This window comes from Eleutherodactylus coqui, chromosome 1 (assembly GCF_035609145.1).
Source record: "Eleutherodactylus coqui strain aEleCoq1 chromosome 1, aEleCoq1.hap1, whole genome shotgun sequence".
Taxonomy (NCBI): Eukaryota; Metazoa; Chordata; class Amphibia; order Anura; family Eleutherodactylidae; genus Eleutherodactylus; species Eleutherodactylus coqui.
The window spans coordinates 258263487-258335575 of NC_089837.1; the positions used below are offsets into that span (position 1 = coordinate 258263487).

The 72089-nt window shown below is 43.8% G+C and overlaps 1 protein-coding gene across 1 annotated transcript; it reads left to right on the plus strand.

The window, feature by feature from the left end:
• Positions 1 to 38547: 38547 nt before the first annotated feature.
• Positions 38548 to 51907, plus strand: NDUFAF4 (NADH:ubiquinone oxidoreductase complex assembly factor 4). Its single transcript, XM_066608211.1, has 3 exons — positions 38548 to 38758; positions 41593 to 41690; positions 49659 to 51907. The coding sequence occupies exons 1-3, from the start codon at positions 38623 to 38625 to the stop codon at positions 49953 to 49955; spliced, it is 531 nt and encodes a 176-aa protein (XP_066464308.1). The 5' UTR covers positions 38548 to 38622; the 3' UTR covers positions 49956 to 51907.
• The last annotated feature ends 20182 nt before the right edge of the window (positions 51908 to 72089 follow it).

The following is a 72089-nucleotide window of genomic DNA, read 5'->3' on the forward strand; positions in this document are numbered from 1 at the left end:
TGCCGAGCTGCAGAGCCGCCACCAGGTTATGGCCGTTGTCACACACGACCATGCCCGGTTGGAGGCTCAGCGGCGCAAGCCAGCGGTCGGTCTGCTCTGTCAGACCCTGCAGCAGTTCGTGGGCCGTATGCCTCTTATCTCCTAAGCTGAGTAGTTTCAGCACAGCATGGAGGAGGAGGAGGAGGAGGAGGGTGGTTTAGTGGAGGAAGCATACACCGCCGCAGATACCACCACCGAGCTGGGGCCCGCAATTCTGAGGGTGGGTAGGACGTGAGCGGTCCCAGGCTCTGACTCTGTCCCAGCCTCCACTAAATTCACCCAATGTGCCGTCAGGGAGATATAGTGGCCCTGCCCGCCTGTGCTTGTCCACGTGTCCGTTGTTAAGTGGACCTTGGCAGTAACCGCGTTGGTGAGGGCGCGTACAATGTTGCGGGAAACGTGGTCGTGCAGGGCTGGGACAGCACATCGGGAAAAGTAGTGGCGACTGGGAACTGAGTAGCGCGGGGCCGCCGCCGCCATCATACTTTTGAAAGACTCCGTTTCCACAACCCTATACGGCAGCATCTCCAGGCTGATAAATTTGGCTACGTGCACGTTTAACGCTTGAGCGTGCGGGTGCGTGGCGGCGTACTTGCGCTTGCGCTCAAACACTTGCACTACCGACGGCTGGACGGTGCGTTGAGAGACATTGGTGGATGGATGAGGACAGCGGAGGTGAGGGTGTGGGTTCAGGCCAGGAGACGGTAGTGCCTGTGTCCTCAGAGCGGGGTTGGATCTCAGTGGCAGGTTGGGGCACAGGGGGAGAGGCAGCGGTGCAAACCGGAGGTGGTGAACGGCCTTCGTCCCACCTTGTGGGGTGCTTGGCCATCATATGTCTGCGCATGCTGGTGGTGGTGAGGCTGGTGGTGGTGGCTCCCCGGCTGATCTTGGCGCGACAAAGGTTGCACACCACTGTTCGTCGGTCGTCTGCACTCTCAGTGAAAAACTGCCAGACCTTTGAGCACCTCGGCCTCTGCAGGGTGGCATGGCGCGAGGGGGCGCTTTGGGAAACAGTTGGTGGATTATTTGGTCTGGCCCTGCCTCTACCCCTGGACACCGCACTGCCTCTTGCAACCTGCCCTGCTGCTGCCCTTGCCTCCCCCTCTGAAGACCTGTCCTCAGTAGGCATAGCAAACCAGGTGGGGTCAGTCACCTCATTGTCCTGCTGCTCTTCCTCAGAATCCTCGGTCCGCTCCTCCCTCGGACTTAATGCCCTTACTACTACCTCACTGATAGACAACTGTGTCTCATCGTCATCGGCCTCCTCACCCACTGAAAGGTCTTGAGACAGTTGCCGGAAGTCCCCAGCCTCATCCCCCGGACCCCGGGAACTTTGCAATGGTTGGGCATCAGTCACGATAAACTCCTCTGGTGGGAGAGGAACCACTGCTGCCCAATCTGAGCAGGGGCCCGAGAACAGTTCCTGGGAGTCTGCCCGCTCCTCAGAATGTCTCATTTTCATGGAGTGAGGAGGCTGGGAGGAAGGAGGAGCAGCAGCCAGAGGATTCTGAGTTGCAGCAGTGGACGGCGCAGAACTGTGGGTGGACGATAGGTTGCTGGAAGCACTCTCTGCCATCCACGACAGGACCTGCTCACACTGCTCATTTTCTAATAAAGGTCTACCGCGTGGACCCATTAAATGTGCTATGAATCTGGGGACGCCAGAAACGTGCCTCTCTCCTAATCCCGCAGCAGTCGGCTGCGATACACCTGGATCAGGAGCTCGGCCTGTGCCCACACCCGGACTAGGGCCTCCGCGTCCTCGGCCGCGCCCAAGTCCTCTAGGCCTACCCCTACCCCTCAGCATGTTGTATTACCAGTAATGCAGAAACACAACGCTGTAATTAAATGTGCCGCTTATTGGCCTGTGGTTGGAGGCTGAGTTCGCTTACGGAACGCCAGGAAATAATTTGGCGCAAGCCTGCTGTAACACTTAGCTGGCTGCGTATGATTTTGTAGAACTACTACACCCAGCACACACAGACCCAGAACACTGAGCACAGTGACAGGCAGGCCAAATAAATTTTTTTCCAATATTTTTTAGAAAAGGCCCACTGCCACTGCCTATATTCAAGCAATAATATATGTCTTCTGTCCCTGGAGTGTGTCACAGAACTGCAGAGTGTTGCACTGTTATTAACTGCAACAGAGCGGTGACTTCAGAGCCAGGAAATAATTTGGTGCAAGCCTGCTGTAACACTTAGCTGGCTGCGTATGATTTTGTAGAACTACTACACCCAGCACACACAGACCCAGAACACTGAGCACAATGACAGGCAGGCCAAATAAATTTTTTTCCAATATTTTTTAGAAAAGGCCCACTGCCACTGCCTATATTCAATCAATAATATATGTCTTCTGTCCCTGGAGTGTGTCACAGAACTGCAGAGTGTTGCACTGTTATTAACTGCAACAGAGCGGTGATTTCAGAGCCAGGAAATAATTTGGCGCAAGCCTGCTGTAACACTTAGCTGGCTGCGTAAGATTTTGTAGAACTACTACACCCAGCACACACGGACCCAGAACACTGAGCACAGTGACAGGCAGGCCAAATAGATTTTTTGCCCAACATTTTTTAGAAAAGGCACACTGCGTATATTCAATCAATAATATATGTCTTCTGTCCCTGCCTACACACTTCTGTCCCTGGAGTATTACTGCAGGGCGCAATGCTCTGCACGGCCGATATACCAAAAAAAAAAAATGTGCAACACTGCAAAAAGCAGCCTCCACACTACTGCACACGGTTAGATGTGGCCCTAAGAAGGACCGTTGGGGTTCTTGAAGCCTACACTAACTCCTAACACTCTCCCTACAGCAGCTCCAACACGATAGCACTGTCCCTCAGCTATGTCACAACACATCTGAGGCGAGCCGCGGGAGGGGCCGGTTTTTATACTCGGGTGACACCTGATCTCGCCAGCCACTCACTGCAGGGGGGTGGTATAGGGCTTGAACGTCGCAGGGGGAAGTTGTAATGCCTTCCCTGTCTTTCAATTGGCCAGAAAAGCGTGCTAACGTCTCAGAGATGAAAGTGAAAGTAACCCGAACATCGCGTGGTGCTCGTTACGAGTAACGAGCATCTCGAACACGCTAATACTCGAACGAGTATCAAGCTCGGACGAGTACGTTCGCTCATCTCTAGTAGTTACCCATTTTACAAGGCGTAAACGTGCTTTGTTTCGGGTCTACTTTTTCGTCAAACAGGGAATGGACCAGTCAGTTCCCCAAATTAGGACATCGTCTATACGACATGAGTGGCAGGTTGGTGAACTCATCAGTTTGTTTGTTCGTCAAGCTGAGTAAAGCCCAATGTTTTTTCAAAATCCCTGATACACATTTTCTCATTGGATTGTATGTGGACACAAATGGTATGCGCTTAGGTATCTCCTTCTTGTTAAGAAGGGTCTTCCTAGCTATACTCTTTGCTTTAAGACCCGAGCTTGTAAACAAAGGGCTTGGATACCCCCTACTGATGAACTTACAACACATTTGTGTCAACTGTTCATTGATTTTACTATCATTAGTGATATGTCTCACGCTCAGGAATTGGCTCCACGGTAGTGAGTCAATTGTAGCCCAAGGGTGAAAACTTACATATTTCAAAAGGCCATTGCGGTCCTTATGATTGACATATAAGTCTGTTTCAAACCCATTGTCACTTTTGGGACACCAGTACGTCCAAGTATTCAATGGTCTCCCAATCAGGAGACAGACATTGCCAGGCAGATTAGGACATTGTCTCTGAGGAAAGGGGGAAATTAGGGTATTTCTGAGAGACAACCCAGGAAATGTCTCCTAAGGAGCACATAAACGGGAGTTTTTAAGATCTAGTGACTGTGTGACATCCTGTAGGACCTTCCGAGCCACTACACACCTTCTCCCATGTACACTCACTGCCCTTAGATGGATCATTCTATCTGTGTCTTTTACTGTAGGTCTTGTCACAATTATTTTGACGGTAGCTAGTCCATCCAAAGTCAGCATAGGAAGAGGATTTCCTACTGTGCTATGCAGTGGCCATGTTATGGATAGTTGAATGGGAAACCAGATCGGAAGCAGCATGGATACCAAAGGTAAGACGACTATACATTAGCAATGTATAATAAAATTTTAGTTTTGGATTGAAGGTTCACTTTAACAATTTTTCCCTAAATAATCAACTCTCCACCTAAAGTTAGGGTACTTGTACACACAAAACAGCCATCCTAACAACTATAGCTCCTGTTCTTTCACACAGGAATGATAGTTATTTAGTGAATGGAGTCTGAGTGCACCAGAGATCTCTTCCAGCCACCCGCCTCCAAACACAGTGAACAGGCAGTCATTCAGACATGAACGACTGCCTGTTTACACTGAGTGAGAGGTCGCTCACTAGTTGCTTGCTTTCAGGGAGTAACTAGTGGCTTCACGCTTCTCTTTTTCAAACGCGTGCAAAAACGTGGAGTTTGAATAGTAAAAAAAAAACGGTGGGTGTATTAGTGCATGTGCCCATGTATTTTTGCCCTTATGTCTTGCATTACATTAGACCTTACAAAGCCTTATTATGGCTTTATGCATGAGCTATATATTTCAGTGCCAAGGATACGTTTGTCTGTATTTTAAAGTCAACAAAGCATTTCCCAAAGCATGGAGACTGAGGGCTAACATTTACACATGTGTTTCTGCATTATGTGCATTTATTTTACAACCCTAATCAAATGTTTGGAAAATTCGTATAAATTTTAGCAAAAAATCTGCCACTTGTGAACACAGCAGACAAGTTGGATTTAATTTGGAGATATTTCCATTGGTTTCTGCAGAAGCATCTCTGGTACGCATAACTTCAAGCTTTATAGGTAAAGAAAGAGAGGCAAGCAAGGTTTTGTTTCCCCACCCAATTAGTCCTGCCCCTGCACCCACCCAGGTCCCATCCCTGAACACGCCAAATCTTTCAGAAGGAGGTGCTTTGCAGAGTGGCACTAAAAATTTTAATAACACGCTCACCACTTTGGTGATTAAATTATGGATGTGAAATGCCCACAATGTAGAATGCTGCAGAAAATAATCCCTAAACTAATAGTCGAATAAAGCAATTGCAATACTCCAAACATATATTATTGTAATCATTAATAGAATAGTTCATTATTTAAATATAGCATCAGAACCAACATTGTAACATAAGTACAGCACCAGAAGCAAGCTCAGTACATAAATACAACACCAGAAGCAAGTTCAGTATATAAATACAACAGCAGAACCTAGATCACTAAGGGGATAAATTGTAGGGTCAATGTTAGCCCCTGCTGTTTAATTTTGTACGACTTGTATAATGGGAGTACTCCGATCACAAATAAGAATGCTGCTACCCATCAATAGTCTATAGACCATGCAGTTACTACATGACTGATCAGAGGGGGTCATAGGCAGAACAAACAATGACATTGTTTTTCTTCTCCATCCAGTTCAGGTCGACATGACAGCTTCTCCTTTGGATAATAAATAGCAAGCCACACTGTCCCCTGTGATAAATAAGGACTCACGGTGTCCCCCTGTAGTAATATATAGCCATACTGTCTCCCTGTATTAATAAATAGTTTTACTGTCCCCTTGTTGTAATATATATAGCCGTACTGACCCCTGTTGTATTATATAGCCATTTTGCCCCCCTGTAATAATATGTAGCCATACTGTCCCCCTGTAGTAAATAAACAGCCATACTGTACCCTTGTCTATATATATAAAGCTGAAAGCCCTCACTGACTCACTCACTCACTCACTCACTGACTCGCCAAAAGTTCTCCAACTTCCCGATGTCGTAGAAACATGAAATTTGGCGCAAGCATAGATTATCTCCAAAATAGGAAAATAAATTGGGTCCCAACTCGATTATTCAATTCTAGCGCAAAAGAATTGGCGTCGAAATTTAACGTACATAATCTAAATCACTCACTTCCCAATGTCATAGAAACGGGAAATTTGGCACGAGCATTGATTATGTCATAAAAAGGAAAAGCTAATGGGTCCCAACTCGATTATTCAATTCTAGCGCAAAAGAATTGGCGTCGAAATTTTACCTGCGGAATGTAATTTTCTCACTTTCCGGTGTCATAGAAACGGGAAATTTGGCACGAGCATTGGTTATGTCATAAGTAGGAAAAGCTAATAGGTCCGAACTCGATTATTCAATTCTATGCGCAAAAGAATTAGCGTCCAAATTTTACGTGCGGAATGTAATTTTCTCACTTTCCGGTGTCATAGAAACGGGAAATTTGGCACGAGCATTGATTATGTCATAAATAGGAAAAGCTAATGGGTCCCAACTCGATTATTCAATTCTATGCGCAAAAGAATTGGCGTCGAAATTTTACGTGCGGAATGTAATTTTCTCACTTTCCGGTGTCATAGAAACAGGAAATTTGGCACGAGCATTGATTATGTCATAAATAGTAAAAGCTAATGGGTCCCAACTCGATTATTCAATTATATGCGCAAAAGAATTAGCGTCCAAATTTTACGTACGGAATCTAATTTTCTCACTTTCCGGTGTCATAGAAACAGGAAATTTGGCACGAGCATTGATTATGTCATAAATAGGAAAAGCTAATGGGTCCCAACTCGATTATTCAATTCTATGCGCAAAAGAATTAGCGTCCAAATTTTACGTACGGAATCTAATTTTCTCACTTTCCGGTGTCATAGAAACAGGAAATTTGGCACGAGCATTGATTATGTCATAAATAGGAAAAGCGAATGGGTCCCAACTCCATTATTCAATTCTATGCGCAAAAGAATTAGCATCCAAATTTTACGTGCGGTATGTAATTTTCTCACTTTCCGGTGTCATAGAAACGGGAAATTTGGCACGAGCATTGATTATGTCATAAATAGGAAAAGCTAATGGGTCCCAACTCCATTATTCAATTCTATGCGCAAAAGAATTAGCGTCCAAATTTTACGTACATAATCCAAATCTCTCACTTCCCAATGTCATAGAAACATGAAATTTGTGTCATAAATATGAAAAGTTAATAGGTCCCAACTCGATTATTCAATTCTAAGCGCAAAAGAAATAGTGTCCAAATTTTATGTACGTAATCTAATTCTCTCACTTCCTGATGTCATTTTATATGAATGAAACGTCGCATGGTTACCTCCACATGGTGTTTCCTGGGTAACGCAGAGAACTATGCAAAATGGTGAACATATATTTTTCCTTAGTATCTCTAAAGTAACCACGACTTCATAAGATTTTCCGTGTGAACACCAGATAAACACCAGTACCAAATTAACTCGGGCGAAGACGGGTATATCAGCTAGTATTAATATATGGCCATAATGTCCCACTGTATTAATATATAGCTATAGTGTCCCACCTGTAGGAATATATAGTCATAATGTTCCCTTGTAGTAATAAATAGCCATAAGGTCCCCCTGTAGTAATATATAGTTGTTAAAGTAATCATGTAATTCAGGTGATACTTAATGGGTATCATAGCCTTATCAATTAGGTATGCCTAATTATTATTATGATGCATTGGAGAAGGAAACACAGGAAATAATATGGTGTCTTCCAAATTTCTCTTTTGCACGTTTATTGAATATACCTTATATAGCAAATGTGACTTAGGCTGATCACGTGCTTACCTCGCCCTCTCAGCATCCAATCAAATTACCATAAGCATTTTTCATTGAACCATACTAAGATTATTGTGTGTGAAGCATTTCATAAAGAATTTCATACCAGTAACACAAAACAATCAAAGTTTAGAATGCACCCTATTGGCCTCTTTCACACGGGCGACAGCGATATCTCCACAAGAAAATCGCAGCGATATCACAGCTGTGTTCTGTGCGATACTGCTGCATTTTATCACTGCAATATTGCAATTTTGTGGTGATACAAAGTTGTGTGTGGGGCTACAAAGTCGCGAGACTTTGTAACGCACTTTTGCCAGCATTTTCGGGGGGGGGGGGGTGGGGGGCTTGAGTCAATGTGATGGCTACCATTGTTTCACCAAGCGCTACAGTGATTCGCTGAGCCATGGTGCCCAAGTACCAATCAAAGTCAGTGCTTCCTGGAGGCGGGATTTTTGAACCCCCTGACCAGGAAGAGCTGGCTGAAGACTACAGACAAGTGTGTCGGAGCTTCGGAGAAGTGAGGCGGAATGGACAGCGTCTGTTAGGTAATGTATTGTTTGTTTATTTTTTTAATGCAGCTAGGGCTTATTTTAGGGACAAAAAGTAGGACTTGCTACTGTAAAAATTTCATCAACACATGAAAACCTTGTTTTTGTGCAATGCGATGCAACTGAAAGGAAGGCTGCAATTTTTTTGCAATGTAGCAGCAGCCTACAAAATATATCTAATGTGAAGGAACCCATTGGAAAGCATGGGCTTCACATACATGCGATATTTATCACTGTCGCATCGCGAGAAAATTGTGCGATTTTGTCACCCGTGTGAAAGCAGCCTTTTAAACACCTTTTAGCTCGCTAATCTGAGGACACTGTCTAGGAATAATGCCAGTACATCTGGTATATATAATTTGCTTTCGCTGTTTTATAAAAAAAAAGAACAACTCGCTACACCTTATGCCTTGTGATAAGAAGGCACAATGCAAGGACATCTATCACAAGGAATACTATTAGAAATTATATTTAACTACTGATGATCAACTGCTTTCATAAAAGAGACACTGAAGGAATTGTGCGGTTTTAAATCATTAATTGATTACTTTCATATAGCCATAATGTCCCCCTGTTGTAATAAATAGCTATAATGTTCCCTTTAAAGAATATATACCCATAATGTCCTCTTGTAAAAAAAATATAGCCATAATGTACTCCTGTAGGAATATTTTGCCATAATTTTCCCTGTAGGAATATATATCCATATTCCACCTGTAGTAATATACAGCTATAATGTACACCATATATAAAAAAAAGACTCACCTACCCCTCGGTCCTATGGCACCTTCTGTCCACTGCCTGTTCTCTTCCGGCCATCATCAGGCTGCCTGTACCATTTTGGAAGATGCTGGGCGGCGACCCCAGGGTGGCTTCTAGCACTGTCGCTGTGCCAGTCAACATAAATCCATTCACTGAACATAATGACAGGATTACGTTGGGCACAGGAAGATGTTGAAGTGGCAAGAGCCGGCAGGGACAAGCAAGAAACAGTGTGGGACAGCAGGAAATTGGTTTAAAAGTCCTATAACATTTTTTTATTTTTCCATAGATGGAGCTCAATGAGGGCTTGTTTTTTCTGTGACAAGCTGTAGTTTTTTTTTTTATTGATACCATTTTGAGTTATTTTATTTTGTGAGTTTTTTAGGAGGCAAAATTAACAAAATAAGCATTTTGCCTCAGTTTTTTAGGATTACTTTTTAGTTTTTGCAGTGGAGGATAAATTGTGTGTTCAATTCATTATACAGGTCATTACGGATATGATAATAACAAATATGTGAAATTTTTATTTTTTTCTTATACAAAAAGGTGCATTCTGGAAAAAGCGTACAGTCACTTTGAATGGGACGATTGCTGGGTTAAGCTGGGTCTAGCTTCTTGGAGGACATACAATTTAAAACAAGGTCCACAGTAGAAATTAGAATTATATGAAGGTGACTCAGCCAGTGTGTACAGCCTATCCTTCACAGAGATGGCTGTCACACCTTGGTACAAGATGATGTTGAAATCGATTTGGTTTGAACCCCTCGTCCTGCTTGGGATATCCTAGAAAGGAGAGCATCTATGGAACTCAGTTGGTGTAATCCACCCCAGATGAGTATAAACAAACAAAATTTAAAGAGAAGAAAAAAGTTCCAGCACTCTAGAGGTTATATAGATGATATACACATATTTTAAAAAAAAGGCGGCATGCAAACAAAGGCAATGACACTTACTTTTTGGGAGGGTTCCAAGATCTAGAACCCCATAAATCCCAGATGCACTTTTAAATTGGTCACTAGAAGGGTGAAGTCCATGATCCCAAATTCTGATTCAACACTGCTTTATTGCTAGAGTATACATACAGGAATACAAATTGTGCAATGCATTTCGAAGGATGTTCCTTCTTTATCAAGCATGGAAGGACAGAAAAGAGTATTCAATTTACAGGATACAATGTCTACTGATTAGTGAATGTAGGGGGGAGTGGTTAAACTCTTCCACTAAAACGCTTGATTTGGTGTCCAATTGCCCGCCAATTTGGTAGACGCAGACAATAATGATGCTCAATTCAATAATATGTTTGAAAGATTAGGACTAAATTCAAAATAGATGGACAATACATAAAGGAAAAAAAGGCATAATTATAAATAAACAAAAATAAAGAAACTAATTTTTAGTAAATAAACAGTTTTCTTTAAAATAGCATGTAATTGAAATATAGGTAAAGTTTATGATGAAAATTCACTGTAATATATTAAAATAAATAAATATATGTTTAACGATTATGTGGCCAACATGGATAAATAAGGAAAACAGGACAGGATAAACCCAAGATTCACATAGCCCCCAGGGGGGTAACGAGATTTGTGCCGATTAAATTATTTAAAACTAGCGTACCCGTTGCGCGTTGCCACGAAGACAGACATACATACATACATTCGTTTTTATATATCTAGATAACAACCAATCAGAGCGCAGCTTTCAAGTTACCTCAGCGGTATAATATATAACAACCAATCACAGCACAGCAGCTTTCATGTTACCTCAGCAGTATAATATATAGCAACCAATCACAGCACAGCTTTCATGTTACCTCAGCGGGATAATATATAGCAACCAATCACAGAACAGCTTTCATGTTACCTCAGCAGTATAAGAAATAGCAACCAATCAGAGCACAGCTTTCATTTTACCTCAGCAGTATAAGAAATTGCAACCAATCACAGCACAGCTTTCATTTTACCTCAGCATTCTCAATATCCAGCAATTGTCTTGCGAAACGTTCGGCGGATGCATCATTTTGTAGTTGAACACGCATCCCGTTACTCGTAATGCCTTTTGCTTTTGTGCTTGAGATGGAAATCAAACGATCTTTGTCTGGGGGGCATAACTGTCGACGATGCTCGCAGGATAGTTGTACTATGCCAGTAATCTTCCCAGGAGTGTACTCAACAAGTTCCCAAAGTTTCATGGCGATTAGATGAATGGTGTAGTAGCGCAAAAAGGACAGACAGACATACATTCCTTTTTATATATATAGATGACATCAGGAAGGGAGAGAATTAGATTCCGTACGTAAAATTTGGACGCTAATTATTTTGCGCTTAGAATTCAATAATTGTGTTGGGACATATTAACATTTCCTATTTATGACATAATCAATGCTCGTGCCAAATTTCAAGTTTCTATGACATTGGGAAGCGAGAAAATTAGATTCCGTACGTAAAGTTTGGACGCTAATTCTTTGGCGCTTATAATTGAATAATCGAGTTGGGACCTATTTACTTTACCTATTTATGACATAATCAATGCTTGTGCCAAATTTCAAGTTTCTATGACATTGGGAAGCGAGAAAATTAGATTCCGTATATAAGATTTGGACGCTAATTCTTTGGCGCTTAGAATTGAATAATCGAGTTGGGACCCATTTACTTTACCTATTTATGACATAATCAATGCTTGTGCCAAATTTCAAGTTTCTATGACATTGGGAAGCGAGAAAATTAGATTCCGTATATAAGATTTGGACGCTAATTCTTTGGCGCTTAGAATTGAATAATCGAGTTAGGACCCATTAATTTTTCCTATTTATGACATAATCCATGCTCGTGCCAAATTTCAAGTTTCTATGACATTGGGAAGTGAGAAAATTAGATTCCGTGCGTAAAATTTGGACGCTAATTCTTTTGCGCTTAGAATTGAATAATCGAGTTGGGACCTATTAGCTTTTCCTATTTATGACATAATCAATGCTCGTGCCAAATTTCATGTTCCTATGACATTAGGAAGTGAGAAAATTAGATTCCGTACGTAAAATTTGGACGCTAATTCTTTGGCGCTTAGAATTGAATAATCGAGCTGGGACCCTTAAACGTTTGCTTTTTATGACATAATCAATGCTCGTGCCAAATTGCATGTTCCTATGACATTATGAAGTGAGAAAAATAGATTCCGTACGTAAAATTTGAACACTAATTCTTTGGCGCTTAGAATCGAATAATCGAGTTGGGACCCATTATCTTTTCCTAATTATGACATAATCAATGCTCGTTCTAAATTCCAAGTTTCTATGACATTGGGAAGTGAGAGAATTAGATTCCATACGTAAAATGTGGACGCTAATTCTTTGGCGCTTAGAATTAGAATAATCAGGCTTGGACTTGTACATTTTCATATTTATGACATAATCATGGCTCATGCCAAATTTCAAGTTTCTATGACATTGGGAAGTGAGAGAATTAGATTCCGTATGTAAAATTTGGACGCTAATTCTTTTGCGCTTAGAATCGAATAATCGAGTTGGGACCCATTAACTTTCCCTATTTATCACATAATCAGTGCTCTTGCCAAATTTCATGTTTCTACGACATCGCGAAGTGAGAGAATTAGTGGCAGTGATGGAAATCAAACGATCTACGTGGGGGGGGCGTAACTGTCGACGACGCTCGCACGTGCACCATTTATCATAGCCACGCAGACACAATGCAGCTTTATAGAACATGTTGGGGCATGTTCAAGGGCGTCCGATGTTGATGACATCACAATGGCAGTTATGACATCACAAAGGCAGTTATGACTTGGGGCATGTTCAAGGGCGTCCGATGTTGATGACATCACAATGGCAGTGATGACATCACAATGGCACTGATGACATCACAATAGCAGGTGGCTTACTTATTCGATCTACGTGGGGGGCTCTTAACCGTCGACGACGCTCGCGCGCGCCATTTATCGTAGGATAGTTGTACTATGCCTATAATCTTCCCAGGAGTGTACTCAACAACTTCCCAAAGTTTCATGGCGATCGGATGAATGGTGTAGTAGCGCATAAAGGACAAACAGACAGACAGACAGACAGACATACATTCAATTTTATATATATAGATGAGATAGTAAAATTCTAAAGTAAGAAAATGTATATGTAAAAATAAGGGATCTTGTTAAAATGTGATATTAATAATAGTGATCATACTAATAATATTAATAAGGTTAAGAATACATAGTTGATTAATGCGCCTGATGGTAAAAACCTCTTAATTAGAGAGACCTTTTTATTATATATACATATATTATCTAAAATTCTGTGAATAAACCCGAAAAATAGGATATGTAAAATTAATTATCCTAAAAAAGGTTACTCGAAAATTAAATTCTCAAGTGGGGTACCACAAGGCTTTTTCCTGTGCCCAGTGTTGTTTAACATTTTTAAAAATTATCTAGAGGAGGAAATTGAGGGGAAACTGATCAAGTTTGCCAATGACACAAAGCTAGGAGGGATAGCTAACACTGGAGAAGAGAGAGGGAGAATTCAAAAAGATCTGGACAAACTTGCACAGTGGGTGGCGACTAACAGAATGGTATTTAACAAGGAGAGAGGCAAAGTCTTACATCTGGGCAATAAAAATGAAAAAAATAAAAACATACAGAATAGAAGGAATTGAGCTAATCTCATTTGCTATTTTTCTGCCCAAACCCCCAACTTATCCAGATCCTCTTGCAACCACATTCTATCCTCACTTGTGTTAATTTCTTAACGTAGTTTTGTGTCATATGCAAATATTGCTGTTTTACTGCGTAATCCTTCTACCGGGTTGTTAATAAATATATATTAAAAAGAATATGGCCAAAAACTGACCACTGTGGGACTAGTAATGGTGACCCAATAAGAGTATGTACCATTTATAACCACCCTCTGCTTTCTATCATTGAGCCAGTTACTTACCCACTTACACACATTCTCACCCATACCAAGCATTCTCATTTTATATACCAATGCGCAGCACAGTATCAAACCCTTTGGAAAAGTCAGATATACAAGATCCAGTGACTCTCCTGGATCAGTCTAGAAGGTTGTCTGAGGAAATCTCCAGCACAGAGGGGGTTCCTGTTCTTAACCCTTCACAGGTACAATTGTAGCTCCAAGGCTCTACCACATTATTCATTTATCCCACCAATATGGATGAAAGGTCACAATTCTTAAAGCTACTAAATTTATCACTAGTTTACTGGTGTGCGACCATCCATCTGGAAGAGGAAAGATGACGATCTGATGAGATACAACCCCCATGTTGCTGCACTAACCAATTTCCAGTTTTCATTCAGAAGGCCTCTGAAAAATGCAAGCTGAAACCTGATTACTGTTAATATTGTCTCAATTTTTCCTTTGCATTATTTCAATAACTCTCCAACTGACTTTTGTAAACTACAGTGTAAAAGAGAAAAGAAAATTATGGGGCATCAGCACTTGTACTAAATAAGCAACATGTGACAACAGAAACACAGTAAAGCAAAGTATTGTGAAGATCCTGTATGGTCACCTCTTATTGCTAAGACCAAATTCATTTGGCATTTGCCCAACAAGCTCAGAACTTGTATATGGTATAATCACTCTGGTTAATAACTGCTGTTCTCATCACATTTCTTTGAAAGCACTGTTATTACAGCTTCAGATATTTTTCATATAAATGAATGTTGTTCCAACTCCCTCAAACTGGCACAAAAGAACTTTTGCAGCAGACATGTCATATGAAGTATTCTAGCAGATATCCATAGGTTGCTTATAAATGTTAGATTGGTCAGGACTAGAGATGAGCGAGCACCAAAATGCTCGGGTGCTCGTTGCTCGAGTCGAGCTTTCCGCGATGCTCGAGGGTTCATTTCGAGTAATGAACCCCATTGAAGTCAATGGGCGACTCCAGCATTTTTGTATATCGCCGATGCTCGCTAAGGTTTTCATTTGTGCAAATCTTCAAAACCTATGAAAGTGATGGAAACGACAGATATATAGATAGGGCAGGCAAGGGGCAACATGCTGGGCTGCATCTCAGGTTCCCAGGTCCCACTGTTAAGCCACAATAGCGGCAAGAGTGAGCCACCCCCCCCCCAACAATTTTTACTTCGGACAAACCCTCATTAGCAAGGCACACCTTAGCTAAGCACCACACTTCCTCCAGCCAAGCACAAGCACTGCCTGCGGGACACACCGCTGCCTCTTCTTCTGGGTTATCTACTGCCCAATCCACCCCCCCCCCCCCCCGCGCACGGGCGCGCGCACGACCCTGCCTCCGCAGCGCACACAAAAGTGCCCCTGCAAAGCCTTCAGCTGCCCTCATGCCACACGCTGGCATCATAGCCACACCACCCTCATGTCTATTTATAAGTGCGTCTGCCATGAGGAGGAACCGGAGGCACACACTGCAGATGGTTGGCAGGGCCAGGTAGTGACCCTCTTTAAAAGGGGCAGGACGATAGCCCACAATGCTGTAGAGAATCGATGATAAATTGACGTTCAATCTTCATTCCAATCCTGTGCCTCCTCTGTCAGGAGCTGCAAACGTGGGCATGAGTTACATAGCTATGGGGAATCAATGTGCCCACACAGTATTCATTCTGTCTAGGTGTCGCATAGCTCAATCGACACCGCAAGGCGAAAGCCATCTGCACTCTGCCCCCTACTCAAGTCAGTCAGTGTCTTTGTGCCAGACAGGTCAAACACCGCAATGTGAACTAAGTGTGCACCAACAGCATAGGTGGGTCCTAGGCAACCGAAGACATGAACAATAAATCAGAGCGGCCAAACATGGCAGACTTGCACCGCGCCGACGACATAGGCCTTGGCCCACAGCTTCAGCAATCATAGGCATGAAGCGGACTTTCACTGCACCCAGGACATAGGCCTCTGCACAAACCCTCAGCAATCGCGGGCCTACTGCGGACTCCAATGCTAGCGTAGCTGTGAACGTCTCATTAGCGCTGTATTGCTCCTGTAGTTTGTCCCAATGCAGTGCCCCGGATAGCTGAGCTAACGTGAGATAAAGTACAGGTTGGCTTCGGCCCACACTCCATGCCCTATTCAGTCTGGCCTTTTTTCATAGTCACAGGCAGGTACAACTTGTTCTGGGAAGTATGTGTGGGCCCACAGCATGGGTGGGTCCCAGGAAGCCACCGACGGTACATTAATAAATCCCATTGCAGTGCCCCGGACAGCTGAGCTAACGTCAGAAAAAAAATACAGGTGGGTTTCAGCCCCCACTGCATGCCCCAGTCAGACTGTTTTTTTAATTAATAGTCACAGGCAGGTACAACTCCGCTCTGGGAAGTATGTGTAGGCCCACAGCATGGGTGGGTCCCAGGAAGCCACCGACGGTACATTAATAAATCCCATTGCAGTCCCCCGGATAGCTGGGGTAACGTCAGATAAAATAGAGGTTGGCTTCAGCCCACACTGCATGCCCGAGTCAGACTGGGGTTTTTTAATTAATAGTCACAGGCAGGTACAACTCCGCTATGGGAATTCTGTGTGCACCCAGAGCATGGGTGGCTCCCTGGAACCCACCGGTGGTACATTAATAAATCCCATTGCAGTGCCCCGGACAGCTGAGCTAACGTCAGATAAAATACAGGTGAGCTTCGGCCCACACTGCATGCCCCAGTCAGACTGTTTTTTTTTAAATTAATAGTCACAGGCAGGTACAACTCCGCTATGGGAATTCTGTGTGCACCCAGAGCATGGGTGGCTCCCTGGAACCCACCGGCGGTACATAAATAAATCCCATTGCAGTGCCCGGACAGCTGAGCTAACGTCAGATAAAATACAGGTGGGCTTCGGCCCACACTGCATGCCCCAGTCAGACTGGGTTTTATTAATTAATAGTCACAGGCAGGTACAACTCCGCTCTGGGAAGTCTGTGTGGACCCACAGCATGGGTGGGTTCCAGGAAGCCACCGACTGTACATTAATAAATCCCATTGCAGTCCCCCGGATAGCTGAGCTAACGTCAGATAAAATACATGTGGGCTTCGGCCCACACTGCATGCCTGAGTCAGACTGGGTTTTTTTTAATTAATAGTCACAGGCAGGTACAACTCCGCTATGGGAATTCTGTGTGCACCCAGAGCATGGGTGGCTCCCTGGAACCCACCGGCGGTACATAAATAAATCCCATTGCAGTGCCCCGCACAGCTGAGCTACCGTCAGATAAAATACAGGTGAGCTTCGGCCCACACTGCATGCCCGAGTCAGACTGGGTTTTTTTAATTAATAGTCACAGGCAGGTACAACTCCGCTATGGGAATTCTGTGTGCACCCAGAGCATGGGTGCCTCCCTGGAACCCACCGGTGGTACATAAATAAATCCCAATCCAGTGCCCGGACAGCTGAGCTAACGTCAGATAAAATACAGGTGGTCTTCGGCCCACACTGCATGCCCCAGTCAGACTGGGTTTTATTAATTAATAGTCACAGGCAGGTACAACTCCGCTCTGGGAAGTATGTGTGGGCCCACAGCATGGGTGGCTCCCTGGAACCCACCGGTGGTACATAAATAAATCCCATTGCAGTGCCCGGACAGCTGAACTAACGTCAGATAAAATACAGGTGGGCTTCGGCCCACACTGCATGCCCCAGTCAGACTGGGTTTTATTAATTAATAGTCACAGGCAGGTACAACTCCGCTCTGGGAAGTCTGTGTGGACCCACAGCATGGGTGGGTCCCAGGAAGCCACCGACGGTACATTAATAAATCCTATTGCAGTCCCCCGGATAGCTGAGCTAACGTCAGATAAAATACATGTGGGCTTCGGCCCACACCGCATGCCCCAGTCAGACTGGGTTTTTTTAATTAATAGTCACAGGCAGGTACAACTCCGCTATGGGAATTCTGTGTGCACCCAGAGCATGGGTGGCTCCCTGGAACCCACGGGCGGTACATAAATAAATCCCATTGCAGTGCCCCGGACAGCTGAGCTAACGTCAGATAAAATGCAGGTGGGCTGCGGCCCACACTGCATGCCCGAGTCAGACTAGGTTTTTTTAATTAATAGTCACAGGCAGGTATAACTCCGCTATGGGAATTCTGTGTGCACCCAGAGCATGGGTGGCTCCCTGGAATCCACCGGTGGTACATAAATGAATCCCATTGCAGTGGCCGGACAGCTGAGCTAACGTCAGATAAAATACAGGTGGGCTTCGGCCCACACTGCATGCCCCAGTCAGACTGGGTTTTATTAATTAATAGTCACAGGCAGGTACAACTCCGCTCTGGGAAGTATGTGTGGGCCCACAGCATGGGTGGGTCCCAGGAAGCCACCCACGGTACATTAATAAATCCCATTGCAGTCCCCCGGACAGCTGAGGTAACGTCAGATAAAGTACAGGTGGGCTCCGGCCAACACTGCATGCCCCAGTCAGACTGGGTTTTTTAAATTAATAGTCACAGGCAGGTACAACTCCGCTATGGGAATTCTGTGTGCACCCAGAGCATGGGTGGCTCCCTGGAACCCACCGGCGGTACATAAATAAATCCCATTGCAGTGCCCTGGACAGCTGAGCTAACGTTAGATAAAATACAGGTGGGCTTCGGCCCTCACTGCATGCCCCAGTCAGCCTGGTTTTTTTTAAAATTAATAGTCACAGGCAGGTACAACTCCGCTCTGGGAAGTCTGTGTGGACCCACAGTATGGGTGGGTCTCAGGAAGCCACCGACGGTACATTAATAAATCCCATTGCAGTCCCCCGGATAGCTGAGCTAACGTCAGATAAAATACAGGTGGGCTTCGGCCCACACTGCATGCCCCAGTCAGACTGGGTTTTATTAATTAATAGTCACAGGCAGGTACAACTCCGCTCTGGGAAGAATGTGTGGGCCCACAGCATGGGTGGGTCCCAGGAAGCCACCGACGGTACATTAATAAATCCCATTGCAGTCCCCCGGACAGCTGAGGTAACGTCAGATAAAGTACAGGTGGGCTCCGGCCAACACTGCATGCCCCAGTCAGACTGGGTTTTTTAAATTAATAGTCACAGGCAGGTACAACTCCGCTATGGGAATTCTGTGTGCACCCAGAGCATGGGTGGCTCCCTGGAACCCACCGGCGGTACATAAATAAATCCCATTGCAGTGCCCCGGACAGCTGAGCTAACGTTAGATAAAATACAGGTGGGCTTCGGCCCTCACTGCATGCCCCAGTCAGACTGTTTTTTTTTTAAATTAATAGTCACAGGCAGGTACAACTCCGCTCTGGGAAGTCTGTGTGGACCCACAGTATGGGTGGGTCTCAGGAAGCCACCGACAGTACATTAATAAATCCCATTGCAGTCCCCCGGATAGCTGAGCTAACGTCAGATAAAATACATGTGGGCTTCGGCCCACACTGCATGCCCCAGTCAGACTGGGTTTTTTTTTTTTGGGCCAGATGCGTAGAACACCGCAATGTGAAAACTTAGTGCAGCCATACTATGCACAGACCCCTGTAGTATTCCTGTAGCAAAGGTATAAGCTGACCCCACTAACAGTTATGTTGCAGAAGTCTAGGTAGACCCCAGTAACATTTCTGTAGTTACAGTATAGACAGACCCCAGTAACATTTCCGTAGCAGCAGTATAGGCAGAGCCCAGTAACATTTCAGTAGCAGCAGTGTAGGCTGAGCCCAGTAACATTTCAGTAGTAACAGTATAGACAGACCCCGGTAATATTTTAGTTGCAGAAGTGCATGCAGAACCCAGAAACATTTATGTAGCTGGGGTATTGGCAGACCCCTGTAACATTTCTGCAGCTGAATATAAAAGATAACAGTTTTCAATGCGCCTCTCATGCTTTATAAAATTACCTATTAAAGGTAGTATTTTAAATCGGACTTACCTGGTGCACGAAGGGTTAATCCGTAGATAGAGGAGTTAACCCTTCGGCACCTGTTGTTGTGGTCTGCGGTGTCAAGGTTTCTTTTACTCCTTTGGCTGTGTATCCCAGGAGCAGCGTCTCGGGAGTTCCAAGGCTCGTGCTTGCAGGCACAGTCGGTAGGATAAATGTTGTAGTTTCAAATTAAAAAAGATCCCCGCGCCTTCAAGAAAACCTTCTTTAATGTTCAAGCTACGCGTTTCAACATATAAAATGTCTTTTTCAAGCTTGAAAAAGACATTTTATATGTTGAAATGCGTAGCTTGAACATTAAAGAAGGTTTTCTTCAAGGCGCGGGGATCTTTTTTCATTTGAAACAACAACATTTCTGCAGCAGTATTGACAGACCCCAGTAACATTTCAGTAGCAGCAGTGTAGACTGACCCCAGTAACATTTCAGTAGTAGCAGTGTAGGCTGAGTCCAGTAACATTTCAGTACTAACAATATAGACAGACCCCAGTAACATTTCAGTAGCAGCAGTGTAGACTGACCCCAGTAACATTTCAGTAGCAGCAGTGTAGGCAGAGCCCAGTAACATTTCAGTAGTAACAGTATAGACAGACCCCAGTAACATTTCAGTAGTAACAGTATAGACAGACCCCAGTAACATTTCAGTAGTAACAGTATAGACAGACCGCAAAAACATTTCAGTAGCAGCAGTGCAGGCAGAGCCCAGTAACCTTTCATTTGCAGCAGTATAGACAGACCCCAGTAACATTTCAGTAGCAGCAGTGTAGGCAGAGACCATTAACATTTCAATAGTAACAGTATAGACAGGCCCCAGTACCATTTCATTTGCAGTAGTATAGACAGACCGCAGTAACATTTCAGTAGCAGCAGTGTAGGCAGAGCCCAGTAACATTTCAGTAGTTAGAGTATAGACAGACCCCAGTAACATTTCATTTGCAGCAGTATACACAGACCCGAGTAACATTTCAGTAGCAGCAGTGTAAGATGAGCCCAGTAACATTTTGTTGGAGCAGAAGTATAGGCAGACCGAAGTAACATTTCTGTCTCAGAAGTATAGGCAGACCCCTGTAGCATTACTGTGGCAAAAGTATAGGCAGGCAGACCCGAGTGACATTTCTGTAGCAAGAGTGTAGGCCAACCCCTGACACATTGGTGTACCATGAGTGTAGGCGAAGGCCAGAAAAATTACTTCGAATACAGTGTAGGCGAAGGCCCAAAAAATTGCTGTACCAACAGTACAAATGTACCCCAGAGGGCAGGTAAAACCCATTAATATTTTAGCTTACTGTGGCTTAATTTGTAACCGAGCCTGGAGGCAGCCCTGTTAAAAAAATTGGTTCATGTTGAAGTTTGAATGCTTTAGGTATAAACGTAGAAAAATTGTTTGACAAAAGTTATACGAGCCTTTTGGGCCGCAGAAAAATTGGCACTTCAGCGTAATGACAGGATGTTTCAGGAGGAGGAGCAGGAGGAGGAGGACTAATATCATACACAGATTGACAAAGGCAAATGTCCCTTTTTTTACGGTGATAGAGAAAAATGCTTGCATCCGCGGTTGCAGCGAAAAGAATCTTTAGGTAACGCTGCTCTCCGCTGGTGGAGAAGAGAAGTCTGGGGAAATCCAGGCTTTGTTCATCTTTATGAGTGTAAGCATGTCGGCACTGTCAGTTGACAGGCGGGTACGCTTATCCGTGATGATTCCCCCAGCTGCACTAAACACCCTCTCTGACAAGACGCTAGCCGCAGGACAAGCAAGCACCTTCAGGGCATACAGTGCGAGTTCGTGCCACATGTCCAGCTTTGACACCCAGTAGTTGTACAGAGCAGAGGCGTCACGGAGGACGGTGGTACGATCGGCTACGTACTCCCTCAACATCTTTTTACGGTGCTCCCTCCGACTCAGCCTTGACTGGGGAGTGGTGAAACAGTTTTGCTGGGGATCCATAAAGCTGGCAAAGACCTTGGAGAGTGTTCCCCTGCCTGCGCTGAACATGCTGCCTGATCTCCGCGCCTCCCCTGCTAGTTGGCCCTCGGAACTGCGCCTTCTGCCACTAGCGCTGTCAGATGGGAAGTTTACCATCAGTTTGTCTACCAGGGCCCTGTGGTATTGCATCACTCTTGAACCCTTTTCCTCTTCGGGAATGAGAGTCGAAAGTTTCTCCTTATACCGTGGGTTGAGCAGTGTGTACACCCAGTAATCCGTAGTGGCCAGAATGCGTCTAACGCGAGGGTCACGAGAAAGGCATCCTAACATGAAGTCAGCCATGTGTGCCATGTTTCCTGTACGTAACACATCGCTGTCCTCACTAGGAAGATCACTTTCTGGATCCTCGGAGGAGGATGAGGGACAAGCAGGATGGGTACCCTCTGCAGTGGGCCCAGCTGTCTCTTCCCCCTCCTCCTCCTCCTCCAAAACGCGCTGAGATATAGACATGAGGGTGCCCTGACTATCCAGCGACATACTGTCTTCCCCTGTCTCCTGTTCCGACCGCAAAGCGACAGCCTTTATGCTTTGCAGGGAACTTCTCAACAGGCCTAGCAGAGGAATGGTGATGCTAATGATTGCAGCATCGCCGCTCACCATCTGGGTAGACTCCTCAAAGTTTCCAAGGACATGGCAGATATCTGCCATCCATGCCCACTCCTCTGTAAAGAATTGAAGAGGCTAACTCCCACTACACCGCCCATGTTGGAGTTGGTATTCCACTATAGCTCTACGCTGCTCATAGAGCCTGGCCAACATGTGCAGCGTAGAGTTCCACCGTGTGGGCACATCGCACAGCAGTCGGTGCACTGGCAGATTAAACGGATGTTGCAGGGTCCGCAGGGTGGCAGCGTCCGTGTTGGACTTGCTGACCCGGCGCAAGTGCGGGTAGTTTTTCAGAAACCTCTGAACCACCAAATTAAAGACGTGGGCCAGGCATGGCACGTGCGTGAGGCTGCGGAGCTGCAGAGCCGCCACCAGGTTACGGCCGTTGTCACACACGACCATGCCCGGTTGGAGGCTCAGCGGCGAAAGCCAGCGGTCGCTCTGCTCTGTCAGACCATGCAACAGTTCGTGGGCCATGTGCCTCTTCTCTCCTAAGCTGATTAGTTTCAGCACGGCCTGCTGACGGTTGCCCACCGCTGTGCTGCCGCGCGGCGCGTCATTGATTGCCGGCGACGTGCTGCTGACACATCTTAATTGCGAGGTAGAGGTTGCGTAGGAGGAGGAGGAGGAGGAGGGGGAAGGTTTAGTGGAGATGGCATAGACCGCCGCAGATACCAGCACCGAGCGGGTGGGTAGGACGTGAGCGGTCCCAGGCTCTGACTCGGTCCCAGCCTCCACTAATTTCACCCAATGTGCCGTCAGGGAGATATAGTGGCCTTGCCCACCTGTGCTTGTCCACGTGTCCATTGTTAAGTGGACCTTCCCAGTAACCGCGTTGGTGAGGGCACGTATAATGTTGCGGGAGACGTGGTCGTGCAGGGCTGGGATGGCACACCGTGAAAAATAGTGGTGACTGGGGACCGAGTAGCACGGTGCCGCTGCCGCCATCATGTTTTTGAAGGCCTCCGTTTCCACAAGCCTGTACGGCAGCATCTCCAGGCTGATCGATTTGGCAATGTGCACGTTTAAAGCTTGAGTGTGCGGGTATGTGGCGGCGTATTTGCGCTTTCGGTCCAACGCTTGTGTGCTAGGACGCTGGACGCTGCGCTGAGAGACATTGCTGGATGGGGCCGAGGACAGCGGAGGTGAGGGCGTGGGTGCAGACCGGGAGGCGGTCGTGCCTGTGTTCTGAGAGGGGGGTTGGATCTCAGTGGCAGGTTGGGGCACAGGGGGAGAGGCAGTGGTGCAACCCGGAGGCGGTGAACGGCCTTCGTCCCACCTTGTGGCGTGCTTGGCCATCATATGCCTGCGCATGCTGGTGGTGGTGAGGCTGGTTGTGGTGGCTCCCCGGCTGATCTTGGCTCGACAAAGGTTGCACACTACTGTTCGTCGGTCATCCGTGCTCTCAGTGAAAAACTGCCACACCTTTGAGCACCTAGGCCTCTACACGTAGGCTTGGCGCGAGGGGGTGCTTTGGGAAACAGTTAAGGGATTATTCGGTCTGGCCCTGCCTCTACCCCTGGCCACCCCACTGCCTCTTCCAACCTGTCCTGCTCCTGCACTTGCCTCCCCCTCTGAAGACCAGTCCTCAGTTGGCTTATCAAACCAGGTGGGGTCAGTCACCTCATCGTCCAGCGGCTCTTCCTCCGAATCCTCTGTGCGCTCCTCCCTCAGACTGACTGCCCTTACTACTGCCTCACTGATAGACAACTGTGTCTCATCATCATCATTGACCTCGTCACCCACTGAAAGCTCTTGAGACAGTTGCCGGAAATCCATTGCCTCATCACCCGGACCCCGTGAACTTTCCAAAGATTGGGCATCAGTCACGACAAACTCCTCAGGTGGGAGAGAAACCATTTTTTCCCAATCAGCGCAGGGGCCCGAAAACAGTTCCTGGGAGTCTGCCTGCTCATCAGAACGTGTCATTTTCATGGAGTGAGGAGGCTGGGAGGAAGGAGGAGCAGCAGCGAGAGGATTCAGTGTTGCAGCAGTGAACGGCGTAGAAGACAGGTTGCTGGAGACATTGCTGGATGCACTTTCTGCCATCCACGACAGGATCTGCTCACACTGCTCATTTTGTAATAAAGGTCTACCACGTGGACCCATAAATTGTAATATGAAGCTGGGGACCCCAGAAACTTGCCTCTCTCCTAATCCCGCAGCAGCCGGCTGCGATTCACCTGGACCAGGAACTCGGCCTATGCTCACACCCTCACTTGGAACTCCGCATCCTCGCCTGCATCCACGTCCTCTAGGCCTACCCCTACCCCTCAGCATGGTGGATTACGAATGGAGCAGACACAGAGTGGTGTAAAAATTTTTAGAATTATTGGTGTGCAGTTGGAGGAAGCGCTTATGTTACGCAAAGTGCAGCCAGAAAAAAAATTATACACAAGCCTGCAAGCAGGCCTAGCTGTGCAATATGCAATAGTGAGGTAATACAACTCCCACCAGCCATGCAGTGAAATGCAGACGGTCACAGCTAGCCGTAAGAAGGGCTGTTGCCGTGCATGCAGTTAAGGGGAGACACGCAGCGGTGTAAAAAAATTTTAGAATTATTGGCGTACAGTTGGAGAGAGCCAGCGCTTATGTTACGTAAAGTGCAGCCAGAAAACAAATTATACACATGTCTGCAAGCAGGCCTAGCTGTGCAATATACAATACTGATACACCTGAACTGACAGCAGCCACGCAGTAAAATGCAGAGAGTCACAGCTAGCCGTAAGAAGTATTCTTTATTTTTTTAATTTTTGGGAAATGCAATGCAGGCTATATAGCGTCTATCTGAGTTTCCCTCTATCGAGGAGCTGTCGCCGTCCGCTGTGTGTGCAGTTAAGGAGAGACACACAGCAGTGTAAAAAATGTTTGAATTATTGGCGTGCAGTTGGAGGGAGACAGCGCTTATGTTACGCAAACTGCAGCCAGGAAAAAAGTAATACGGAAGCCTGCAAGCAGGCCAAGCTGTGCAATATGCAATACTGATACACCTGAACTGACAGCAGCCACGCAGTGAAATGCAGAGAGTCACAGCTAACTGTAAGAAGTATTTATTTATTTATTTTTTGGGGGAAATGCAATGCAGGATATATAGCGTCTATCTGAGTTTCCCTCTATCGGGGGCTGTCGCCATCTGCTGTGCGTGCAGTTGACGGCAGACACACAGTGGTGTAAAAATTTTTTGAATTATTGGCGTGCAGTTGGAGGGAAACAGCGCTTATGTTACGCAAACTGCACCCAGGAAAAAAATTATACAGAAGCCTACAAGCAGTCGTAGCTGTGCAATATGCAATACTGATACACCTGAACTGACAGCAGCCACGCAGTGAAATGCAGAGAGTCACAGCTAGCCGTAAGAAGTATTTTTTTTTTTTTTTTTTGGGAAATGCAATGCAGGATATATAGCGTCTATCTGAGTTTCCCTCTATAGGGGCTGTCGCCGTCTGCTGTGCATGCAGTTGACCTCAGACACAGTGGTGTAAAAAATGTTTGAATTATTGGCGTGCAGTTGGAGGGAAACAGCGCTAATGTTACGCAAACTGCACCCAGGAAAAAAATTATACAGAAGCCTGCAAGCACGCCTAGCTGTGCAATAGTGAGGTACTACAACTGCCAGCAGCCACGGAGTTAAATGCACATGGTCACAGATAGCCCTAAACAGGAGCTTTTTTGGGGGTACTTGTTGACAGGATTCTACAGTAGCACTGTCCCTGCCTCACCAGTACTTCCCCTATTCTCTGTATAATTCGCTGCAGACTGAGAACGCAATAGTCTGCAGAGCCCAAAATAAAAAAAAAAAATTGGTGCAAAACTGCTCCTAGCAGCCACAACAGTAATGCACACGGTAAGATGTGGCCCTAAGGAGGACCGTTGGGGTTCTTCTAGACAGGATTCCACACTACCACTGTCCCTGCCTGACCAGTACTGCCCCTATACTGCGTAGTACAGACTGCAGCCTGAGAACGCTATAGCCTGCACGCCCGATATAAAAAAAAAATAAAGATTAGCAAAACTGCTCCCAGCAGCCACAACAGTAATGCACACGGTCAGATGTGGCCCTAAGAAGGATGCCAACACTACAACTATAGCAGCAGCACCCTCTCTAATCTCTGCCAGCGTGTGTCTGAGGCGAGCAGCGGGCGGGAAAACTTTAAATACTCGTCACTTGATCTCGCCAGCCACTCACTGCAGGGGGGTGGGATAGGGCTGGAATGTCACAGGAGGAAGTTGTAATGCCTTCCCTGCATGTCAATTGGCCAGAAAATGGTGCAAAACTTTCAGGGAAGGAAATGTAATTGACTCGAGTAACGCGTGGTGCTCGTCTCAAGTAATGAGTATCTCGAACACCCTAATACTCGAACGAGTATCAAGCTCGGACGAGTATGCTCGCTCAACTCTAGTCAGGACCCCACAGACTGCTAGAGCAGATGCTGCAGCCACTGCACCTATGCACCCAAACAATTGCATTGAGGAATTTGTATGGATCACTGGTTGTGTATGGCAGCTGCAGCTGCTTTATACAGCATTATGGAAGTTACAGAAACAGTTGAGTAACAGCGATTCAGTAATAAATATTTTCTACTGAAATACTTATTAATAAATTCCAGGGCATGCATCTCAATTCCCTATGAAGAACATGCAGTGGAACTCCACATTCCTAAAGACTACTGTCACATCTGTCCTGAGCACAATTCACACTACTCCCAGGAGAAAACGCGAATAAAAGGTGAATACACTCAAACGGTCACCAAACAGACTGAACAGTAAATGCGACTTGCCAGCAGACATCTAACAGGGACTGAAAAATGCCAAAACACCACACATCGGCTAACATAGAATAATTAATAAATACGAGGTATTAGTTTGTATTTTGGGCAAGATACTTAAGCTCACGAGCCCATGACAAGGGTCCTCGTTGTCTCGTGAGTCCCTAATCTAACAAGACAACTCAAACCCCAGGAGTTCTGCCTACAAGCTGGGTGATTGTCCCAATAAGACCGCCCAACACTAAAACCTAGGGGCCTGGCTTGCAATAGATAGTAAACGGCATGCAGCAGAACAGGACACTATTCACACCATCAGACAAGGGAATCCCACCCAGAACCTCATGCATGCAGCAACACCAAGCAAAACATGCATGACTTCAAGCACGATGGTTCTGGGAGGAATAAAGAGAAAGATAAATTACCAACTCCCTCTAGTAAGAGGGGCTAGTATTTATGTGCAGCAGACCAGTGGTGACTAAGCGACTGGAGCAATATATACCCAGCCAGCTCAATCATCCCACAACTGTGGCAGTATGCTTCTAGAGATCCATAGAACTACAGGTCTCAGGAGCACAACATGACAACTACATGCTTTTTGGGAGTACAGTACTATCTGTCACAACCCAATGCAGTGAGAGCCCCTGTTAGTACATCAGGTCAGGCAGCGAGAGAGCGCATTGTTAAGGAAAGAGCTATCTGTAGAATAGTACAGCTTCACTTTACAACACCGGGGGGGGGGGGGGGGGGGGGTGTGGCGGCTGCATATGAGCGGGAAGAGGAGTAAACACAGGGGGGTTGTGGGACAGTGTTGGCGCAGAGCATATTTGAAAATAAAGTATATCTAATAGAGGCCCTTCATACACAACAGCACAGTAGCATCTGCATCTGTTTTGTAGAAAACATGTGCAGACACATCTGGATGGGGTCCTATCTTTTGGACTACTACTGTTCTCCCCTTAGTATCCAATTGACAAGTCATAAATGTGTGTACTGGAAAAATGGCATTTGTTTTTTAGCAGATTAATATTAAAGGGGTTGTCTCGCGAAAGCAAGTGGGGTTCAGCACTTCTGTATGGCCATATTAATGCACTTTGTAATATACATCGTGCATTAAATATGAGCCATACAGAAGTTATTCACTTACCTTCCCTGCGCTGGCATCCCCGTCTCCATGGCTCCGTCTAACTTCAGCGTCTAATCGCCCGATTAGACGCGCTTGCGCAGAAGGGTCTTCTGCCTTCGGCTCGGTTCGGCAGCAGCGGTGTTCTGGCTCCGCCCCCTTCTACGCATCATCGCGTAGCTCCGCCCCATGACGTGTGCCGATTCCAGCCTCCTGATTGGCTGGAATCGACACACGTGACGCGCGATTAGACGCTGAAGTTAGACGGAGCCATGGAGACGAGGACGCCAGCGCAGGGAAGGTAAGTGAATAACTTCTGTATGGCTCATATTTAATGCACGATGTATATTACAAAGTGCATTAATATGGCCATACAGAAGTGCTGAACCCCACTTGCTTTCGCGAGACAACCCCTTTAAGGTGGGGATAAAAACTCATGAAAGACAGACCTTGTGATAAATGCACAGTTTAAGTAATTTGAAAAAAAAATTGCAGTAAATTGCAATGGATCATTGATACAAACAGGTAAACGTAGCTATCTTCCTGGAAATGGTAGATTAATCACTTGGTCTGAGGTCTGGACATGCACCTCGAGGATGAAAGGTGAAAAACTAATCAGCGTTTAAAAGGATAAAAACAGCTCACTTTTTCTCTACTACATATTAGAGAAAAAATTCAGTTGGTTTTCTCTATTGTCCAGATCTATCTCTCTATCGATGGGACAAGGTCTTGTATTCTATGTAATCATGCCATCGCATATGCAACTCAGACAGGAAACTGTAGTCCTTTAAAATGCAATGGTGAATGCTTGTCATCAGGGATTAGAGGGATCTGAAGAATAAAAACATCTTCATTCTGAGAACAGCAAGTCAGTACTGTAGCCTCAATCACATGAGAAGCATGCATTGTTTGACAGCATAACAACAATCACACTTTAACACAGAGTCAGGTTCCATTGCAAAGTCGCAGTGCATCTATATTCAGATTTTTTTTGTTAAAATATGTCAGGAATGGTAGGTTCCAGAGGGCTAAATCTAAGTCTACAACCTTTGGAAGCATCTGCTTTACCTATGTGCCAAATTTAGTGCAGATTGTTCCAAACAAGGTCATGCATTTATAGTCAGATTTTTTTCGAATATGTCGAGAATAATAAGTCCGAGACAGCTGAAACCAAACCTAAAACCTTCAGAAGTGTCTGATTTACATGCGACAAATTTGGTGTCAACTTGTCCAGTTGTTTGGCCACGCATAAAGAACAGGCAACAGGAATTTATTTTTTATGCATAAAAACTTTCAGAATTATCCAGTTTCGTACAGGTTTGTTTCATGTAACTGTTTGTGTATGTCGTTAAATAACTTAGTTTGCCACTAATATGAAGCCAACATCTTTTTAACACCAAATTAGCCACATAGGTAAATCAGGTGCTTTGGAAGATTTAGACCAAGTTTCAGCTCATATTTGCTTTTGTATTCCAATTTTTTGAGAATATGTTGAGAATGGTAAATCCTAGAGAGCTGAAAGCTAGTCTAAAAACCTTTGAAAGCGCCAGATTTACCTATGTGGCAAATTTGATGCAAATTGGTCCAGTTTTTGGCCGTGCAGAAAGAACAGACAACAATAGGCTTTAGAATTTCCATAGTATTGACATGTGATGTCAGTACCTTAGACATTGTTATATGTGTTCTCTCTATAAGATATCTTCAAATTATGACTTGCTGGGGGTTGTGAGGACTAGAGTATTGAAAATGCTGTATTAGATAAATGTTGGCTGAACCCACCAATTTCTGCAAGATAGGCTGATGATCTAAAGTTTATAGCGGCAGTCTGTCAGATCTCAGAGAAAAAAAGAATTGGGCGTGATCTCAATGTTTCAATATGTTTTATCCTTTGATCAGGGAATATAAGCCACAGTGAGGCCAACTGTCCACGAGCGATGTGAAGTCCCGCGGCAAATCTCCACCACGAGAGCCGCCACCCGGGAGCAGGAGCCGCCACCGATTCTCCGATGGTCAGCCCTATCCGATAGATAGGCTGGCCGCAGAGAATTGGGGCAATTCACAGCTTGCTGCAGCCCCTTGCTATACTTAAAGGCATACTCCATCCCAGCAGTCTATGTCCACTTCCTTTTATACTTTACAGCCTTTCAATACATACGACAGTCAGTTTTATTCCTGTCAGTATATACTCATATTTCTAAATGCATTTTGTTTTGCTGAGAAGATAACTGTCTCATATATTGCGGGGTACAGATATGTTATTAGTTACATAACATAGGAATGGTCATGCCAAATTTCAAGTTTGTGCAGTACAGATGTGTGTTATTAGTTACATTACATAGGGGGTCACTTACTTTTCTGCATAGGATTGAATAATCAAGTTGCAACCCTTTAAATTTCCAATATTTAGTACGCAAAGAGTGGTCATGGCAAATTTCACATTTGTGCAGTAAAAATTTGTTTAATTATCAGTTGCATCGGAAAGTAAGAGAATTAGATTACGTAGGTAAAATTTGGACACTAATTTGTTTGCGCTTAGCATTGAATAATCAAGTTGGGACCCATTATCTTTTCCTAGTTAGGACATAATAATCAATGCTCCTGCCAAATTTCAAGTTTTTATGACATCGGGAAGTGAGAGAATAAAATTACGTATGTAAAATTTGGATGCTAATTCTATTGCACTTAGAATTGAATAATCGAGTTAGGACCCATTATCTTTTCCTACTTATGACATAATCAATGCTCGTGCCAAATTTCAAGTTTCTATAATATCGGGTAGTGAGAGAATTAGATTACGTACGTAAAATTTGGACGCTAATTCTTTTGCACTTAGAATTAAATAATCGAGTTGGGACCTATTAACTTTTTCTATTTATGACATAATAAATATTCGTGCCAAATTTTAAGATTCTATGTGATCGGGAAATGAGAGAATTAGATTACGTATGTAAAATTTGGCCGCTAATTCTTTTGTGCTTAGAATTGAATAATCGAGTTGGTACCCATTAACTTTTCCTATTTATGACATAATCAAAGCTCGTGCCAAATTTAAAATTTCTATGACATCGAGAAGTGAGAGAATTGGATTACGTATGTAAAATTTGGATGCTAATTCTTTTGTGCTTAGAATTGAATAATCGAGTTGGGACCCATTAATTTTTCCTATTTATGACATAATCAAAGCTCGTGCCAAATTTAAAATTTCTATGACATCGAGAAGTGAGAGAATTAGATTACGTACGTAAAATTTGGATGCTAATTCTGTTGTGCTAGAATTGACTAATCGAGTTGGGACCCCTTTAATTTTCCTATCTTGGACATAATCTATGCTTGTGCAAAATTTCATGTTTCTACGGCATTGGGAAGTTGGAGAATTAGTGGCGAGTCAGTCAGTCAGTGAGTCTGTCAGTCCATGAGTTAGTGAGGACTTTCGTCTTTATATATATAGACTAGCTGATATACCCGGCTTCGCCCGAGTTAATTTGGTACTGGGGTTTATCTGGTGTTCACACGGAAAATCTCATGAAGTCGTGGTTATTTTAGCGATACCGAGGAAAAAATTATGTTCACCAGATAGAAGAGAGATTTTCCTCAGACTGTATGTAAAAATTTCCCTCCACAGAATGTCCACCTCTCACACGCTGCTTAAAACACACAGATCAAATAGATTCCTCTAAGTGTATAGGCAGAAAAAATAGATTTTCCTCAGACTGTATGTGAAAATGCCACAACACAGAATGTCCACCTATCACACGCTGCTCATAACGCACAGATCAGATAGATTCCTCTCAGTGTATAAGCAGATAGGAGAGAGATATATCTCAGACTGTATGTGAAAATGTCAACCCACAGAATATCCACCTCTCACACGCTGCTCAGAACACACAGATCAGATAGATTCCTCTCAGTGTATAGACGGACAAGAGAGATTTATCTCAGACTGTATGTGAAAATGCCACTACACAGAATGTTCACCTCTCACACGCTGCTCATAATACACAGATCAGATAGATTCCTCTCAGTGTATAGGCAGATAGGAGATTTATCTCAGACTGTATGTGAAAATGTCACCCTACAGAATGTGCAACCTCACAAACTCTCCTCATTTTTACCCTGAAAGGAAACGCCCCTTTTTATTCAAATTTCCTACCCAGACTGAAGGTTGCAGCCCCTTGTTATACTTAAAGGCATACTCCATCCCAGCAGTCCAAGTCAACTTCGTTTTGTACTTTACAGCCTTTCAATACATACGACAGTCAGTTTTATTCCTGTCAGTATATACTCATATTTCTAAATGCGTTTTGTTTTGCTAAGTAGATAACTGTCTCATATATTGGGGGGTACAGATATGTTATTAGTTACATAACATAGGAATGGTCATGCCAAATTTCGAGATTGTGCAGTACAAATGTGTGTTATTAGTTACATTACATAGGGGGTCACTTACTTTTATGCGTAGGATTGAATAATCAAGTTGTAACCCTTTAAATTTCCAATATATAATATGCAAAGAATGGTCATGGCAAATTTCACATTTGTGCAGTACAAATTTGTGTAATTATTAGTTGCATCGGAAAGTGAGAGAATTAGATTACGTAGATAAAATTTGGACGCTAATCCTTTTGCGATTAGAATTAAATAATCGAGTTGGGACCCACTAACTTTCCTATTTAAGACATAATAATCAATGCTCATGCCAAATTTCAAGTTTTTATGACATCAGGTAGTGAGAGAATTAGATTACGTACATAAAATTTGGACGCTAATTCTATTTCGCTTAGAATTGAATAATCGAGTTGGGACCGATTAGCTTTTCCTATTTATGATCGTGCCAAATTTCAAGCTTTTATGACATCAGGAAGTGAGAGAATTCGATTCTGTACGTAAAATTTGGACGCCTTTTCTTTTGAGCTTAGAACTGAATAATCGAGTTGGAACCCATTAACTTTTCCTATTTAGGACATAATCAATGCTCGTGCCAAATTTCAAGTTTTTATGACATCAGGAAGTGAGAGAATTATATTACATACGTAAAATTTGGACGCTAAACCTATTGCGCTTAGAATTGAATAATCGAGCTGGGACCCATAAGCTTTTCCTATATATGAACGTGCCAAATTTCAAGTTTCTATGACATTGGGAAGTGAGAGAATTAGATTATGTACAAAAAATGTGGACGCTAATTCTTTTGCGCTTAGAATTGAATAATCGAGTTGGGACCTATTAACTTTCCTACTTATGACATAATCAATGCTCGTGCCAAACTTCAAGTTTCTATGACATCGGGAACTGAGAGAATTAGATTCCGTACGCAAAATTTGGCCGCTAATCCTTTTGCGCTTAGATTTAAATATTCAAGTTAGGACCCATTAACTTTTCCTATTTATGACATAATCAATGCTCGTGCCAAATTTTAAATTTCTATGACATCGGGACGTGAGAGAATTAGATTCCGTACGTAAAATATGGAAGCTAATTATTTTGCGCTTAGAATTGAATAGTTGAGTTGGGACTCATTAGCTTTACCTATTTATGACATATTTCTATGACATCGGTTAGTGAGAGAATTAGATACCGTACGTAAAATTTGGATGCTAATTCTTTTGCACTAGAATTGAGTAATCGAGTTGGGACCCCTTTAATTTTCCTATCTTGGATATAATCCATGCTTGTGCCAAATTTCATGTTTCTACGACATCGGAAAGTTGGAGATTTAGTGTCGAGTCAGTCAGTCAGTGAGTTAGTGAGGGCTTTCATCTTTATATTTATAGACTAGCTGATATACACGGCTTCTCCCGAGTTAATTTGGTACTGGTGTTTATCTGGTGTTCACATGGAAAATCTTATGAAGTCGTGGTTACTTTACAGATACCGAGGAAAAAATATGTTCACCAGATAGAAGAGAGATTTTCCTCAGACTGTATGTAAAAATTTCCCTCCACAGAAAGTCCACCTCTCACACACTGCTCATAACACACAGATCAGATAGATTCCTCTCAGTGTATAGGCAGATAGGAGAGAGATTTATCTCAGACTGTATGTGAGAATGTCACCCCACAGAATGTGCTACCTCACACACTCTCCTCATTTTTACCTTGAAAGGTAATGCCCCATTTTATTCAAATTTCCTCCCCAGACTGAAGGTTGCAGCCCCTTGCTATACTTAAAGGCATAATCCATCCCAGCAGTCTATGTCCACTTCCTTTTGTACTTTACAGCCTTTCAATACATACAACAGTCAGTTTTATTCCTGTCAGTATATACTCATATTTCTAAATGCGTTTTGTTTTGCTGAGAAGATAACTCTCATATATTGCGGGGTACAGATTAGAGATGAGCGAACCTACTCGTTTCGAGTAATTACTCGATCGAGCACCGCGATTTTCGAGTACTTCAGTACTCGGGTGAAAAGATTTGGGGGGCGCCGGGGGGTGGGGGGAGGCGTGGTGGCGCGGGGGGTAGCAGCGGGGAACAGGAGGGAGCCCTCTCTCTCTCCCTCTCCCCCCCACTCCCCACTGCAACCCCCCACTCACCCACAGCGCCCCCCGAATCTTTTCGCCCGAGTACGGAAGTACTCGAAAATCACGGTACTCGGGCGAAAAAGGGGCGTGGCCGAGTAGGCTCGCTCATCTCTAGTACAGATATGTTATTAGTTACATAAAATAGGAATGGTCATGCCAAATTTCAAGTTTGTTCAGTACAGATGTGTGTTATTAGTTACACTACATAGGGGGTCACTTACCTTTATGCATAGGATTGAATAATCAAGTTGCAACCCTTTAAATTTTCAATATTTAGTACGCAAAGAATGGTCATGGCAAATTTCACATTTGTGCACAAAAATTTGCGTAATTATTTGTTGCATCGGGAAGTGGGAGAATTACATTACGTACGTGAAATTTGGTCGCTAATTCTTTTGCGTTTAGAATTGAATAATTAAGTTGGGACTCATTATCTTTTCCTATTTATGATCGTGCCAAATTTCAAGCTTCTATGACATCAGGAAGTGAGAGAATTAGATTACGTACGTATAATTTGGACGCTAGTTCCTTTCCGCTTAGAATTGAATAATCAAGTTGGGACCCATTAGGTTTTCCTATTTATGACATAATCAATGCTCGTGCCAAATTTCAAGTTTCTATGACATCGGGAAGTCAGAGAATTAGATTTCGTACAAAAAATTTGGACGCTAATTCTTTTGCGCTTAGAATTGAATAATCGAGTTGGGACCCATTAGCTTTTGCTATTTATGACAATAATCAATGCTAGTACCAAATTTCAAGTTTTTATGACATCGGGAAGTGAGAGAATTAGATTACGTACATAAAATTTGGACACTAATTCTTTTGCGCTTAAAATTGAATAATCGAGTTGGGACTCATTATCTTTTCCTATTTATGACATAGTCAATGCTCGTGCCAAATTTCAAGTTTCCATGACATCGGGAAGTGAATTAGATTCCGTACCTAAAATTTGGATGCTAATTCTTTTGTGCTTAGAATTGAATAATTGAGTTGGGACCCATTAGCTTTTCCTATTTATGACATATTCAATGCTCGTGCCAAATTTCAAGTTTCTATGACATCGGTAAGCGAGAGAATTAGATTGCGTACGTAAAATTTGGATGCTATTTCTTTTGCGCTAGAATTGAATAATCGTGTTGGGACCCCTTTACTTTTCCTATTTTGGACATAATCTATGCTCGTGCCAAATTTCATGCTTCTACGACATCGGGAAGTTGGAGAATTAGTAGCGAGTCAGTGAGTGGGTCAGTGAGGGCTTTCGTATTTATATATAGACTAGCTGATATACCCGGCTTCGCCCATGTTAATTTTGTACTGGTGTTTATTTGGTGTTCACACAGAAAATCTTATGAAGTCGTGGTTACTTTAGAGATACCAAGGAAAAAAATATGTTCACCAGATAGAGTAGAGATTTTCCTCAGACTGTATGTAAAAATTTCCCTCCACAGAATGTCCACCTCTCACACGCTGCTCATAACACACAGATCAGATAGATTCTCCTATAGGTAGATAGGAGAGAGATTTATCTCAGACTGTATGTGAAAATGCCACTACACAGAATATCCACCTCACACGCTGCTCATAACACACAGATCAGATAGGAGAGAGATTTATCTCAGAATGTATGTGAAAATGCCACTACACAGAATGTCGTCCAATTCAAATAGAGCGCCTGCAGCACAAACAGAATACCCTTGCTTAAGGGGAGGTTCTCACTGCACAGCCACTTCAGGGAGATGGATTCTAATCCTCCACTTGTCACAGCACAAAATCCTATACGAATGGCAGCAGACACACTTAGGTGCAGTAAAACAGGTTCTTTCTCTTTATTCCATCCTCAGCAACGTTTTGGCCGTTACAAACAGCCTTTGTCAAGCATGTTACAATCTGATACAACCCCCCTTAAATAGTTTAAAACATGGATACTACAGACATATCATTGGTCATCAAAAACGTTTTTGATGACCAATGATATGTCTGTAGTATCCATGTTTTAAACTATTTAAGGGGGGTTGTATCAGATTGTAACATGCTTGACAAAGGCTGTTTGTAACGGCCGAAACGTTGCGTGTATTTTACTGAGGATGGAATAAAGAGAAAGAACCTGTTTTACTGCACCTACGTGTGTCTGCTGCCATTCGTATAGGATTTTGTACTACACAGAATGTGCCACCTCACAAACTCTCCTCATTTTTACCCTGAAAGGTAACGCCCCAATTTTATTCAAATTTCCTACCCAGACTGAAGGTTGCAGCCCCTTGCTATACTTAAAGGCATACTCCATCCCAGCAGTCCACGTCCACTTCCTTTTGTACTTAACACCCTTTCAATACATATGACAGTCAGTTTTATTCCTGTCAGTATATACTCATATTTCTAAATGCGTTTTGTTTTGCTGAGAAGATAACTGTCTCATATATTGCGGGGTACAGATATGTTATTAGTTACATAACATAGGAATGGTCGTGCCAAATTTCAAGTTTGTGCAGTACAGATGTGTTTTATTAGTTACTTTACATAGGGGGTCACTTACTTTTATGCATAGGAATGAATAATCAAGTTGCAACCCTTTAAATTTTCAATATTTAGTACGCAAAGAATGGTCATGGCAAATTTGGCGAGTCAGTTAGTAAGTCAGTGAGGGCTTTCGTCTTTATATATATAGATTAAAACCTCAAGGACCTTCCCTTATTTTCCCCATTTTCGTTTTTTCTTCCCACCTTTTAAAAAATCATAACTTTTATTCGTTTATTGATGTCGCTGTACGAGGGCTTGTTTTTTGCAAGACGAGTTGTATTTTTCAACGGCGATTACTCCCAAACCAAATTTATAGTTTTTGCTGTACTTTTTCCTAATATTTACGAAAAATTATTTTCTGTCTCCATCTTCTGAGCACAATAACTTTTTTTTCCCATCGTCGTAGTTGTGAGAGGGCTCATTTTTTGCGGTACGTCCTGTATTTTCCATTGGTACTATTCTGGAATACATATGACTTCCTGATCACTTTTTAAAATTTTTTTCTTGGAGACATGGTGACTTAAAAAAGCGCATTTCTAGCGTTAATTTTTTTTATGACGACGTTGACCGTGCATGGTAAACAGGGGACAACAACTTGCGATGCTTTGATCGCACCTGCAATATGATGTAATGCCATAGCATTACATCATACTGCAATTGGGCAGGCATTCTATCAAGCCACCCCATGGTCATGGCTTGCTAGGCATTCTGCATGACAGCCCTGGGGCCTTGAGGCCCCCAGCTGCCATGACACCCGCACAGCTTCCTGCGTTCTTATCGCAGGGGGCCATACGGAACTCCGAACATCAGCAAGTTATTTAAATGCCGCTGTCAGAATTGCCAGTGGCATTTAAAGGGTTAACAGCTCCAATGAGCTGCTTATTAGAGCTATTGCCCTCAGGTGTTGGCCGTGAGAAACAGCCAGGAACGGCAATGCATGGAGGGAGATCACCACACGATCTATCTCGAGACACACCGTGCCGTTAAGGGGTTAATAAACGCTAGTGTGAGTAATGTATGTGAATTGCTGCAATGCAATACAGAATACACAATTCAAATAGCTTTGTGTGAATGAGTCCTTAAACTGCTCACTGCTATGTGAGGAGGAGCGCAGGTCACCTTTCTAGTAATGAAAGGATTACAGGCTGCAACTCCCAGCATTCACCAGTAGGAGCCGCACAAGAGTGTCCAGGAAGCTATCAGCACACTTCCTGCAGAGCAGGCGGCGGAGGGACGTGCAGCGTGCTCTCGCCTGCTGACAGTGAGAGATATGGGCGCGAACATACTCAGAGCGTTCCGGAACCTCAACGTGGAGAGCCGAGCGCACCAGCTGATCGGGAAGGACAAGCCCAGCGCGGCACCAATGTACCCGGGCGTCAGGGAAGCCATACAGACCACGACGTCCAGTAAGGCTGTAGCAATTGATGTGCTTGACCTTCCCCTGTCATTGACGCTAGGGGGCACTGCACGGTGGAAGTGACGGCTGAGCATTTTATTCACAACATCTGATGCGTTCCAACTACCGGAAGTAGCGGTCCTGTAAGAGTGCATGCTGGGAGATGTAGTCCGTGTGTGAATGGGGGTTATCTACTGTGAATGGGTGCTGGATGTGAGTGGTCTCTGCTCGAATGAATGGAGTTCACTTCCACAACTATTTATTTATGTGGAGATTGGCCTTGAGCAGCTGCATCTCAGTCCACAGGCTGGCTCACACCGCTCATACGCAATTACGTTACAGTGGACTCTCATGCACATATTTGTGCAGCACAATAGAGCATGCTGTGTTCCCTGCACTCCAATCTTACACAATGCAGACATGCAAATCTGATTGAACTGCTTCATGCAGTATAATTGATTGGGAATTATGGCGTATGACATTGGCGTACAGTGCGCATGTAATACGTGGTAATCGTACGCTCGTGTGAGCCCGGCCTGAGGGCACATGCATGTGGAATAAGATGTTGCATCTGAGCTCCTGGGGACAGCGCACGGACATCCCGCCCATGTACTCTTGTTCAATAATCGGACAAAAAATAGGACACGCTGTAATGTTTTTTGTTTTTTTTTTGCTCGGACTATTTGAGCAAAAGAAGCGAAGTCCCTGTGAATTTTTGGCCTGAATTCGGACAGTCAGTGTGCGTATATCCTAAACCGGAGAGGATCGCTCCTCCGCCCTGCGGGTTCTCCGACTGCTGGATGCCGCATCTCACTTCTGATTGTCTCATGTCTTAGAAAATAGTTCTGTGATAAAAGCCCATTTATGCAACAAAAAGATAAGGCAAAAGGCCCGACGCTGCGAGCAGCGGACCGCAGGAACTCTGCGTCACACGTCCTGAGGCTCGCTGGATTTGTTCCGCATCCAGTTTTGCGTAGGTGGCGTGGTAAATCATAAGGCTAGTCTGTGGATTGTCATCACAAGCAACTGAAGGCTAGACATAAAAACTGGACATTTTTTTTTAAACTGTAAATATGAATTGGAGCCCTTTGACGCGGGTGACTGTTGGGCACTTCTATGTCCTACAGCCGTCCCAGTGATAATCACTCCCATGCTTTCACACAGGAGTGCTGATCGCTCGGGGAATGGAGGCTGGGCCAGCCGGAGATGGTTGCAGACGTTCATAGATGTAGGACTGCTTGTTTGATTTTTATGCCTGCAGAAACTGAATGACGAACTGATTATCATTTGTGGTTCAGTTGCTGCCGACACTTATGGCCAATGTCCACAGGCGGATTTGATTTGTGGAACCAGCGTGGGGCACCCACAAATGAAGCCACCCATAGGGATGCATTAGCATCTGCAAAAATATTTTAAGCACGCGGATGTGATTTTCTTAGGTTCGCCAGGACTGCCCTATAGTGACAATAGTCGCTAACAGAGTTGATCAGGGTCTGCTAGTAACATTGAGGGGTGGTATTGTATCCTGACGCCACCAGGAATTCCTGGTGGAGCACAAGATTGACAGGGGGGTGATGCCCCCCCCCACCCCCCCCCCCCCCCCCCCCCCATAGCTGATTGGCTGCACAGGGCCTGCAAGAGCACTAAAGAGTAATAGAAAAGGCATACAGCGGCCGTTGCAGCCGCGCACCCCCAGGAGCAAGTGGCTTCCCTGTTGCTGCCGGCCCAGAAGTCAGAATCCCCTCACCCCCTCACTGTTTTACTGCTTTGTGCTGTTGGCAGCAGGGAGGCCAAACCCAAGTGACAGCGCTTTACTTGGAGCGGCTGTGATGGAGTACTGATGCGGCTGGCGCAACGAAGCCCTGAAGCGGGGATGGTTGCGGGGGGGGGGGGGGGGGGTGTTGGTGTCTTTGCTGAAATGGCGGCCGGGATGGAACAGACACGCTGCAGCGTCTGCATAGATTTGTCCCAGCGCTGCAGCCTTAGCCTGAGGGTTACTATAGTTGTTGGCCTTACATTATTAACTGTAAATGCTGCCATGTTACACCCACTGGGACAAATCTATCCACACTGTGCTGCTAGGACCTTTGTGCCTTGTCCCTTTCGGGAGCTGGGAGGTGTGAGAGCGGCGTTCCTCCTGTCAAACCTCTAGCTTCCGGTGGCGTCAAGGTACAATAATACCAACGGGGCACACGGTCGTGTCTTCAAACTCTTCTGCTTTCCCTTTTTAGTACATAGTGCTCATTGAGCGCTATGTAGCTAGGAAAGGAGAAGGTTAAAAACGCTTCTCCCTTCTCTGGGTTCTCTGCTGTGTCTGACAGCCCAGAGCTTGACCTGCTCCTGCTTGAATTCAGCTTCTATTTACCTTGCTTGGTCCTTAAGGGCTTAAAGAAATGTTTTGTGTGTATGCCTTTACATCACGCAGTTTCCAGACTTTCCATAGACAATTGAAGCTGGGTTATGACCATCTGTTCATCTTGCATGGAATGCTGCAACCAGTGCTGTAGTAGACAGGGGAATAGGTCAATGCCACTTATTGCTTGGTGATATTTGCCTTTTTCCTAACTTTATTTTATTGTGATGAGTCGGATTGAGGGGAATCAACAAACCCCTTATTTGGTCTCTATGACTGAATTGATGGATATTTCAGATTGCTATTACATGCCAGTGTTTCTTCCCTGTAAAATGCAGATGGAGACGTGCTGATTGCAGCCGGCACCTGGCTTGTCCCATTGCTTGGTCAGGTTGGCTGATGTACACGAGCACTGGCTCATTTGGAATTGTGTGCACAGGTTGCAGGTTACTTTATTATATGCCTTTGATGCTTTATTTTTTTCTTTTTAGCTCACCCTGACATCCAGGATAAAATTTACAGAAAAGATGATCAACTTTTATCACGGTTGAAAGACGTGTATGTTGACTCCACAGATCCGTCACCCCAGGTAAATGTTGGCAGTTTTTCTGTGATAGAAAGCAATGTAATTTAAATGTTGCCCACCTAATGGATCTTTGATTTCTGTGCATAATTGTATTGTCGCTTCTGATTAGCAGCATTGCCTGATCTTGAACCAGGGCATATTTCATTATGATGGACAATCTGGTGCTTAAGTAATGCTCCCCCAATTGGGATCGATGTAAGAACAGCCAACCATGGTCATTAATGCTATGGCTTTGGCTTATATTTCCAGTCATGTTACGAGATTTGTTTAACCCCTTCCTGCTATAGGATGTACATTTATGAGCTGCAGCGTCGGGGTGTGTTTTAAAGAGACTACAGCCGTTAACCCTTTAAATGCCGCAGTCAATTCTAATGAGATTGCAGTGAGCTATGCGGGTGTCATGGCAGCCTGAGGCCTTCTGAAAGGGTGGCTTCATAGGCTTCCTGCTTGATAGCAGTATGATGTAATGAGATGGCATTACATCATACTGCAGGAGCAATCAAGGCATCGGATATTGTCCCCTCTAGGGACCAAAAAAAAAGCAAAGTTATTGATTTTTTTTTTTTAATAAAATAATTTTAAAAAAAACTTTTGCCGTATTTACAATAAAAGAATCAAATTAATAAAACAAATACATATTTGGTATCTCTGCGTCCGTATAAAAGTCCGATCTATCAAAGTAACGCATCATTTACCCCACTCGGTGAACGTCGTCTGAAAAAAAAAAAAAAATCAAGAACGCCCGAAATGCGCTTTTTTTTGGTCACACTGTCTCCACTCCCCTCCGGTGTTGGCGTCCCCGTCTCCATGGCGTCGACCGAAGCCTTCTTCTGCCTGGATTAGACGCGCTTGCGCAGTCTGCTTCTTCTGTCCCGCTGAAGGGGCCGTTCCGGCGTGCTCGCGCCGCACAGGTCTTCTGCGCATGCGCAGAAGACCTCTGCGGCGTGAGCACGCCGGAGCGGGACAGAAGAGGGCAGACTGCGCAAGCGCGTCTAATCCAGGCAGAAGAAGGCTTCGGTCGGCGCCATGGAGACTGGGACGCCGACACCGGAGGGGGTAAGTCTATAACTTCTGTATGGCCAATATTTAATGCACGATGTATATTACAAAGTGCATTAATATGGCCATACAGAAGTGCATAACCCCACTTGCTTTCGCGGGACAACCCCTTTAATGCTGCCTTCCAATAAGTGGCAGCCTACAGGTGTTCCATCTCTCCTTAAGGAGTAATTTAAACTTTATATGGGTAAGAGACCATGGAGGTTTAAGGTGGAGTAAGGCCACCTTGGGTTCTTTGTGTATAATAACGCCAAACAAGTCTTGTAGGCTACAAATCCGGCTCCAAAACCTGGCAGAAGAATTGACCTTAGTTATAATGGCCCACGAGTTATAAGTACATCAAGTAAATGGCCCACTAGGATGATGCGTTGACCTGTGGCATGACTGACTTCTTTAGAGCAGATAAATGTCAGTTTTTTTTTCCAAAGGGCCACCAATACCTCTCCTCTTGTCTGGTGCGCAGATTTTGAAATTGGTGGAAAAGTGTCATACAATGGGGGAAAAAAAGGATTTAGTCAGATACCAATTGTACAAGTTCTCCCATTTTAAAAGATGAGGCCTGTAATTGACATCCTAGGTAGACCCAAACTATGAGAGAACACATCCAGAAAATCATATTCTGATTTTTTTTTTTTTTTTTTTTTTTAACAGATTTATTTGCAAATTATGGTGGAAAATAAGTATTTGGTCAATAACAAAAGTTCCCCTCAATACTTTGTTATATATCCTTTATTGGCAATGACAGAGGTCAAACGTTTTCTGTAAGTCCTCACAAGGTTAGCACACACTGTGGCTGGTATGTTGGCCCATTCCTCCATGCAGATCTCCTCAAGAGCAGTGATGTTTTGGGGCTGTCGCTGGGCAACTCCCTCCAAAGGTTTCCTATAGGGTTGAGATCTGGAGACTGGCTAGGCAACTCCAGGACCTTGAAATGCTTCTTACAAAGCCATTCCTTCGTTGCCCTGGCGTTATGCTTGGGATCATTGTCATGCTGAAAGACCCAGCCACGTTTCATCTTCAGTGCCCTTGCTAATGGAAGGAGATTTGCACTCAAAATCTCACGATTCGTGGCCCCATTCATTCTTTCATGTATACGGATCAGTCGTCCTGGTCCCTTTGCAGAGAAACAGCCCCAAAGCATGATGTTGCCACCCCCATGCTTCACAGGACGTGTGGTGTTCTTTGGATGCGACTCTGCATTCTTTCACCTCCAAACACGACGAGTTGTGTTTCTGCCAAACGGTTCTACTTTAGTTTCATCTGACCATATGACATTCTCCCAATACTGTTCTGGATCATCAAAATGCTCTCTAGCAAACTTTAGTCGGCCCCGGACATATACTGGCTTAAGCAGGGGGACACGTCTGGCACTGCAGGATCTGATTCCCTGGCAGCGTAGTGTGTTACTGATGGTAGCCTTTGTTACGTTGGTCCCAGCTCTCTGCAGGTCATTGGGTTCCCCCGTGTGGTTCTGGGATTTTTGCTCACCGTTCTTGTGATCATTTTGACCCCACAGGGTGAGATCTTGCGTGGAGCCCCAGATCGAGGGAGATTATCAGTGGTCTTGTTTCTCTTCCATTTTCTAATTATTGCTCCCACAGTTGATTTCTTCACACGAAACTGCTTGCCTATTGCAGATTCTGTCTTCCCAGTCTGGTGCAGGGCTGCAATTATGTTTCTGGTGTCCATCGACAGCTAAACAGTCGCTATAAGCGCTCTGTAATCCAAAGCCATACATATTATATATAAAAATGCCCGAAACAAAATGAGGAACCCTTTCCTATACTTTAATTTTAGTGTAACTAGAAAATTTTTTTTTAGCTTTTTACCCCCAATAAACGGAAACAAATATAAAAAAAAAAAGTCAGTGAAAAAGATATTAAAAAGAATACCCCTGTAAAATGCAGCAAAATTTTGAAAGCTAAAGGAAAAAATAAAATAGGGCAGTAAGACCACCACATCGGTAAAATCCCTAAAAAGTGTCTGGTCCTTAAGGTACAAAACAGCCTGGGCCTTAAGGGGTTAATAGTTACATATAGGGACATGTTTTTTATTTTTTAGAAAAAAAAACAAGTCCTTTTGCAATAGAAAAGGTTAAATTGTGTTTTAGGTTTCATAAAAACATTTAAAAGCTGACAAAATATACAGCAGCTATAAGTCAGCAGGGGAAAAAAATACGAGTGGCTTTTTGTCCAAAAGCATTGTACTAATTGACAATTTACTTACTTAAAGGGGTTGTCCCGCGCCGAAACGTTTTTTGTTTTTTTTTCAACTTACCTGCTGAAGATGGCCGCCGGGATCTTCTCCCTCGGTGGACCGCAGGGCTTCTGTGCGGTCCATTGCCGATTCCAGCTTCCTGATTGGCTGGAATCGGCACGTGACGGGGCGGAGCTACCAGGAGCCGGTCTCCGGCACGAGCGGCCCCATTGAGAAAACAAGAAGACCGGACTGCGCAAGCGCGTCTAATCCGGCGATTAGACGCTGAAAATTAGACGGCTCCATGGAAACGAGGACGCTAGCAACGGAGCAGGTAAGTGAAAAACTTCTGATAACTTCTGTATGGCTCATAATTAATGCACAATGTACATTACAAAGTGCATTAATATGGCCATACAGAAGTGTATAGACCCACTTGCTTTCGCGGGACAACCCCTTTAACCTGAAACAACAAGAATGAAGTAGAGTGACTCGGGAAGCCAATGTGAGAGAAATCCTCAAAGAAAGCATATTGACAACACACAATGACAGCACAGGTGACATTATGTAGCTTTTCAGCTAGTAGATAATTGTAAGGTAGCAACATAATGAAAATGTTATTGGAGGCTAAATATTCACTAAAAAAGAAAATATATACACAGTTTAAATTTGTAAGTAATTGACATCATTTTCTTTAAATTTGCTGTAATAGATCAATGTTATTTTCAGAGACCTTTTCATTAACAGACCATTAAAATGCTGAAAACATAATAAATTGCAGCAGAAGAAAAAAAACCCATCAACTGGCTTTATAGTGCTTGTGGGACCAGGACAATCCTTTTGCAACTGCCCTATTAGGACATCAAGATGTGACAGAGGGGTCCCCAAAGTGGAGACCCGCCAATGAAGAGGGGCTCTGGTAGATCTTTGTAGTTTCCCATGCAGTAGTCTAATAACTTGCTGTGGACCCTGTATTGCCAGCCATAGCTTCCTTCCCTGGTTATAGCTAATCACCTTCTTTACTGTCCATCTTTAGGTGCATTTACAAGGTTATCCCAACAGTTTTTGTTCATTACAGCTCAGCACCTACACGATATCTGCTAATCAACCCCTATATTGAGAACACTGATTACATCTTTACCTCCATTCTTCATCCCTATAGGACATTTTTCAACCATTTATGGCTCATGTCCACAGCTGTTCAGACACCTGATATGCAGTGAATGGAGTCAATGGACTTTCATTGATCCATGCACATCGGCGTGTAGACACTGCATGCAGATACACAAGAGAGTCCTATACACTTGTTTGGCCTGCGTATGATATGTTGTCCATACGCAATACATTGGGGGCATTGCCGCACTGTGCATGTCGTGGCAGTGCCATAAGCAGCCATACCCGGTCTCTGTCGGCGTAGCGTATGGCTGCAAAATGTGTCAACGTTTTACGCATACGCCCTTACAGTCAAACACAATCCTCTATTTCCATATACAGCAACATACCCAACCCGTGTGCCGGAGGCGACTCCCACTTGTTTCTACTCTTTGACCTTTCGGTAGCTCACTTCATATGGCCTTATTTTGAGACACTGATCCTTAGTTTAGCACATTTTTGCTATTCAGCCCATTGACAACCCCTTTCCCATTTTGTCTCGGGAGATTCTCTACCCAACCCATACAAGCTAACTTTCGCTCAAACCCTCCTCAATATTGGTAATTGTTTCCCATAATGTATAGGGCTTCAGTTAAAATGCTAAAAAATCCAAGCCATTCACTATTATAGCACACTGATATACTTTGTTTACAGGATTTTCCCTAATCTCTTGTTCCAAATATACACTGGGGGAAAAAAAGTATTTAGTCAGTAGAGATGAGCGAGCACCAAAATGCTCGGGTGCTCGTTACTCGAGACGAACTTTTCGCGATGCTCGAGGGTTCGTTTCGAGTAACGAACCCCATTGAAGTCAATGGGCGACTCGAGCATTTTTGTATATCGCCGATGCTCGCTAAGGTTTTCATTTGTGAAAATCTGGGCAATTCAAGAAAGTGATGGGAACGACACAGCAACGGATAGGGCAGGCGAGGGGCTACATGTTGGGCTGCATCTCAAGTTCCCAGGTCCCACTATTAAGCCACAATAGCGGCAAGAGTGCCCCCCCCCCCCCTCCCAACAATTTTTACTTCTGAAAAACCCTCATTAGCAAGGCATACCTTAGCTAAGCACCACACTACCTCCAACAAAGCACAATCACTGCCTGCATGACACTCCGCTGCCACTTCTCCTGGGTTACATGCTGCCCAACCCCCCCCCCCCCCCCCCCGCACGACCCAGTATCCACAGCGCACACCAAAGTGTCCCTGCGCAGCCTTCAGCTGCCCTCATGCCACACGCTGGCCTCATAGCCACACCACCCTCATGTCTATTTATAAGTGCGTCTGCCATGAGGAGGAACCGCAGGCACACACTGCAGAGGGTTGGCACGGCCAGGCAGCGACCCTCTTTAAAAGGGGCGGGGCGATAGCCCATAATGCTGTACAGAAGCAATGAGAAATCCAATCCTGTGCTACCTCCATCAGGAGCTGCACACGTGGGCATAGCAATGGGGAACCCATGTGCCACACACTATTCATTCTGTCAAGGTGTCTGCATGCCCCAGTCAGACCGGGGTTTTTTTATAAATAGTCACAGGCAGGTACAACTCCGCAATGGGAATTCCGTGTGCACCCACAGCATGGGTGGCTCCCAGGAACCCACCGGCTGTACATAAATGTATCCCATTGCAGTGCCCATCACAGCTGAGGTAACGTCCGATTAAATGCAGGTGGTCTTCGGCCCACACTGCATGCCCCAGTCTGACCGGGGTTTTTAATACATAGACACTGGCAGGTACAAATCCCTAATGTGAAGTCCCTGTGGACACACAGCATGGGTGGCTCCCTGGAACCCACCGGCGGTACATAAATATATCCCATTGCATTGCCCATCACAGCTGAGGTAACGTCAGGTTTAATGCAGGTGGGCTTCGGCCCACACTGCATGCCCCAGTCTGACTGGGGTTCTTTAGAAGTGGACACATGTAGTTACAACTCCCTGTGGACCGACAGCATGGGTGGGTCCCAGGAAGCCACCGTCGGGTACATAAATATATCCCATTGCATTGCCCAGCACAGCTGAGGTAACGTTAGCTTTAATGCAGGTGGGCTAAAAATTAGTAGGATTACACTGTAGGCGAGGGCCCAAAAAATTGGTGTACCAACAGTACTAATGTACTTCAGAAAAATTGCCCATGCCCAACCAAGAGGGCGGGTGAATCCCATTAATCGCTTTGGTTAATGTGGCTTAATTTGTAACTAGGCCTGGAGGCAGCCCAGTTAAAATAAAAATTGGTTCAGGTGCAAGTTTCAACGCTTTATTGAATTGAGAATTGAAACGTATAAACATTGTTTACAAAAGTTATATGACTGAGCCTTGTGGGCCTAAGACACCCAGTAGTTGTAGGGGGCAGAGGCATCACAGAGGACGGTCGTGCGATCGGCTACGTACTCCCTCACCATCCTTTTACAGTGCTCCCGCCGACTCAGCCTTGACTGGGGAGCGGTGACACAGCCTTGACTGGGGAGCGGTGACACAGCCTTGACTGGGGAGCGGTGACACAGCCTTGACTGGGGAGCGGTGACACAGCCTTGACTGGGGAGCGGTGACACAGCCTTGACTGGGGAGCGGTGACACAGCCTTGACTGGGGAGCGGTGACACAGCCTTGACTGGGGAGCCATAAAGCTGTCAAAGGCCTTGGACAGTGTTCCCCTGCCTGTGCTGTACATGCTGCCTGATCTCCGCGCCTCCCCTTTTTTTTCAAATTATGGTGGAAAATAAGCATTTGGTCAGCTACAAACAAGCAAGATTTCTGGGTCTCACAGACCTGTAACTTCTTCTTTAAGAGGCTCATCTGTCCTCCACTCATTACCTGTAGTAATGGCACCTGTTTGAACTTGTTATCACTCTAAAAGACACCTGTCCACAACCTCAAGCAGTCACACTCCAAACTCCACTATGGTGAAGACCAAAGACGTTTGGTGGTATTGCCTTACTTGGAGCCAGTGCTAACATATAGCCAAGTTTGGCACTAATTGTATTGATACTATGTAACTCTAAGTAGGCAAAATATGGAAGGCACTCTGGGTGCTGCTTGGCAATTTGTAAGGGTGGCTTTACATCTACCCTTGGAGTTCCACTTTTCTACTCCATTTGGGAGCAGGAATGGGGAATCCCCATGGCCGAAGGGTTCCGTTCCGACTATTATGGGATCCATCCGCTTTCGAACCCAGCAGTATGCAGCGCTTTTTCTTCCAGTATTTTGAGCTGGATCTGTGACGGAACCTCCATTCAGAGGTTCTGACGCCGATGTGAAACCATCCTCAGTAATATAAGGTACAGAGGAGGCAACTGGAGCATGGCCACTGAACTGGGCGCCAAGTTTTAAATCTTTTAAAGTATGATCATAATAAAATTGTCCATTTTTGGTATTTACACAGTTTGCCGTTCTAAGTACGCAGGCACTGATTGATCCTGAAGGACTCCTTTAGAAGGGAATTCATTAGCTGTCTCAGTTGATAAAGTGTGAATTAGTGGCATTTATTACAAAGGCAGCATGTGTTGTGAATTTATTCCAAGTTTATTTAATTTTTTTTTTTCTCTGTTCCTTTTTTGTTAATTAGGTAAAAGCAGAAGTCCCTTTACCTAAGCAAGAGGATTGGAGGCTTCCAAAGCATATGATGATGAATGGGTCTTTTGGAATTGCAGTGGACAACATTCCTAAGGGAAATATTTCTGTTGTTGAGGCATTGACCATTCTGAGCAATTACAAACAGTCTCCAAAAACATGGACAGCAGAGAAGCTAGCTGCTGAATACAGTCTAGACATAAAGGACACTAAGGCCATGTTGGAATTTTTCACACCTTTTGATATAAAAATCATTACATCAAACGATCAAGAGAAAATTGATGAAAAATAGGACTACAATAAAACTATGGAGGATGGCGGTGGTATTTGTGCTTTGTTAATGTTCTTTTTATATTAGAATTTTGAAAATTGTATATTAAAAGGAGGTTCTGTCACTGATACGGCTGAAAATACTGGAAGAAAAAAGGGCTGCATTCAGCGCGTTTTCTTTTTTTCTTCCCACCAAAAGATGGAAAGCGGCTGTAGTCAATGAGGTCCGTCCGAGACTGTTCGGTTCTGTCCAGAGACAGAACCGTTTGGCCCTGGGGATTCCCCTTTCCTGCTCCCCAATAGAGAAGGAAAGCAGAATCCCCAATGCAGATCTGAAACCACCCTAATGCTTGCAGGCTATTTGTGAAATGTTACCAAGTAGAGTGGACCATATTTTTGCTTTTGGTGATTGTGATGTCTTTCCTCAAGGGAGTTCAAGGCTGAAGGCAATAATGACCCGTTTAGACCTGCCAATTTGAACGGTGTCAGTTTGCTTGTGCAGCCTGTTGATACAGGCAACATGATCAGTTTTTCTCATGTTGAAATTAAATGAGTCAACGAAAGCGCAGTGAACTATCATTCGTTGTATGATTTACACTGAACGTGTTTTTGTTTGTTTTTCTTTTACCTATAATCATTTCATGCAAAAGGGTCTTAAGGGCTCATGCCCACGGCCGGGTCGGATTCTGACTGCGAAAAATATTGCAGCGGAATCGGACCCTGCGCCCCACAGAGACCCTATACTTGCCTCTCCGGTTCTGCCGCAAGTGTCTCGGCTGGTGAGCCGATGTGCACACACAGTACAACCCATGATGCGCTGATGCTGGCGCGTCATGCGCTGCAATCGAAGCCGTCCGTGCGGTTTACGCACAAATTAGAAAATGCTGAGATTCTCCCACGCGAGCAGACAATTGCAGTTAACATGGCATGTCTATGGACGAACATAGCTGCGGAATTCGCGGCGGGTGGCTTACGGCAAATTCTGCAGTGATAATTCGTCCATGGGCATTGGGCCTAAGTCTGTAGGTTTATAAGATAAAACATATCAAGATGTAATGCAATGACTTACAGTAGTTTATAAAGGAATATTAGAGTTAAAAATATATATAATCATATCACTAAGTAGTTCTTTGTATAGTGATCCAACATATGGTATACATTATCTCTACTTTTTAGAAGATTTCACAATTTAACTCCATGTAAGGCTGCCTTCACACGAGCGTATATAAGCAGCTATTTACATGTGTCTATACGCCGGCCATCTGATAGAATGCATTGAATCCAATGTATTTATTCACATGGCCCAGCGTATATATGCTGCATATATAGGCTCGTGTGAAGGCAGCCTCAGGCTTCATTAACACGAGGGCATATACGGTGTGTTTTTACAGCCGACCGATATACGTGACTATCTGAGGCATTGGTTTCCAATGTATTAGGTTACACGGCGCGTAAAAACATCGCACAGTAAAAAAAATGGAACGTACGTGACCGAAATACAGCATCGGTGAATATATGGTGGGCAAAAAGATAGTTCTGGAACTATCTTTAGACCGATATACGGCGGCGGCCCCTATAGACTCCTATGAGAGCTAGGGGAAAAAGGGAGGGGAGGCATTTTAGCAGCGTACAATGCTGCGACAAGCTTACAGGTGCCTCTATGTAAGCATTTGAAGGCATCCCGAGGATTCATGCCGAAAAGGGGTTTTCCAGGGTGTGACGTATTGTTTCGCTAAAAACTTCACTCACAGTTGTGTGAAGGAACGAGAACCCTGCCAAATGGATCCGTATAATGACTGAACTCAATGGACCTTATTAACTACAATGAGGTCCGTTCAGTTTCTCCTTAGCTGTCCGACATTTTACTGAATACATGCAGCGCTTTTTCCTCTGGTATTTTATGTCGGATCTGCGACAGAATTCCTGAACAGAGGTTCCAGCTCAGATGTGAAAGCGGCCTGAACTGTTTAAAAACTTAATATCGCTGCATTTTTTTTATTTTTAACACTGATAATGTTAAAAACGCATTGTGCAAAAATTGCCGTTTGTGCGATGCGTTTTTAATAGTAGAAAGTCCTATTGACATTTGCTTTAAAAAACACAGCGATATCGTGATTGCAAGTGTGAAGGCACTCTAATGGCGATAAATATTTGTCATTATTTAGAATTGTAGTTTATGTAAAGGTCCTGAAACTCCACTTTTAAATTTTCTATTTAAGGCCCAATGTCCACTTGCACACACGGATTCCACTGCTCAATCCTGTAGAGGAATCTGCGTGCCCGCGGACATGGAGAGCATGCACAGTGCCGCCCCCACCCCCACATTTCCTGCTTTCACGCGGATCCGCGGCCCGTCCACAGTGACAGCCGCAGGAATATTGAGCGTTCTGTGATTTCTTCCCACGTGTGTGTGATTCGCACATCGGGGGGGAAAAAAAAATCACACCTGCATGCTTTTTACTGTCCTGTGGATGCTAATGTATCCCTATGGGCAGCTTGATTTGCGGGTACCCGCAAATCAAATCAGCCTGTGGAGATTGAGCCTAACTGTATATAAAAAATGTTAATGTGGTAAATATTTATGGTGTCCCTCGTCATTAGTGCATTGTATGAGCTCAAATAATTGTGCTTAACATTTATTGTGGAGTTTAATTGGAAAGTCTTCTGAAGAGTATTCATATACTTAAAAGCGTATTCCTGTCTTATAGTATTGTAGCATATCGTTACGATATGCTATAATTTGATAATCAATGGAGGTCTGACTTTCAGAGACCTTTTTGCTGATCGCAAGGACAACTGGATCAGGAGTGTCACTGTGCAGGGGCCGCCTAAGAAGGATCATTGCACTTAACTGGCACTGCTGTTCCTTATTTTCAGGACTGGTAGTCAGACCTGCAACATCCAGTAATTTAAGGGATATCCTAGTGATCTTATAAGATGAGAGTACCCTTTAAGTCCACAGCAAAGAATTGCGTGATGTCATCTCTTTTTTTGTAAAGGAACACTGTTTAAAAATGTAAACACAAATACAAGCCTCCTTTTCCCTTTTTTTTTTTAACTTGTTTTAAGTTGTAATTTACAGGATGAAAAACAGTCTGCTACACTTAGGCTTCATTCACACGAGCGTATAAACAGCGATGTTTGTACACCTGGCTGATATACGCGACTATCTGAGGAATTGGTTTTCAATGCATTCGTTTACACGGCCAAATATATGGCGTGTAAATATGTTGGACTGTCAAAAATGGACCATACATGATTGAAATACAGTCGGCGCCCTGGTTATCTCTGACATCCATTTACTTAAGAGGTTATTCCACAACACACTTTACTCCCAAAAGTTCTGAAATGTTCATAGGAAGTGTCTAAAGTGTATAGCTTGCATACAGAAATAGATTAAATCTAAATTATTTTTTTGTTACTTTCTTGTTTCCCCATCTGTGTTGTATCAAACATCAGAAGAAGGCACAAAGTGCTAGTACTAGCTAGGCCAATCCCCATACTACTTTGTGTGCTCTCCTTCATTAGCCCACCCCCGTTTTCAGTATCACTGACTTCAGGGTTAACCCCTCAACGACCGTATCTATGCCTATTTATAGTGGTCGTTAAGGGGCCTTATTCTAATGCATGCGAGTTTTTACGGCACTGCATCAGAAGCCAAGCATGGATCTCCATGCAATGGGGAGCAGGGGCTCAACTGACTGGTGACAGACCAGCACCCGCTCTAACAGTTGGTACTAGACAAACTCATCCCCCACTGTTTAACTATTTTACATCTCACTGTCCCTGTATCATGTAAAGGCCTGACAGAGGGAAGGGCTCCCTCTATCACCCACTGTAACTCAATGGAACCTGGAGGCTTAAAGATTGCCTCCCAGGTCTGCCATTTACGGTGGCCTAAAGGCTAAGCCACATAGACCCATATAATACAGTGCTAAACAGAAGTATAGCAGTGTATTATACCAACTATCAAATATAGTAACGTTCATGTCTAGTATTGGGATAAATGAAAAAAAAACACAAAATAAAATGCCACAAATTTGGTATTGCTACATTCACAATGACCTATGTAAAAAAAAAAAAAGTAGAATAGAAAGAGATTGTAAAGTCATACAGATGATTAAACAGTACCAATGCAACTCTACACACAAAAAAACCCTCACACAGCAACTTTGATGGTAAAAATAGAATGCGGCAATAAAGAAAAGTGTGAAGAAGTAGCAAAGGAAAAAAGCTATATAAATTTGGTATCAATATAACATATTACTTTCACCCACAGTGCAGGGCCTGAAAAAAAAAAATAACAAAATGCCGGAATTGCAGATTTTCTTAAACCTTACTTCTAAAAAAAATTGAATGAAAATTGATTTAAAAAAAAAATAGATCAATGAAGACTAGGGGCCATCGTGCAAGCTCTCCTTGAGCTGTGGCAGTAGAAAAATAAGAAGGTTATGGCTTTGGGAATGCAGCAACGCAAAAGCAAATCTTTAAAGAGTACCTGCAGTTTTGTCAAACTTTTTTGTCATTTTCAAAACCATTCCATTTGGTTAAATTATTACATTACTATAAGGAATAATGCTATTTGTACTTTGCTTTATGGAACAACACATTTAAGTTGTGTTCTTTTAATTAAACCTCTGGCTTCCCCCACTCCCATGTTTCATCTGGGGTGTTGAATGCATAGTTTGAAGGGCCCCTGTTTTTCTGGCAGATCTTGGCAAAACTGTTTGTTTCACGCGCTTGTAAAAGCTCTTGCAGAAAAATAGACATGTGACATGAAGCATTACCACCGTGTAGCTGAATTGTTAAAGGGGTTGTCCCGCGCCGAAACGGGATTTTTTTTTTTTTCAATAGCCCCCCCCGTTCGGCGCGAGACAAACCCGATGCATGTGTTGAAAAAAAAAAAACGGATAGTACTTACCCGAATCCCCGCGCTCCGGTGACTTCTTACTTACCTTGCGAAGATGGCCGCCGGGATCTTCACCCTCGGTGGACCGCAGGTCTTCTGTGCGGTCCATTGCCGATTCCAGCCTCCTGATTGGCTGGAATCGGCACACGTGACGGGGCGGAGCTACGAGGAGCAGCTCTCCAGCACGACCAGCCCCATTCAACACGGAAAAGACCGGACTGCGCAAGCGCGTCTAATCGGGCGATTAGACGCTGAAAATTAGATGGCACCATGGAGACGGGGACGCTAGCAACGGAACAGGTAAGTGAATAACTTCTGTATGCCTCATATTTAATGCACGATGTATATTACAAAGTGCATTAATATGGCCATACAGAAGTGTATACCCCAACTTTGTTTCGCGGGACAACCCCTTTAAGCCAAGCACAGGCATGAGTTTAATTTACAGATAGAAATTGACATTAGGCTATTGCTCATATAATTCCATTGAAGGCAGTTACTGATAAGGCGCTGTTAAAATCACTTTTGGTATATATTTCAGGAAAAGCTGCCATATTTATTCCAAATGTGTCAATAGGACTCCTTTCACTCAATGGAAGGCAAAAGTGTGTTGTACTGGCCCTTGCAGGTATATATCAGTATACCGTTTGTTTTAAGCAAATGGGAAGATGGAATAATGCATCTACAGAACCACGTATTACATGGCAGCAGTCCTGCAAGTTGATGTTAGACCTTTTAACAAGTCTTCTAACAATGACTGAGAATATAAACTAGTCTCCAGATAACTATGTACACACTGTTTCTGGCTTTTTGCCCCTAATCAGTGTAGTTTGCTGGCTTGCTTAGTGAGAGGCCTGTAGACCAGGGTATGGTTTCTTCTTAGGGTGAGCACCTAGTGAGGAGACTTATAAGGGCATGCATGCGCCTCTGGAAAAATTATTATGCAAATAGTAATATATATTTTTTGTGTCATGGAGTACTGCAGTGGACTACAAAGTTAACCAATTTAGGTGGTAGAAAATTACACCATCATATATATTATGCTATGGGAAATCTCTTAACCCTTTCCAATCCAATTTGTATCCTGGTTTTCCTAGAGGGCTTACTCTTTTTCTGCCATTATACAATGGCGCTGTCTGCTGGCTAAAGCCAGTACTGCATGAGGTGACACGTTGAATAGGCTCCAACAGCAGGGAGGCTGGCAATATACAGTAAGAGAACCCCGATGGATGTCTTCCAACATCGGAGCTGTACAGCCTTAAATCATAATGTCTTCAGAGGTCAGACAGTGGATTGGAAAAGGTTAATGAGGTGTAAAAACTGTCAATTTAAACTTTCCAAATATGTTTATTAAAACTGGCGCCTCACAGAGTTATTAGGGCTACTGCCCACAGACGGATTTCTGATGCATTCCATGGGGTTAGGTCGCGGCTATTAGATTTTATTGAAACTAATATCGTAAAGAAACCGTAGCATGCAATGGAAGCAGTCTGTCATGCTATATTTCTGCTGAAGCACAGAACGTCATCCCGCACTGCCGGCTTGTCACGTGCTGTACTACGCATATGAGCCGGCTAACCAGGCGGAACGTGCACAGCGGATTCGGAGATGTGAGTATAGGGTCTTTGGGGGGGGGGGGGGGGGCGCCGTGATGAACTGCAATATTCTGTTGGTGGAGTCTTTCATGGCTGTGGGCATGAGGCCTTAAGAAATGAATGAAAGGCACTTTACAATACGCAGACACGGTTAAATTAAAAATTCATCCCCAATTTTATCCCTAAATATTGCAAAAACCATTCACCGCTTTTAAACAGATAGCAAAGGGAAGACCTCTGCTGTTAACGTGGAAGAAATGGTAAAGAATATACTGCATCAAAACCTTAAACCGCCTTAAATCCATATACACCTCTCTCATTGCAAACTAAGACTTTCAAAAAAGATGATTGGATCTGTCATAATTGGTTCAAAAACTGCCTAAATAGTAATGCTAATTTTATGGACACACACACACATTCAATCCTCTCTTTGCAATCGTCGTTCGGTAAATATCCAACTATAAATATCCAATTTTTTTGCCGACCTTCAGGCAAAAAGTTACATGGATACATACACCAGTACTTTACTTACCAACGAATCTGAGGTGACATCTCATGCCATGCTCAAGGGCCACATGGATTCAACAGGTCAGATCTCCTATTTCTACTAATGTATACTGGAATCTTATCCTGTCACAAAAGCAGGCTCATCCGCCTGGCTCCTCCATTTTCCTGATATCCCCACCCTTTGGCTAACTATATGGAACTGAACCTGCACATGCTCCTATATGGAACTGAACCTGCACATGCTCCATAGAACAAATATTTCCCCAGTTTGTGGACAAAAGATGGGGATTTATCCCACAGATGCATGCTTTCCATGTGGAGTATCAGGAGTGGATATTGCTCATTGGATCTGGTCATCCATCGCTCAGACTATCCAATTTTTTGGCAGGTGAAAACTACACTCATTCACATTTAACCTCCTATGTGTCATATTCTGCTTTGTGGGGTTTATTTGGGTGGGTAGATATAACCAAATTTATATGTGATTGGGTACCAAAAAGCTTTTGCACATGGTTTCAACTGCTGCATGTAAGATGATGGATAGGACCCCAAGCCTCTCCCAGATGGTTATTCCTGAAAAAACATTTATACTTGTTCAGGATGGACTGAGTAGAGGCAACTGTACAAAAAATGAGAGAAGTATCTGGAAAAGCTTTATTACTATCCTATCTACATTCAAGAAAAAGCTAAACACTCTGAATATGCCACCTGGTACTTAGAAAAAAATACTACGGGGACAACCCCCTATTTCATCCCTTTCAGTCAAGTGCCTTTTAAAGGTGTGTCCACAGGTCCAGGGGCATATATACACCCCAAACCACCCCAAAAAGTCAAAAACACAATATATGTTTTAACACAATGCTTAATGTACAGTTCAAAAATACTATAGAACTGTATGATATATACATATTTCGTATTTAATAACTGTTTTAAATCAATTACTTAATTTAATTAAATAATGCTCGAACAAATATACAAATCTGCAGATCTGCAGTGCACTCTGGGCCCGATATATCTTCTTGTTCCGATACTTCGTAATCTTGGATACCTCATACTGTTCACTCAAATCCTACCTAGTTTTACCCACTTGATTACTTGATGTACATTAGTGTATATACCCGTATAGACCCTACTGTCAATATACCTGAGAATGCTTTCTCAAGATGACAATGTTCATTTCAATATATACATATTGTTATGATTATAAATATTTAATTATGTATTTTTTGACAAAATGATTTTAACCCCTCAAGGACTACCAGCCGTAACTGCACAGCGGCAGTCACAATTTGTGTATGGAGCCAGCTTTGGGAAAGATGCCACTCCATATCCAGTGGGTGTTGGTTGTTTCCGACAGCTGACCATCGTGTGCAATGGCCATGTTTGGAGCTAGCCTCAATTGTGAGCGTTTACCTCTTTAGAGTGCTCAGCCAATGCTGATTGTGCAACTAAGCAGCTAGCCAGAGGCGGAGCCCCCTCTTGCTTCCCAATCGGCAGCCGGAGCGCCATTATGATAGAGTGCCCATGGATTTACGTGGCAGCCCGGACCTTAGTGAAAGATTCATATGCAGGAGTTACTGCAGGAAATGGTACTTTTACACTGAGCAACTATCATTCAGATATTCGCTCTCCGAAGTTTACGAACAACAGTTATTTGAAAGCTTTCACAGAGCTTATTGTTCAATAGTTGTTTGCTGAGATATCGTTCATAGGCGGTATTGTTGTGCTAATTAGTTACAACTGAATACTGAGCAAATTATCGCTCATCAACCTATTGGTGGCTGTGTCCACATGGATTGAATGTCATTTGCATTCACCCTTTCATTCTGTGTAAAGCTACCTACCATAGGAGCTTTATAAGCAAACAAAAAACAAGAGTAGGAGTTTGCGAGTGTTTGTTGTCTTAAGGGGGTTTTCTAGAACATAGCCTAAAATGTACTTCACTGATCAGATTCTGTAACTAGACCAAAAGCATGGCACCCTGAAAATATATTTTAACCAAGTAACTCAGCTGCACCTTTGGGAAGATTCAAGTCTCTTACGAAATCATTCATCTCCTCCTGGAAAAAAAACATTTGGTCTTGTATCATCTTCAAAGTTAGAACTTGATTTGTCATCTGGCTCATGTATGACTCCACCTTCATCAGAGCTAGGTATCTCTTCCAAGGTAGCAGGGGGCTTGGGTACTGGTATGTCTGTGCCATGGGGGATGGGATGAATTGCTGAGTGAAGATTGGGTTATGAAATGGAATGCTTACATTTGGAATTATACCCTTTCACATCGCATGAACAAAAGTAACAGTCGTCGCTATGGTTCTTTTGCCCTCGAAATCCCATAATGGAAAGCTTTTTTCTTACCCTGGAACAAATTTCGGAGCTCTTCAACACACCGTTTGCACACTTTACGAGGCACGCAAACTTTATCTTGATCTCCAAGTTTTAGTCCGAAGTATGCCACAGCAGCAGAGAGCTGGCATCTGGGACAGAGCTGAGAGGCGGCACAGACATGTCCGTAAAGGGAGCTGTGAGGGAGCAGATGGCCAGGGGAGATGCTCTGCGGCTTTGTAAGTCACAGCGCAAGGGGAGCCAGGGGAGATAGGAGAGCACAGCAACACAGCAGGTGGATTCCCTGAGCGGCTGCAGTATCACACTGTCAGCGCAGGTGCCCCCTAGTGATTCGCCACAAGGGGAAGGAAGGGGTCGGCTGCTCTGGGGATAGTGATTGCTGCAGCGTGCTAGGACCTTGCTCATGGCAGCCAATCAGCTCCTGGGGGCGTCACCGCCTTGTCAAGCAACCCATATCTTGTCTCCACCCATACCTATGGTGGCATCAAGATATAATAGTGCCACAGGCGAGAACCAAGAAAAAAAATGTAATCAAACCCATGCATGTCAGAGCCTGTGTGGTCAGCTTGAAACATGTTGATGTTGGTTTCACTCTAGTAGTTTTACTCATTAGCTCACCCTGAAAGTTCTTTTCTTTGAAAGGCCCCCTGAATATGGGCGGAAATTCTGCAGCGGGAAAAACGCAATCCTATGCACACAGCCGCGATTTGTCCGCATGAAAACACACGACGGGCCGGCTCCGCTCTGCGCATGCGCCATCTGGCTGGCAGCCGGCGCATAGCAGGAGACGGAAGATGCCAGGAGCAGGTGAGCCACAGGCCTCTGCAGGGGCACAGGTCCGCATCCTGCTGCAGGGATTCTCGCAGCGGGATCCGACCCAGCCATCTGCAGGCGGCCAAAGTTATGTTTTTTGGCATTGTATATCTTAAGTGTACTGATGTGAATTAATAAATAGTAATTTTGACTTTTAATTTAGTTAAAAACCCTAAGATAAAAAAAAACCAAAAATTGAAAAAAAATTGCAAAATTTGAAGAGCATTTAGCGATAAATTCTGACGTCTAGGATTTTTTTCAATTTTTTTGAGTTTTCAGTACATCAAAATACATGGAAATTAGTTGAAAATAATCAAACCACTTTGTAGTCGCTGATCTGTGTAATCACTCATTCGAAACGCGAGCCGAAGGCCAAACGAAGAATGAGAATTGTGCACTTCTCATTCATCGTTCAGTTTTAGCGGGCTTAAGAATCATTGTTGGCCTCTTGTTGCGTTTAAACACTTATCACACAGTGTTTTACATAGGAATGTGAAAGACTGAATGAGAAATTCACAGTTTCCAACAATGATTTGCCTGTCTAAACATACTGCACAAGCGATAACAAGCTGGGGTTAACATCACCAGCTCATTCGCTCTGGAAAACTAGAATCGTGAGGTTCTCGTTTGGTGTAAAAGAGCCATTAGTGAACTTTTATGTTAATGACTTTAAGAGCTAATTTGCAAAATGCGTTTCAATTTAGACGATGAGATTGGAAGTAAGGGCTATATACTGTATTTTTCGTTTTATAAGACGCACCGGACTATAGGATGCACTCTTGTTTTAGAAGGGGAAAATAGGGAAAAAAAATATTTTGAACTCACTCAGGGACAGTGCAGGGGATAGTGCCAGGTGACAGAACAGAAGAAGCAGCAGAGGTCTGAAAAACCAAAGCTCCGTGTCACAGCGGCACTAGTGTGCGGCAGGAGGAAGGGAAGAAGCCGTTTGGTGGAGGTGGGGAAGCAGCAGCAGTTCCCGCCAGCGCTCACCACTAATCAGCGGTACGTATGGACAGCAGTGGGGAGGAGAGAAAACTACTAACTGATCGCACATTTGATTGTGCGATCGTGTGTTTAACACGCAATGGCACTAACTAAATTGCGTTTGCATAAATAAACTCGTGATCGCGTGAAAAAATGGCGATCGCGATGAATTTCAGCACGTTCACTCTGTAAGACGCAGTGACTTTTTTACTCCACTTCATCTCATAGAGCTTCACTCATTAGGAGAGCTTTAAACTAGAACAATATGGGAAGGGAAGTGAAAAGCCAGGTAAAATATACAGCTAATTAATAGATTTGAGAAGAACAGAGACAAAAAATTTAAAAGGAAAGTAGAGGAGCAAGAGACACCGATCACAAACTAAAATGTTTCTACACAAATGCACAGAGCATGGGAAACAAACAAAAGGAATTGGAGCTCCTAACACAGGTAGAGAAATATGATGTCATAGGCATCACGGAAACTTGATGGAATGATACACATGCTTGAAATACAAGTCTTGGAGGATACAACTTATTTATAAGAAACAGACCTAAAAAAAGGGGAGGAGGTGTTGTGTTGCATGTTAGGAAAACATTCATCTTCACAGAGATTCAAGCTTTAGAGCATGGTAGTTCTATAGAAACTGTTTGGGTAAGAATACAACGAGAGAACAACAGAAAGGACCATGTTATGCATTTACTATAGGCCACCTGGACAAGCAGAAAATATTGATGAACAGCAGATGGCCAAGCTCTCCAAAAAGAATGACATAAAAGTAATGGATCCAAAAAAATTCTTATCCGCTCTTGCTGAAAACTTTATCTGCCAAAAGGTAGAAGAGAAAACAAGGGGATCTGCTATCTTGGACCTAATTCTTACCAACAGTGAGGAAATGGTTGAAGAAGTTAGGGTGGTTGGGACTTTAGGAGGCAGTGATCATGCTATCCTTGAATTTTGGATACAAAATGGGAGGAAGACCCGAGAAAACTCAAACCTCAAGGTTGGATTTCAGAAAGGCAGATTTTAATGAACTGAGAAAGAGGGTAGGAAGAATTCAATGGCTGGATGTTCTTAAGGATAGAAATGTCCAAGAAGGTTGGGAAATATTGTTAAATGAGATTTTCAAAGCACAATCATTAACAATCCCTAAAAGAAGGAAGAATGGAAAAGCATGTAAAGAGACCAGGATGGATGAACACAGAACTTGCACACATGTTAAAAACAAAGAAAAGCATGTTTAGCAAATGGAAAGAGGGGGAAATATCTAAAGAAGAATATAATGCAGTCTGCAGAAACTGTAGGGCAAGTGTCAGAAAGCTAAAGCTGATAATGAATTGATGCTTGCAACAGAGGCCAAAAGCAATAAAGGATTTGGGGGAATGGCAAAAGCAAAAAAAAAGTCAAAGATGCTATTGCATGCTCACAAGATAAAATTGGTTAAGAATGATGTTGAGAAGGCCAAACTTTTAAATTCCTAATTTGTATGAGTTTTCTCTCAGAAAGTAGATGGGACATCAACTGATCTTCCCTGTGCTATTGGGGGAATAAAAGAATGCATGCTATCTATAAGCAGAGAGATGGTGAGGGAACACTTAGCTAACCTAAATGCATTCAAGTCTTCAGGTCCACATGAATTATATCCTAGGATACTAAAGGAAGCAGCAGAGGTAATTGCTGAACCACTCGCCATAATCTTTGAAAATTCCTGGAAAACAGGAGAAGTCCCAGAAGAGTGTAAAATGGCAAATATTGTCCCTATCTTCAAAAAGGGAAGAAGGTGGATCCAGGAAACTACAGGCCTGTGAGCCTGACTTCTATATCGGGAAAGATCTTTGAGCAAATTATTAAACAGCATGTATGCAAGTGCTTGGATAAAAATAGAGAAATTAACTAGAGTCAAACAAACTAGTCATGACAGACAAATCTAATTTCCTCCTATGACAGAATCACCAACTGGGTTGATCACGGAAATGCGGTGTATATAGTAAATCTTGACTTTAGTGAAGCATTTGACAAAGTATCTCATTCCATACTTATTGAAAAAATGACCAAATATGGGATTGACAAGGCAACTGTTAGGTGGATTCACAACTGGCTGAGTGATCGTACTCAAATAGTGGTTATAAATAGCTGCACATCCAAATGGAAGAATGTATCAAGTGAGGCACCACAAGGCACTGTTCTAAACCCAGTGTTGTTCAATATTTTTATAAATGATCTGGAAGAGGGAGTTGATGGAAAACTGATCAACTTTGCAGATAACACAAACCCCACAAACGACCCCATTTTGAAAACTAGATCCCTTAACCCCTTAGTGACGAAGCCTGTTTGCGCCTTAGTGACGGAGCCAAATTTTTTAAATCAGACACGTCACTTAACATATTATAACTCCATAAAGGCTTTGCATATCCAAGTGATTCTGACATTGTTTTTTCGCCACATATTGTACTTCATTTAGGTGGTAAAAAATAGACTGTTAGAACCTGTGTATATTTATTAAAAGTGCCAATATTGGGAACATTTTGAAAAAATTGTCATTTTTTCACATTTTCAACTGTAATATCTCAAATATGTGCAAACATACTGTACAAATTGTTGCTAAGATATATATTTCCATCTGTTTACTTTATTCTGGATGCATGTTTGAAAAACGTTTGTTTTTTTTTAACCATTTAGGAGACGTACAAATTTAACATTACTTTTCTGCATTTTGAGGAACAATTTGTTTTCCTACACTAAGCCAAGATTACAAAGGCTCATAGGTGTCAGAATTTAGATACCCACACAAATGACCCCATTTTAAAAACTACACCCCTTAATGTATTCACTGAGGGGTGTCAGGAGTATTTTGAACCCACAGTTTTTTTGCAGGAATTATTGCAATTTAAAGGAGAAAAAATAAAATTTCATATTTTTGCAAATATGTCATTTTAAAGACATTTGTTTTCCATAGTGCACATAAAAATGAGGATTGACACCCCAAAATAGATACCCCTATTTGTCCTGTATTCGGAAATATACCCATTGTGGCCCTAATATTATGTCTCTATGCACAACAGGGCCCAAAATGAAAGGAGTAGTCAGTGTCTTTCAGAACATAAATTTTGCTTGAAGGCCTTTTAGGCCCCATAGCACACTTGTAGAGCCCTTGAGTGGCCAAAACCATAGAAAACCCCACAAATGACCCCATTTTGAAAACTAGACCCCTTTATGAATTTATTTAGGTGTGTACTGCCCATTTTGACCCCACAGTTTTTGAATTAATTCAAGAAAAGCAGAAGTAAAAAATTGTGATTTTCCTTTTTTTTGCAATTCTGACAATTTAAAAACAGTTTTTTTTTAACAGCACACATATGAATGAAGACTTGTACCCCAAAATGGATACCCCCGTTTGTCCTGTTCTCAGAAATATATCTATTATAGCCCTAATGTTATGTCTGGATGCGCAACGGGGCCCAAAATGACAGAAATAGTTGGTGGCTTTCAGAACAGAAATTTTGCTTGAAGGCTGTTTATGCCCCATTGCCCACTTGTAGAGCCCTTGAGCGGCCAAAACCATAGAGAACCCCGACAAATGACTCCATTTTGAAAACTAGACCCCTTAATGAATTCATTTAGGAGTGTACTGCATATTTTGACCCTACAGTATTTGAAGGAATTTAAGCAAAGCAGATGGAAAAAAAATATGAGTTTCATTTTTTGGCAATTCTGTCATTTTCAAAACAGCGTTTTTTGTACAGCACACATATGAATGAAGACTTGCACCCCAAAATGGATCCTCCTGTTTCTCCCGTATCCAGAGACATACCCATTGTGGCCCTAATCTTATGGATGCACAATGGGGCCCAAAATGAAAGGAGCAGTCGGTGGCTTTCAGAACAGAAATTTTGCTTGAAGGCCTTTTATGCCCCATAGCACACTTGTAGAGCTCTTGAGCGACCAAAATGATAGAACCCCCCCACAAATGGCCCCATTTTGAAAACTAGACCCCTTTTTTTGTTTGTATTTCCCACGCCGTCGCTCAGCGATTGCGGGGGTACCCATAGCCCGTACACAATGTAGTTGTGTATGATCTGCGGGTATATCTACGACCATGGAGCACAATGGGCTCTAGGTTGCTGATATCCGCAGTAAAATAGAACCTGCTGCGTTCTGTTTTCTGTGAGCGGATTACGTAATTCCAACCCGCTAATGTGAGCGGAATTGTGTAATCTAATGCGACTGATTTGCATATTAACGCGGATCAGACGCATACGGAATCCATAATTTCTATCCGGTCATGGGAAACGGCCTAAGGTAGATCGCTTTTTTTAAATCATTTGACCGGGGACCGCTCAATGCTCCAGGCTCTCGGCGTTGGTCGCCAGGAGCAAGGGGATTTTAAGTTTCCTTGGCTCCCCGCCTCCTGCGCATGTGTCCGGCATTTTGCCAGCGGTCACATGCGCAGAATTTCGGGAAGGTCCGCGGAGGAGGAACGTGTCGGGGTTCAAATACGGAGGCTTCCGGTAAAAAGTTTCATCTCCTCTCACTGATCGCATCGGTGAGGGGAGATGAAACTTCAACTTTGTTTTACTTTTACGTAATCACCATTATCCATTGGATAACGGCGAACACGTGACCAGGTACCGCTCAACACGTTTGGAATCTCTAGGCTCTCGGCTAAGTTTTGTAGCCAAGAGCAGGGAGATTTTAAATTACCCTGGCAATCCACGGCTTTTGCGCATGCGTCTGCCGTTGTAGCGATGGGCGCGTGCGCAGAAGCTGTGGTAACGTTCGTGGATAAATCCGGGGGCCTTAGCTACGTAATTTCATCCTCCCTCATGGATATGATCTGTGAGGGGAGATGAAACGTCAGCTTTTTAAACTTTTTTTTTACTTTTTCAAACTTTTTTTTAAAAACTATTTTACACTTTTTTTTAACTTTAAATGATCACTGTTATCCATTGGATAACAGTGATCATGTCCCCGCAGACCTTTCTCTTCCCCTGGTTACACATGGTAGCCAGGAGCAGAGGGATTTTGAATTTCCCAGGGCTTGAGCCCCTCTGTGCGCGTGCCCGATGATTGACATCAGACGCGCATGCGCAGTAGGGGACTTCAGGTCCCGGGGGATCGCAAAACCGCTGAGGACCGGGGGTGAGTATTTTCACCTCCCCTCATGAATCCCATCCATGAGGGGAGGTGAAACTAACTTTTTTAAACCTTTTTTTAAAAACTTTTTCACGATCGCTGCTATCCATTGGACCCGGGGACCACGGTGAGCTACATTCAGGAGCTGGGAACCAGGAGATTTTAAAGTTCCCGCAGCTCCCATCCTTCTGCGCATGCGCGTGACGTCATTCATCTGGCACGCATGCACAGAACAGCGGCGCCGGGTCCTGAAGAACCCCTTCACCATGGCACACTTCGGGGAAGGCGGGTAAGTAATTTCAGCTGCCCTGATGGATCCAATCCATCAGGCCAGCAGAATCTTTACCTTTTTTAACTTTTTTTTTCACTTTATTGTGATCAGCGCCGATCGCATTGCCGGGGGGGGGGACTGCCTCCTGCCCAGGAAGACAGCTCCATGCTGTCGGCTACCTGTGGGCACTGACAGCATGGAGCTGTCATGTCCTCAGCCAAGAGGGCTTTAATCCAAAGAGGATGTAGGTTTTTACGTACTCTAGGACTAAAGCCCACTTAGCTAGGAAGTAAAACGGCAATGGGACCGTCACTAAGGGGTTAATAAATTCATCTAGAGGTGTACTGCATATTTTGACCCCACAGTTTTTAAATGAATCTAAGCAAAGCTAAGGGGAAAAAATCATGATTTTCATTTTTTGGAAATTGTGTAAATTTAAAAACAGCTTTTTTTGTATCCAATCTGCTTGCTGGACACATGGCATGTGCTGGAGAGAACACTCATTGGATTTCAGGGCACAGCTGAATAAAATACAAGCCCCACTGCACACTTGTGTAGAAAAAAAATGACTCCCTAAAATAATCCCCTCTTTTGTCATTCCCCAAATCTTAGATAAAAGTAATAATGTAAAACTGTGTGGTATATCTGAAAACCAGGGTAATTATGGAGGCCTGGTTGGGATGGGCACATGGGGCAATAAAATCGGGTATCCCTCCTCCTCCTATGCTCGCTGCAAACCAGACACTTTTTAGTGGTATTTCTTGAGCTCAGTTGCAGCGATGGGGTGTAGAATGTGGCGCTCTGTGAGGATTCATAAGCTTGCTGAGGTGCGTCGGTCTCAAACAGAAGGCGCTCAACAAGCTGCTCCTGGAACTGTAGGAAGGCGAGCGTTCTAGGGGACTTCTTGTAAATGACGTATTACAGATAGTGATCTGAATATTGCCGGACGCATATGGCCGTATGTGGATTCTGCTTGTGGAAGCCCACAGCAGATCCCAGCCATGGCCCTGCGTACAGATGAGTAAATTTACTGTGTATAACTGCGAACTCACACAGGCGGTCATGCACAGCATACCTTTTTTTGTTTATATTTCCCACGCTGTTGCTTAGCGATGATGCGGGTATACCAGCAGCCCATACACAATGTAGTTGCGTATGGGCTGTGGGTATATCCGCGACCATAAAGCACAATGGGCTCCATGTCATGGATATCTGCGGTAAAACAGAATATGCTACGCTTTGTTTTCTTCAAGTTGATTACATAATTGCGAACCGCTAATGTGAGCAGAATAGCGTAATATATTGATGGATCCGTGATAATCCGCAATTTCTATCTGGTTGTGCGAGACCAGCCTAAGGTAGATCACTACCTTTTTATCACGTGCCCGGGGACCGCTCAATGACGCCTCCAGTCACTGCTCCAGGCTGATGGCTACCTGGAGCCGGGAACAAGGAGATTTTAAATTTCCCAGGCCCTTCCTGGCTTCTACGCATGTGTCCATCATTTTGCTGGCCGGCACATGTGCCCAAAAGCCCGGGAAGGTCTGTGGAGGATGATCGCGTTGGAGTTCAAATGCGGAGACCTCCGGTAAAAAGTTTCATCTCCCCCCAACAATCGCATCGCCATCAATGAATGACTGTGATTGGTTAAACAAGCGCTGGTTCTGATTGGCTAAGCCGTGGTGCTCGAGAACGAATCAGAGGCAGAATTGCCTGAAGACTGAAGACAAGTGCCGGGGAGCTGCGGAGAAGTGCGGCAGCAGCTGTTAGCTGATTTTTATCTGTTTTTTGTCTTTTTTAAATTGCAGCTAGGGCTTATTTAAGGGCGCTGCAACAGAAAAGAAGGCTCAATAGCGAAACATTGGCTACAAAACATAGCAAATCTCAGATGTATAGAGCATGCAGCGATTTTGTATTCTAGCAATGTCACAGGCTACAAAACATCTCTAATGTGAAAGAACCCATTGGAAACCAATACATGCGTTTTGTAGTGCTGTTGCATTGCTACAAAATCGTGTGATTTTGTAGCCTGTGTGAAAGCAGCCTTAAAGTACGATTATGATTTAGCTATAATGACTGATTTACAATTTTATTTGCACTTCTTTTTAGTGTTAACCATAATATGTGTAACTTGTAACTGTGAATTTCTGTTTACTTCTATTAATATAAATAACCACCTACTTGACACCATGTTATGTGTTCCCTACGATGCTCCCACCTAGACTCCTAATCTATGACTAACCTATATACTCTGATGAGCCATGCCATTAAATGCACTGACAGGTCAAGACAAGAGCATAACATTGATGATCTAGTTACACTGAAATAAGTCATGGGGACAGATGTATTAACCCACAAGTGAGCAGTCAGTTCTTGCAGTTAATGTGTTGAAAGAAAGAAAATAAGAAAGTATTTGGATCAGATGAACTTTGTCAAGGGCATGTTACACTAATATATATATATATATATATATATATATACGGTGGTGCCTTGGTTTACGAGTGTAATTCATTCCATAACGTAGCTCTTAACTGAAAACACTTGTATGTCAAATCACTTTTCCCCATTGAGATGAATTGAAACGCCATTAATGCGTTCTGGACCCTAACTACACTACATGTAAAAAAAACAAGCATCAATATTCACCTACTACCAGCGTTCCAGTCCTCACGCGGGTCTCCATAGCTGGTGCAGCCTGCTGTGTCCTCCTCCATGCCGACAGAGCATTTCTCCCTGCAAGCGGGGCTTCCTGCAAGCGGGGTATTCAAGCCCCGCTTCCAGGAGGAAATGCTCTGTTGGCATTGAAGAGGACGCGGCAGCCTGCAGCAGCACTGCACATCATTGCGAGGACCGTAATGCCAGTGGTTGGTGCGTATTAAATGCCCCCAGCATAAACTTGCGAGCTTCTTGACTTGAGTGCAGGTTTGTAACCCGAATTTTTGCTCTTAAATCAGAGCAATAATTCAGGAGAGAGGCTGCTTGCAAGTCAAGAAGCTCGCAGACTGAGGCAATCGCGCATGCTGCTCATCGGAGCTGTTTATCATTTAAATGCTGCTGTCAATTCTGACAGTGACATTTAAATCCCCCGGCTGACTTTTGGGGTTCCCTTATGGTCCCCTGTGATGACATTGCAGGGAGCCGTGTGGGTGTCATGGCAGCCAGGGGTATTCTGAAAGGCCCCAGGCCTGTAATGGTAGAATGCCTATAATGCCATGCCCGTGGGATGGCTTGATAGAATTCCTGCCCGATCGCAGTATAATGTAATGCTATGGCATCACAAGTTCATGTCCCCTCTGGGGACTAAGAAAAAAGTAAAAATAAGAATGAGGGTGCCTACCCACTTGCGATTTTTTTTTTTCCTGTGATGTTTTGCATTTTTTCTCAAGAGCAATTAGTATAGAATGTGTTCTTGTCCATCTGTTTTTTTTTTCCGTTTCGTGGGGTTTTTTCACATAGGAACTGTCAGTTGCATATGTGTCCTTATTTTTTTCTTAATGCACCCATGATTGTCAATGGAGGGCTGCAAAAAACGCCGCGAAAAACGCACAAAAAATGCGCGAAACACCGCGTTTTTCACGCGCGAAAATCGGCAATACAAGTGGGTAGGCGCCCTGAAGGTTTGCTAATTATTAAAAAAATAAGTATAAGTGATAAAAGTAAAAAAAAAAAACCTTTCGCCATATTTATAATTAAAAAATCTAAATAATAAAACAAACATACATATTCGGTATCGCTGCGTCCTTAAAAGTCTGATCTATAGAAGGAATGCATTATTTAACCTGCACAATAAACGTCATCAGAAAAAAAAATTAAGAAAGACAGAATTGTGCTTTTTTTGGGTCACCCTGTCTCCTAGAAAAATGTGATAAAAAGTGATCAAAAAGTAGTATGTATTCAAAAATGGTACCATTGGAAGCTACAGGACGTCCCCCCAAAAATAGCTATGTCGACGATGAATAAAAAACTTATTGCGGTCAGAAGATGGCAACAGAAAATAATTTTAAAAAATTAAATAATTTTAAAAAAAAGTAGTACAGCAGAAACAAACTACATCATTTTGGTACCATAGTGACCCATAGAATAAAGTTATCATGTAATTTTTGCTGCAGTATGTATGCAGTAGAAATAAGACGCACTCAAAGATGGCGGAATGTCATTCTTTTTCCATTTTAGTCCACTTAGAATTTTTTACAAGTTTTTCAGTACATTACATGGCACATTTTAATACTACCATTAAAAAATACAACTCATACCGCAAAACACAAGCCCTCAGATAGCGGCGGCTATAATAAGAGTTATGATTTTTTAAAAGGCAAAAGGAAAAAACGAAAATGGAAAAAAAAGAGCCATGCCCTTAGGCCTCATGTCCACGGTAAAAATGGAATAAAAAAATCTGCACAGGTCTCTCACACGCCAATAGGGAATCATTGGGCACCCGCAGGTAATTAAATACCTACGGATGTCATTTTCCCTCAGTGTGTGGATCGCACGTGCATGCTTCATTTTCTGTGATTTTCCCGCACGGACGGCTTCCATAGGAGCCAATGGAAGCCATCCGATCCGTGACACAGCTGCGGATGACACTGTGGCTGTGCCGCAGATCCGCGAGAGAGCAGGAGTTAAAAAAAAAGTAAAAGAAGGCACGGTGCATACGCACAGCATGCCGCCTGCATCTTGAGCGCATCCGCCGTGCAGAAGAAAGAAGATCCGGCCGTGACGGTCAGGTATGTAAAATGTCATTTTTGGCCTCATGTACGGGTACGAGTGGAATCCGCTGTGGGATTCTGCCCTGGGAAACAGTACGTGCCCATAGACATGAAGCCTTAGGGGTTAAGCAACCTCAGCAGAGCTTTTCCTCTTACCCGCGGGGATGCATCTGCAATGAATCGCAGCTCATGGAGGACAAGCAGAAAGTTACCGCAGCGGCATTATCACCAGTAGCAGAGGTGTGGCATAGTTTTTTCAGCCTGTGGCGGTAACAGACTAGGTTGGACTTACAGAGACAGGCAACAGTTATCTATGATGTTCCAAGAATATGTCAGCTCCTGTCTGAATGAGCTCAGGCATGTTGTTGGCCTCTTTGACTTCTAAGCGTCTAAACTGGACAAGTGGCCATAGCTTGCCCAACATGCTTTAGAGGTGCTTCCTAGCCCACTGCTAGTGTGCTGTCAGAAAGGGTGTTCTGGGGGTGTAATAACTGACAGATGCATCTGCCTGTCCATGGACAATGTGGATTGCAATGTCCCCCCCCCCCCCCCCCCCAACCTGGTAAAATTTCTCCTTGTAATATTTGTCATTGTTTTTAAAACAAGCAGCACACCTGCTGCCTTCCTTAGTGCAATTTTCGATCTAGGAGACCCTATGTGGCCACTGTTTTGTTTTCAGTGATATCCCTGTGCTCTGAGTGACCCCTACACCACTATACACTATTTTGAGCAGTTTTGGTGAGGAGGACAGTGTTGCCCAGATGTATAGCAGGGGACCTTCTTGAGGGCAAATTAGTGAATCTGATGTTTACTCCCATTGGCTTTTATGGGAGTCAGAATTGGCCTTCCTGATTCAGGATGATTTTGTTGAAATCGGACAGATCCTGACTAGAG

What these genes read in the sequence shown, in the direction of transcription:
- NDUFAF4 (XM_066608211.1), top strand. Translation starts at nt 38,623, where the DNA reads ATGGGCGCGAACATACTCAGAGCGTTCCGGAACCTCAACGTGGAGAGC. An exon ending in CATACAGACCACGACGTCCA is followed by an intron (nt 38,759 to 41,592) that starts GTAAGGCTGTAG and finishes TTTTCTTTTTAG; the next exon opens with CTCACCCTGACATCCAGGAT. An exon ending in CCACAGATCCGTCACCCCAG is followed by an intron (nt 41,691 to 49,658) that starts GTAAATGTTGGC and finishes TTTGTTAATTAG; the next exon opens with GTAAAAGCAGAAGTCCCTTT.